At 41.8% G+C, this 55,000-nt stretch overlaps 1 long non-coding RNA gene across 2 annotated transcripts; it reads right to left on the bottom strand.

Annotated features, from left to right (window-relative positions):
• Positions 1-3,848: 3,848 nt before the first annotated feature.
• LOC137637348 (uncharacterized) lies at positions 3,849-41,972 on the bottom strand. Of its 2 annotated transcripts, none has more exons than XR_011043578.1 (6): positions 41,935-41,972; positions 31,726-31,809; positions 20,847-20,984; positions 16,347-16,470; positions 7,268-7,387; positions 3,849-5,038 (listed from the first exon to the last, which is right to left on the bottom strand). It is a non-coding gene; the product is annotated as an uncharacterized lncRNA (long non-coding RNA). The 2 variants fall into 2 exon arrangements; XR_011043579.1 differs by lacking the exon at positions 41,935-41,972 and adding an exon at positions 41,420-41,555.
• Between the last annotated feature and the right edge of the window lie 13,028 nt (positions 41,973-55,000).

The raw sequence follows: 55,000 nt of genomic DNA, 5'->3' as shown, positions 1-55,000 counted from the left end.
AGAAGAGCTGCTTAACAAAGATGATGCCAATATAAAAAATGTCACTGAAATATAGATTGACGTATTGCTATAATTGTGAATGTAGCATTTGATAATGATAGCTGGCAAACACAAGATGAACCTCAAACTTCATTAGAATAGTTAATTTCAATTTTGGACATTATGAATACAGTAGGCCTTAAGTAACCTAATGACAGAAGAGGTTACAAAATTCTCTTGCCTGAGTATACACTCGGGCAAACTATTATCTTCTTTCTCTTCTAGTTTTTTTTCTTAGCTTTTATAGTTTATATATGAAAGATGTTTTATAATTTTGTTACTGTTTTTAAAATATATCATATTAATTGTTAGTTACTTCTCTTGTAGTTTATTTATTTTCTTGTTTTCTTTCCTCACTGGGCCATTTTCCTAGTTGGAGCCCTTCGGCTTATAGCACCCTGCCTTTTCCAACTGGGGTTGTAGCATAGCTAATAACAATAATAATAATACTAATATTAATAGGTGGACTTAACACTAAGGAAGCAGTAATAATAAAGAAGACAAGATTGAATACGATAATTTAATAATTCAAAAAAAAAAATTATGGACATCCAAATGTGTAAGCTACGGACGAGCATCAGGTAACATGTAAATCGCATTGCCGACTCTCTTAACTTTGGTATTTTTTTGACATTTAAAATGAATTCCAAGAACAAATGACAACTATTGTCATGAAGAGGTGAACTATTGGACATTAAACATCACCCCCAAAAGATTTAGAATTTCAAACTCCTCATGTATATCAGTAGGCCTAGACATTTTCTAAATACCTGTATGATTAAAAATGTGAATGATTTAGGAAGGTTGACAGCTGTACTTTACATTGAAAAAGAGAACACTATCTGTTGATGAATCCACTTACCGTTATACCCAAAGCTTGTGTTCATCATAGCAGATTTTGCAGACACCAGCATTGAGCGATGGTTTGAAGGCTATTGTTCTTTAAAGGTTGCACATGAATGGCAGAGGTATGGCACAGTGACAATGCCCTAGAGACTGACCTTATATACATATGATCAGTGCTCAAGTCCCCTCTCCACCCAAAGGACAGGGGAGGAGCAGACAATGGCTGCTTTTAACACATCAGGTAGACCTATAGACTCCCCTCAAACCATATATACTTACTTCACAAGGGTAGCGAGGTTGTATACACTACAAAAAACTATCGAGGTTGCGCTGGTCTCAAGCCCCAGTCCAACACATTACGAAGACAGGGTTGTTTTCAATAGGTACCATTGAAGAAAATGCCAAGTGACGTGAAAAACTGCTATGCTTTACTTTACGTAGGAAGATGACATAGTTTAAATTAAATAGCCATGCTAACAAATGCAAGCCTTGACTTGCACTACAGAAGGATGGCAATGTAACACCAGAAAATTTTATGGTGCCTTTTTGCAACTTGCTCTAGGCTTCATTTGCACAAGAAGAATTGCGTACCTGTAGGTAGTAGGCTGGCCAAGGTACCAGCCACCCGCTGAGAAACTATTGTTGGAGAGTTATTGGGTCCTTTGACTGGCCAGATAGTGGTTATGGCTCAATTTTCTTTGCCTACACATACACTGAATAGTCTGGCCTATTCTTTACACATTCTCCTCTCTCCTCATACACCTGACAACACTAAGATAACCAAATAATTCCTCTTCACTCAAGGGATTAACTACTGTACTGTAATTGTTCAGTAGCTACTTTCCTTTTAGTAAGGGTAGAAGAGACTCTTTAACTATGGTAAACAGTTCTTCAGGATACTCTAAAACTAAACCGCTGTATTGTACTCTAGTCTTGGGGAGTGCCATAGCCTTTGTACAATGGTTTTCTATGGTCTTGGGTTATTATTCTCTTGCTTGAGGGTACACCCAGGCATACTATTCTATGTTTCCTTATTTCCTTTCCTTACTGGGCTATTTTTCTTGCTGGAGCCCTTGGGCCTATAGCATACTGCTTTTACAATTAGAGTTCTAGCTTAGCTATATATAAATGTACATGTTCCCAATTATTGGCAATCAGTTGTCAAGAAATTTATTACAAGAATTAGACAACAAAGATTGGTAGTCAAATCAGAATACAGAGGACCATGCCCACTTAGTTTAGGCCTTACAGAGACATCCAAACAAAATATACAAAGCATTTTATCAACTCCAGGACCTTTGCATTAAATACATCTTTAACATAAAAAGCATTTCTTGCAAAACAAAATAAAAAATAGTTAACACTACTTTAACATTACATAATTTACCAATAAACTAAAGGGACAACTTTACCGCAAAGTTTATCAATTAAGAAAAATAACGTTTGTCTTAAGAAACCATAGAAACTTGAGGTATTAACATAAACCTGTGGAACACGAGAATAAGCATCAGATGGGTTAACTGAAAATATCCCATCCCTCCCTTTGATTGCATCTCAGGACAAAGGAGTACGAAGATATAAAAAGGGTAACATTATTCGAGAACAATTTTGGCTCTGAAACCCAGTAACAGTTGAATCATGATACCCTTATATTGAAGACCACTTGGACTGAGGCAACATAAAACTAACCTACTCTTTAAGCTGATGCTAAGAACGAAATAAAGTGTGTCAATGTTTGAAAGGAGATTCTTTCTATAGGTTCAAATTAAGAGGGGAATATTTCTTTACTAGAAATGAATGGCGACCGATTGTGCCACAGTTCCGATAGGCACCACTGCTATCTTGGGTCAACTTGGTGGGCGTTGAGGCAGATGCAGTACGGGAATCAGCCTATGAAGCTACATTTGCGGTGGAAAACAGGGAAGGGTGGGCTGTAGCGCCGTAAGCCTACCAACCAAACTCAGCTAAGTCCCTTGTCAGGCTACCTCACAAAATTGGAGAATACGCTATGGTAGATAGAATTGATTTTACAAAACAAATCTCGGCAAATAGGTGTATCACATATCTATATTGCACCATTACTGAAAAATTCCAGCCACTGCCCCAACTTTAAGGATCTTGAGCTAGAGAAATAGATGATATTTTCTTTATTACCAAGTTACAAACATGTCTATCAATTGCCATCTCTGACCTCTCCTTATGTTCAGATTCTTCAGTTCCAAAAATTAATGCATTCAGGACTTGATCATCTTATCCAAACAGGTAGATGCTCTGAGAATGGCTGACAAATCCTGTATAAAAGATATATTCCCAGAACAAACAATACGCTCTGCATAAAACCAGTTAAAGTTTTTTAAACATCTATTTTCCTCTGCATTAGATTAAACAATATTATATGAAAATCATGAGATTTGACTGGACTGCCATTCATGTGATAATTGCTAATAACAAGAAAAAAAATAATCTGCAGAATATGTCAGTAGAAGTTTTCTTTAGATCGACGCAGACAGATAGAGAAGATAGTGGGCCAACCCCCGTCGTCTTAATTGTCTCAATACTATACTAGAGACTTAAAGGTTGAAGGTCTCTGGTTTCAGTTCCAGATTTATCAGAATAGATGCTCACCAGAACGTCAGGCAGGAAAGCCCTAACCCCCAACTGTGGTGCCCAACCACAGCAGTGGCCTCTCCAAACAGCTTAAACTCGCGGTCCCGGGCGGGGATCCATCTGCCGCCATGCGAATGCTAGGCAAACACGCTACCACTGTACTAGCCAGGAAGCTATTAAGCCTATTAAAAGGAAAGAAAACAGGGAAATTTTCTAGCTGTTGGGGTAAGCATCAACGTAAGGAAGCAAACAAGATTTTGAAGTATATGTGAACATCAGGTGAAGTTTGGAAAAATAAAAAAAAAGAAAATGCTTAAAATTTACATTAATTTAGGATGGAAATAAATAAAATTAACTTATTCAATTTAAACAAAATTTATATATAAATTTGATAGTGTTGATTGAGGCATAAAACATCTGTTCAAGAAGTGTTATTAATTCAGCACAAAGGAAAATTCCCCAGTGAGAGACACTCATATTACACAATAACTGAAATCTTACATTTAATAGAAGACTGGCATGACAAAATAATTCTTACTAATGAATATTCTTCTATAAAGGTCTCAGGGCTTAACCCTTTTACCCTCAGGCTATTTGGAAATTTCCAACCCTTAACCCCCAGGGGTTTATTTTTTTCCCAGCACATTTTGCAGTATATTTTTTTCTTAATTGCTCTAACAGACTTAATTTTTGTCATAGAGAAGTCAGGTTGGTCTCATTCTCTTGGAAAATGCCTGAATTTTCTCAAAAAAATTATTAAAAATATGAAAAATAAAATTTTTATAGCATTTTTTTGCAAGGACGTACCGGTACGTCCATGGGGGTAAAGGGATGGCTTTTGTGAAACGTACCAGTACGTCCTTTGGGGGTAAAAGGGTTAATACATTCTACCTCAAGTTAAAAAACATCCATACTTGTTTTAAATACTATAAAAGAGCTGTTTAGTTAAAAGATTCTCCCTCTTCAAGTAATTATACCAATCGAGATAGTCAACAACTTCTTTAATATCCAACTTTTGAGCCCTGCTGCTTATTATACATAACCCTAAAATGCAAAAAATAGAAACCTAAAAAACATCGCTGAAAGAAATTCTTTGAATGTAAAATGTATATAATGATGGACCAGAATCCTTCAAATGCTAATTTTTGGTTCTTTCTTTAAAAATAGTTCTTCACACTTTCCATTTAAAGGTTTAAGGTTTAAAGGCTGCTCATGAATAGCAGAGACAAGGGGCAGTTTCATTGCCGTAGATGCTAACCATATATACATATGATCAGCACCCACACTAGGACCAAGGATGGCTAGGCAATGGCTGCTGATAACTCAGCAGGTAGACCTATATAGGGTCCCCCAAAGCCGCCATCCTTACCTCACAAGGATGGTGAGGTTGCAGCGATCGTAGAAACTAACGAGTTTGACCGGGACTCGAACCCCCGTCTGGCAATCAGCAGACAAGGACGTAAGCAACAGGACGGCGTCTTTATATGCAGCTCTTTCCACACGCTTCAACTTTACCGGGGCCAGATGACTTCTGCGTATTGCTTGCCTGAAATAGAAGTCTCAGAATTAGTCCTGTAGAAAAGACAATTTATGAAAGCTTTCACTGCAGAGATGACTGACGATTAATCTCACTTAGAAATTTGAAGGTTTAATATTTTTCATGAAATATTAATTTAGCTTATAATTTAAAGGTTTAAAATTTACAAAACTAATAATATATATTTGAATCTGAAAAATTCCTAATCATTCATTAAAAAGAAATCCCAAAATTGCTTTACAATTTAACCATATTCCTAAATATTCCCCTATGTCTCTCGCCAAGCTCTTCAAGTTTTCTAACACTGACAGTGTCATCTTTTCTTATTCCTGTACTGTACTGTGAAATCCAAAGGCTCTATCAACAAGAACAACCTCAAAATTAATTCATTGAAACCTAGTAAGCAGAACTATACAAAAAAAAAGGTCTGTGAGTTGTACTAGTGACAATTAAAATCATTAATAGCTAAGGTACAATCCAAGTTGGAAAAGCAGGATGCTATAAGCACAAGGGGTCCAACAGGGAAAAAAATAGCACAGTGAGGAAAGCAAACAAGGAAATCAATAAACTACAAAAGTAATGAACAATTAAATAAAATATTTCAAAAACAGTAACAATATTAAAATAGATCTTTCATATGTAAACTATAAAAACTTCAAAAAAACAGGAGGAAGAGAAATAACAGAATAGTGTGCCCAAGTGTACCCTCAAGCAATAGATCATTTATTTCAAAAGACAGCAACAGCTGATCTTCTAATGAAGGGGTAACTAACAAAGAGGCAAAAGAAAGAAAATCTTCAAGAGCAATCATCAGTACAGAATTAATATGGTGAAAATGAAGATGTTAGCTGACAGAAATAAAATCATGGTAGTTTCAAGATCTTTAATACTCTCAATTTCAGACTACTATTCGAATAAAATCATACCTTATTAACCTACAAGTGATAAGCACACTGACTTCTTACAAGACCCGGAGGCAATTGATACTTCAAAATACTAATAGCAATACTGTACATTATACAATGTAAGATTCCCCCATCAGGTCACCTCTGTCAAACTTAGAAGTGATATTGTAACAGAGTTGACAAACATCAAGACGTTTGTCCACTACAGACATATGCATTACAGTATAGGCAAAGTTTGAACTCAGATTGATTAAGTTTCCTCGGATATGCAAAACAAAGTAACTTATTAATACAATTATTACTAGCTAAGCTACAACCCTAGTTGGAAAAGGAAAATGCTATAAGCCCAAGGGCTCCAACAGGGAAAAATAGCCCAGTGAAGAAAGGAAATAAGGAAATAAATAAACGATACAAGTAGTAATGAACAACTAAGATAAAATATTTTAAAAATATTAATATTAAAAAATTTAATCAATAAACTATAAAAAGATTTATGTCATCCAATTCAACATAAAAAATTTTTTGCAAGTTTGAACTTTTGAAGTTCTACCAATTCAACTACCCGATTAGGAAGATCATTCCACAACTTGGTCATAGCTGGAATAAAACTTCTAGTTTTCTGCAAGTTTGAACTTTTGAAGTTCTACTGATTCAATTACCCGATTAGGAAGATCATTCCACAAATTGGTCACAGCTGGAATAAAACTTCTAGTATACTGTGTAGTACTGAGCCTGATGATGGAGAAGGCCTGGCTATTAGAATGAACTGCTTGACTAGTATTATGCAGTACTAGAGGTAAGTCCAGCTAACTAAACAGATCATGGATGAAATAGCACTGATACTTTCTATTAACCCTTTTACCCCCAAAGGACGTACTGGTACGTTTCACAAAAGCCACCCCTTTACCCCCATGGACGTACCGGTATGTCCTTGCAAAAAAATGCAAAAAATTTTTTTTTTCACATTTTTGATAATTTTTTGAGAAAATTCAGGCATTTTCCAAGAGAATGAGACCAACCTGACCTCTCTATGACAAAAATTAAGGCTGTTAGAGCAATTTAAAAAAAATATACTGCAAAATGTGCTGGGGAAAAAATAACCCCTTGGGGGTTAAGGGTTGGAAATTTCCAAAGAGCCTGGGGGTAAAAGGGTTAATAGGTAAGCTACAACCCTAATTTGAAAAGTAAGATGTTATCAAGGGCTGCAACAGGGGAAATAACCCAGAGAGGAAAGGAAAGAAGCTATGTACGAGAAAAGTGAAAAATAAGAATTTCTTAAAATCAATAAATGTTAAAATAATATATCATATAAAGAGAAAAAAGCCTATTTTACCTTAGTTAACACTGCTTGAAGTTCCACAATAGGCAGTGGTTGGAAGGTTCAGTGTGCCACACACCTTAATAAAACCTTCTTGTAGATTTTAGTTTTGAGTAGGATACCGAGGTCTGACATCTGAAAGTATAAGCAATCTTAGACAAAGCGAGTGGTTGAAGGAATTAAAAAAGAAAACAAAATGATATTTTAATTATAAAATAAATTTTTGAATATACTTACCCGGTGAATATATAATAGCTGCTACTCAGCGGCTCGACAGAAAACACACTCAAAAACTCGCGAGCGATCGCTATGAAGGTTGCGGGTGTGACCACCAGCGCCAACTATCGGCCAGATACCACTCTTGCATGTAAACAAACCCTTCAATTCTTCTCGTCCCGCTGCGTCTCTATTGGGGAGGAAGGGAGGGCCTTTAATTTATATATTCACCGGGTAAGTATATTCAAAAATTTATTTTATAATTAAAATATCATTTTTAAATATTTAACTTAGCCGGTGAATATATAATAGCTGATTCACACCCAAGGCGGTGGGTAGAGACCAGAGTTAATTAAGTTTACAGCGTATAAGCTGAGAGTTTTTGACAGTTATCAATATAACAAAACCAAAATATATAGGTACCTGGTAAGGAAGTTGACTTAGACGATTACTCTGCCTTGTAAGTCTATCTTCCTCACGAAGCCCAGCGATCCTCTTAGGATGCTGAAAGACTCCCAGGAGCTGAAGTATAAAGGGTTGCAACCCATACTAACAGGACCTCATCAAACCCGTAATCTGGGCGCTCTCAAGAAATGACTTTGACCACCCGCCAAATCAACAAGGATGCGAAAGGCTTCTTAGCCTTCCGTACATCCCAAAAAACAATATTAAAAAACATTTCAAGAGACAGATTAAAAAGGATATTGGAATTAGGGTAATGTAGTGGTAGAACCCTCACCCACTACTGCACTCGCTGCAACGAATGGACCCAGTGTGTAGCAGTCCTCGTAAAGAGTCTGGACATCTTTTAAGTAAAATGACGCGAACACTGACTTGCTTCTCCAAAAAGTCGCGTCCATAATACTTTGCAGAGATTTATTTTGCTTGAAGGCCACGGAGATTGCTATAACTCTAACTTCGTGCGTCTTAACCTTAAGCAAACATCGGTCTTTCTCATTCAAGTGAGAATGAGCTTCTCGTATTAAAAAATCTGATAAAATATGACAAAGCATTCTTTGACAAAGGCAATGATGGTTTCTTAACTGAGCACCATAATGCCTCAGATTTACCTCGTAATGACTTAGTACGAGCTAAATAGAACTTAAGAGCTCTAACAGGACATAATACTCTTTCCAGTTCGTTGCCTACGATCTCTGATAAGCAAGGAATATCAAAAGATTTAGGCCAAGGACGAGAAGGCAGTTCATTTTTGGCCAGGAAACCAAGTTGAAGTGAACAAGTGGCTTTTTCTGTAGAAAAAACCGATGTTCTTACTGAAGGCATGAAGTTCACTGACCCTTTTAGCCGAAGCCAAGCACACTAGGAAAAGTGTCTTGAGGGTGAGATCCTTCAGGGAGGCTGAATGTAATGGCTCAAACCTGTCTGACATGAGGAACCTTATGACCACGTCTAAGTTCCATCCAGGAGTTGCCAAACGACGTTCCTTAGAGGTCTCGAAGGACTTAAGGAGATCTTGGAGATCTTTATTGTTGGAAAGATCTAAGCCTCTATGTCGAAAGACCGAAGCCAACATGCTCCTGTAGCCCTTAATCGTGGGAGCTGAAAGGGAGCGAACCTTTCTCAGATGTAAAAGAAAATCTGCGATTTGGGCTACAGAGGTACTGGACGAGGACACAGATGCTGACTTGCACCAGTCTCAAAAGACTTCCCACTTCGACTGGTATACTCTAATGGTAGAAGCTCTCCTCGCTCTTGCAATCGCACTGGCTGCCTCCTTCGAAAAGCCTCGAGTTCTTGAGAGTCTTTCGATAGCCTGAAGGAAGTCAGACGAAGAGCGGGGAGGCTTTGATGGACATTCTTTACGTGGGGCTGACGTAACAGATCTACTCTTAGAGGAAGACTTCTTGGAAAGTCTACCAGCCATTGAAGTACCTCGGTGAACCACTCTCTCGCGGGCCAGAGGGTAGCAACCAACGTCAACCTTGTCCCTTCGTGAGAGGCGAACTTCTGCAGTACCTTGTTGACTATCTTGAATGGAGGGAATGCATATAAGTCCAGAAGAGACCAATCCAGTAGAAACGCGTCTATGTGGATTGCTTCTGTATCTAGGACTGGAGAGCAATAGATTGGTAACCTTTTGGTCAACGAGGAGGCAAAGAGGTCTATGGTGGGTTGACCCCAAGTAGCCCAAAGACTCTTGCCCACGTCCTTGTGGAGGGTCCATTCCGTGGGTATCACCTGACCCCTCCGACTGAGACAGTCTGCCAAGACGTTCAAGTCCCCCTGGATGAATCTCGTCAACAGGGAGATGCCTCGATTTCTTGACCATAAGAGAAGGTCCCTTGCGATCTCGAGCAGCGTGAAGGAGTGCCTCCTTGCTTGGAGATGTACGCCAAAGTTGTGGTGTTGTCTGAGTTGACCTCTACCACTTAGTTTCGAAGAAGCTTTCGAATATCATCAAGGCCAAGTGGACTGCTAATAGCTCCTTGTCGTTGATGTGCATGCTCTTCTGACTTAAGGTCCACAGACCCGAGCATTCCCGACCGTCCAGGGTCGCACCCCAACCCAAATCTGACGCGTCTGAGGACAACACGTGGTTTGGGTTCTTGACAGCTAGGGATAGTCCCTCTCTCAGACTGATATTGCTGTCCCACCATTTCAGGCATGCCTTTACTGGTTCGGAGACTGGGAATGATACCGTCTCTAACGTCTTGTCCTAGTTCCAGTGAGAGGCTAGATGGAACCGGAGAGGCAGAAGGTGTAGTCTCCCTAGTGAGACAAACTGCTCCAGGGATGAGAGAGTCCCTACGAGACTGTTCCAACTCCTGACTGAACAAACGTTTTCTTTTCAGCATTAGTTGGACTTCGAGCAGGGCTTGACTGCGAATCTCCATCCCCAAATATAGAATAATCTGGGATGGGATCAGTTGGGACTTTTAGGTTGACCAAAAGTCCCAACTCCCTGGCCAGACTCAACGTCCAATGTAGATCCTGCAGACAGCGAAGACTGGACGATGCTCTGAGAAGCCAGTCGCCCAAGTACAGGGAGGCTCGGATCCCCGATAGATGGAGGGATTTTGCCACATTCCTCATGAGCCTCGTAAACACGAGAGGCGCAGGACTGAGGCCAAAGCACAGGGCTCGAAACTGGTACCCCACATTCCTGTAAACAAACCTCAGAAACGGTTGGGAATCCGGGTGTATAGGAATGTGGAAGTATGCCTCCTGAAGGTCGAGAGAGACCATCCAGTCGCCTTCCATAAATGCTGTCAAGACAGCCTGGTAGACTTCCTCGTGAAGTTTGTCTTGACAATGAACACATTGAGCGCACTTGCCTCTTACGTACTCCTGCAGTGAACATGGCTGCCAGATCATTGGAGCCATCCCTGAGGGACTTGTTCCTGCAGAGAATGTGGCTGTCAGATCATTTGAGCCATCCCTGAAAGCCTTGTTTATGCATGACATAATTGTACAGCAAAACTTCAAACGCTCGAAAATAGCTCTGAAGTCGACCTGTAAAATCTTGGAGCGTCTCATGGCCAGGCGCCAGGGAGAGTCTATGAGGTTTGAGAAGTCTATCTGGGCAGAGGCAGGAACTCCCAAGCCGAGAACTTCTCTCGTGTCATATCAGACTCTCGCTCTATAAGCCAGCTTAAAAGTAGGGAAAGCAAAGGCTGTCTCCCCCAAACTCCTCCTGGTGATAAACCAGTCGCCTAGCAAACGTAAAGCTCTCTTAGAAGAGCGAGAGAGCACTAGCTTATAAAACAACGGCTTCGAAGTAGCTAGGCCTAGTGTAAGCTCTGACGTTTAGGCGAACGAGGAGCAGCAGTTACAAAAAGATCCGGACAAAGATCCTTAAAAATCAGCATGATTTATTTAAAGTCCATAGAGGGCTAAGCAGCTTTAGGCTCCTCTCCGTCTGACAGAGTCCTCAAGGGAATATCAGTAGGAGGGGGAACAGCAACTTCCTCATCTGAAGGAACCTTGTCCGACAATAGCCGAGTCTCAAGCAAGGGAGAGACCTACCGTGGTGGCAATGCTTTACAAGCAGAGTCCACACGCACTGGTGCATTAGTAGCGGACCAGGACGCAACATCATGTAACTGCTTGACAGTCTGTGAACTGTCAACAACAACAGGTGCGTGAGAACGCACAGCGTCCACTCGAGACTGCTTTGACCGCCTAGTCTGAGCAGTCAAAACAACTCTAGAATGCGGAGGTTGACGCTCAGCGTCAAAACAAGTCAACTCCGATTGTTGGTGAACGTCCTGAACGTCAACAGGAGCATCAGCAAGTGGCCTAACGTCCAAATGTGGCTGAAAATCCACACGAGACTGCATCATGTGGTTCTAAACAACCTGACTGACGTGACTTGGCTACGCCAACGTCAACAGGACGCACAAAGGAACGTTAAGGTGGCTGAAGGCCAGGATCTCGATGAGATAAACGGCTAGGCTCAACGGACTTATCGGCAGAATAGTCTTCCATAAGGGAGGCAAGCTTATTCTGCATGTCTTGCCGTACAACCCATTTAGGATCAACGGGAATGGTTGCGGTAAGAGACGAGGGTAACGTCTGTGACTGCAAAACCTTGCCTACAAAAAGACTCTCGGAGTCTATGTTATGCTTTTGTTTAGGCGGCGAGCAGTCTTCCGATGACTGCATAGGGTCAGAGCTGTCCTAATAGTTAAAACCAGGATGCTGGACCTGTCCTGAAAGGACTGACTTTCGCTTAAAGGGCCTCGAAACCTTGTTCCACGGTTTCTTATGCGAAAAGCCTTCGGATGACGAGGAGAAAATCGTCTCTCTCCCCTTATGGTAGGGGTGATCTTGGTAAGATACACCTGATACCATAGAGGGAACGTCTGTTCGCTGATCAAGGCCTCTCGAACCCATAAGTCGTACGACATTACTTCTCCCCTGGGCTTGGGAGCTTGCAAGAGGTCCCGGACTAGGCGAACGACAGGCACGAACAGACGAACCCTCGGTCGCAACACTGATAACACTTTGCGCAATATCACTACGATTTTCTGTTTTGCACTTATTTCACTGAAATCGATTTTTTTAACAATTCACATTAGGTATGAATAAAACTGATTTCTACCTGAAGCACGCAATTCTACCCTCTATCAAAAGGTTATAATTGCGAAATCAGTCGTATAATGTAAGCACATTAATACCAGCAAAAAAACAGTAAACATATTTTAAGATAAAAAGATCAGTGGCTGGGGAAGAGACTAAACACTAGTTCATTCAAAACTACGTTTTCAATCTCTCACCGTACAGTGCCTTGGGACGAGAATAAAAAACTAAAAACGTTTTATCCTTTCTCCCCGTACAGAGACTAGGGACGAGAGTAACTCGAGAACAACGTTACTCGCTTGGGACGAGATAAAGATCGGAACGTTCTCTCTCCTCTCTCTCCCTCCGTCTGTATCTCTCTCTCTCTCTCTTGATTTCGCACCGAAGAGAAGAGCCCACTTACGTTTCGTCAAAAAACAGGTTATTTGACCAAAGGAAAAAACTGAAAGGTTTTTCAATTAAAAAGTTCCTTTAAAATAGAATTTAAAACATTTAAGCTTTGAAAGAAGAATGAACAAAACGTCAGAATCGATTTACTCTTTCTGCAAAGTGAAACCGTGATACTCTCTCTCTATCGTAACGATAGAGCGCAAACTGCGTAGCATAAGTAAACTAAACGTTAGTTCATCTTTGAAACAGTACGAGGACTATTCAAAGAAAATCTTTCATAAAATATCTACTAAAAAATATTCATTTAATAAGTTTTAAATCATTAGCTCTGTAAAAGTTATTTACGATTGAAAGGGCTCAACGTTGTTTAACTTCGGTTTCCAAGTTAGGACCGCCTACTCTCAGGAAAGGTCGCATATAAACAAATCATTAAAATTTATCTTGATGTTTATTATAAATGGAAAGCTAATCGAAGAGGCCTAATAAAGGCGGGTGAGATATAAAATATATAGAGGAAAATCTATAATTAATTTATAACGTGATAAGATAATTGCTAAAAGCCTAAACACACTTCCGTACTAAGGGAAGGGTCGGCCATTTAAAAGTCAAGGAAAGTCCAAAAAACAATCCAAAGTCATCAAAAATTAAATCTATCCAAAAACGAGTTCAAGATTTAAGTTGAAGATAAAACACCTGTACTGCGAAAGCTCAAACCAAAATGAAGTACTTCACCAAATATGTTGAGAAAACTCCAGGTTCTACAGCGAGTAATGATACGTCTTGTCGTCAAGGTCGACAGAGAAGAATTGAAGTGTTTGTTTACATGCAAGAGTGGTATCTGGCCGATAGTTGGCGCTGGTGGTCACACCCGCAACCTTCATAGCGATCGCTCGCGAGTTTTTGAGTGTGTTTTCTGTCGAGCCGCTGAGTAGCAGCTATTATATATTCACCGGCGAAGTTAAATATTTAAAACTGAATATTAAAATCGCTTCAACCAATTTAACATCATTAATGAAATACTACCACAAGAGGTAGTGGCACCCTAGCAGTACCAGCTGAACTCGGTTGAGTCCCTTGTTAGGCTGGGAGGAACGTAGAGAGTAGAGGTCCCCTTTTTTGTTTCATTTGTTGATGTCGGCTAACCCCCAAAATTGGGGGAAGTGGCTTGGTATATGTATGTATGTATCACAAGAGGTAGTTTTTTTAGCAAGTGTCAAAGTAGTCCTTTCTCTCCTGTTTTGATTAAAATTCTAAAACTTTATTAGGAAATCTTATCTAAAAGTACTTAGCAAAGTTTTCTCAATACCTACTCTTTGCTTTCTGTTCAGAATTGATCCAAACTACCAAGATATCAAACTATAATTATCTTTATAATCTACTGTAGTTTACATTTATAAAGAAAACTTCTCAGAGTAATTCTAAAAGCAAATAAAACTAGCACTCTGGAAATAACCAATTCACTGAATTATGTCTAAAAAGTCTGAGCAGCAGAACTACCAAGTATAGAATATCTATTGATTAAATTATTGATATTTAGTTTAATATAAAAAATAGCAACAGGCAGAAATTAAACAATTTTGTCATCCATGGAGGTCCAGAAATAGTAAATATATTGACTAGGAGACATTAATGAAAATTTAAAAAATATATTAACACAATCAAATATTTTTGCAGGCACATTTCAAATTCATTCTTGGTGAAGGAAAATCTTATCAACGAACTATAGTCAATTTCTTTTAGCGAGGCAGATTTGCACCGACTCGCAGAGGTGCCCTTTTAGCTCGATAAAGTTTCCTGATCGCTGATTGGTTGGACGAGATAATTCTAACCAATCAGCGACCAGGAAACTTTTCCGAGCCAAGAGGGCACCGCTGCGAGTCGGTGAATATCTGCCTCGCTAAAAGAAATGGACAATAGGACAACTGTAATCTCACTCCTCTCTTACTGAACCCTATTATTATTATTATTACTTGCTAAGCTACAACCCTAGTTGGATAAGCAAGATGTTAACTTATAAGCCCAAGGGCTCCGATAGGGAAAACAGCCCAGTGCAGAAAAGAAAGAAGGAAATAAATAAACTACAAGAGTAATAATTAACAATTAAAATAAGATATCTTAAGAACAGTATCAACATCAAAATAAATCTTTCATATATAAACTATGAAAACTATAAAAAAAAAGGGGGGGAAGAGAAATAAGACAGAATAGTGTGCCCAAGTGTACCCTTAAGCAAGAGAACTCTAACCTAGGATAGTGGAAGGCCTTGGTACAGAGGCTATGGCACTACTCAAGACTAGAGAACATTGGTTTTATCTTGGAGTGTCCTTCTAAAAGAGCAGCTTACCACGGCTAAAGAGTCTCTTCTATCCTTATCAAGAGGAAAGTAGCCACTGAACAATTGCAGTATAATAGTTAACCCATTGAGCAAAGAAGAATAATTATAAAAATTTCTATAAATCCTAAAGGATTAATTACTAGTTCTAATTATTACCAAGATTGAATTTAAAATAAAAAACTTTCCAGATTAAAAATTATGAAAATTAGCTACTGAAGAACAGTGACTTTCAGAAGGTCCTCAAAGACATCTGGTGATACAAACAAACCCAAAATACATACATACATATACCAAGGCACTTCCCCCAATTTTGGGGGGTAGCCGACATCAACAAATGAAACAAAAACAAAAAAGGGGACCTCTACTCTCTACGTTCCTCCCAGCCTGACAAGGGACTCAACCGAGTTCAGCTGGTACTGCTAGGGTGCCACAGCCCACCCTCCCCCGTTATCTGCCTAGACATTATAATACACTGCCAACTGAAATGAAGGACCTAAAGGGAGCAATTGAATTTAAGAAGAAACTAAAGACATTACTTTTCACAAGATCATATGATTTGGAAGATGCCACAATCAAAGAATTGTTTAAGTTATAATGAAAATGTTACGTTAGATGATTGATATGGACCCGCCCGAGAAGTAGTTCACTCGACTTCAGTGGAGTGTTGGATTTAAACCCAAAATAAGTAAACACGTAAGATGAAGCTTCATAATGCTGCTGCTACCTCCGCGGTCATCTAAGGCACCGGAGGAAGCAGCAGGGCCTACCGGAACAGCGTCACAATCGCTCGCCATTCATTCCTATTTCTAGCACGCTCTCTTGCCTCTCTCACATCTATCCTCAAAACCAAAATGAAATCATAAAATCTCAGTTATTGCATCAAAACCTCATAATGAAGTACAGTAATCAAACAATATGTAATTCAATACAGTAAGCAAGACGACATGTGACTATTTGATGACCTTTGCTTCTGAAAATAGTAGGCACGCAAGTTAAATGACGCTTACCCTAGGCCCAAGTTTAAAAATATGACTCACATACAGTTTTTAGGAACCTATTAAGTCTTAAGTCAAGGACTTAGTGTAAAAACGGCTGTTGGTGAGAACTTACCTATACAGGGTCAGTGGCAGTAGTGAGAAATACACTTCTTGAGCTCTGTCCTTGTTGTTCGCTGCAACAGTCGTCATAGACCTCTAACTTGCGGTGTACTATTGTTCTTCCCTTACACACCATCCTGTAATACAATAGAAAAGGAATTAAGCTATCCAAGCATTATCATTTTTATCTGGTTATTATTATTATTATTATTATTATTATCAGCTACCACCCAAAATTGGGGGAAGTGCCTTGGTATATGTATGTATGTATTATTATTATTATTATTATTATTATTATTATTACTATTTAAGCTATAAACCTAGTTGGAGAAATCTATTGACATCATGTAGAATCCTGTTAAGAAGATGGTTGGAAAAGAGGAGCGACTGACGGCGAAATCTAAGACTGACCTCTCCCATGGCCGTCTTTCCGAGACAACCTTATTCCGCACATTGGTTGTGTGAACCATCCCCTTGCTATCCACAAGGGAGCGGATATTCCAATCTTCTGGTCTCCAAAGACACATGACCCTGGACAAGTTTGTGAAAGAAATGATGGGGGTGTTTTGGAGCCAGTGTGGTCATGCGGGCCAGTACTTCCCCCGGACCTGATAGATACAGTTGAGAAAACTACAGATATGGAACAGTGTCATGAGAACATTGATGAAGAACAGTATAGCCAGGATGGTGATTATGAAGAACATTGCAACAATTATGATTATATCAAAGTATGAACAGTTTTGGGAGTCATCATGAAGCTTCAATTATAATCAGTTGTGAGTCTGTGCATTATATTAACCCTTTAACCCACAAGCTCTTTGGAAATTTCCAACCCTTAACCCCTAAGGGGTTATTTTTTCCCCAGCACATTTTGCAATATATTTCTTTTAAATTGCTCTAACAGCCTTAATTTTTGTCATAGAGAGGTCAGCTTGGTCTCATTCTCTTGGAAAATGCCTGAATTTTCTCAAAAAATTATCAAAAATATGAAAAAAAAAAAAATTATATAGCATTTTTCTGCAAGGACGTAGCGGTACGTCCATGGGGGTAAAGGGACGAGTTTTGTGAAACGTACCAGTACGTCCTTTGGGGGTAAAAGGGTTAACTTGTATCACTGGGATCTGCATGTAATATATATTCAAATCAATTAGTTATTGGAATGATTGGAAGATAAAGAACCAAAGGAATGTTACAGCACCTTATTCCAGGAATCTTTGGAATATGTCAAGTCTTTTTATCATTACAAAAATACTTTTTTGGCATCTGCCAAAGACTGTCCTCTTTTCTTATGAGCCCAAAAAGCAGTTTGTCTTGGATTGTAATTCATTCGACCAATACTTTCAGATTTTAAAATAATGAATCTGCATCTCCTGTCAAATCTAAGAGAAGCTGAAAGAAAATATGCAACTCGCTGCCTTCGTTTTCAAAAATATAATTCAGTGGAAGACTTGAAGCAGCATTAACTAAGGTAAAGTATTAACCCTTCTACCCCCAAAGGACGTACTGGTACGTTTCACAAAACTCATCCCTTAACCCCCATGGACGTACCGGTACGTCCTTGCAAAAAAATGCTATAAAAATTTTTTTTTCATATTTTTGATATTTTTTTGAAAAAATTCAGGCATTTTCCAAGAGATTGAGACCAACATGACCTCCCTATGACAAAAATTAAGGCTGTAAGAGCAATTTAAAAAAAATATACTGCAAAATGTACTGGGGAAAAAATAACCCCTTGGGGGTTAAGGATTGGAAATTTCCAAAGAGCCTGGGGGTAAAAGGGTTAACTAAGGTAAAGTATTAAAAATACTGGAGGTTTTCAAAGACAGTAAGACCTCTATTTTTTTTTTTTTTCTATTTTTCTTAGGATGCAAAAGTTATGGGTAGGGACAATAGAAAGGACCTTTTCATATAGAAAGAAATTAATCACAAGTGCAAATTAGGAATCATTGGAAAGGTTATTGCCTGTACAATCAGAAGAACTCTTTAATTATTCAACTATGGTATCGACGACATCGATTCAGAGGCCCAAGGGTAAAAAATTACCCAATTTTTCATTATCTGACCTGTACCTCTATAACTACCCCTGTTAGTTTCAAGTTTACAGGGAAGAAACTGTACATATATGGGCTGTTTTTGAAACTACAGGTACCATGAATCATCAAACGTGTATATTAGCTGTAAATATACAGTATATGAAAATATTGGAAAAGACATTTTTTGAATGAGTTTATTGAGAAATTGCAATTTGACACATCTTGTATCTACGCCAAGAGGACAGTCATTTTTATATGCCAAACAAGTATTCCTTCTTTCTTGTTTTGATTTTAATTATACAAATGTTATTCTAAAAGTCATGTTTCATCTAAAATATTTTACAAAGGCTGACTCAATTCAAATTATCTCCTTTCTATTCAAAATTTATCACTGATAACTTCAACCGAAACAAATTCATTCATAATTACTATAAAAATCTTTTCTGGGTCGACCCGTGTCGCCCGGTGAAAAGGTCCTTCTTGTCACTTTTCTGATATAAATACTTCCAAATATACTAGAGAAAGTTAAAGCATGGAATGCAGAGGTTACTACCCTCGCGCGAGCACCCCTAAGGGCGTCGTGTATAAAGATAGGGCGTGTGAAAACCACTATTCACAGGTCGTCTTCCATTTAGAGAATTCCTTCGTCAAAACATGGGTGAGCCGATACAGCGGCTCGAATTATTCCAGCCTGAACCACCCCACCGACGCCCGACACCCAGTGCCATCTTACATCCTTCTTTTGGACTCGTGTCGTGACACTACCAGTTTCTTTTGTGTGTGCCTTTTTCGGTGATTTTAGGATTACTTCGCCATGGCTGAAGCTCTCCTTCCTGCTGCACCAATGTTAAGTACCATAGTTTGTTTTGGCATTATTCATTGCCCGGGCTTGTACGCCGTATTTGCGTTTTGCGTGTGTTTTAGTGCGCTCGGCTAGCTGCCTTTACCGCGTCTTCTACGGGTTCCTACCTCACGCTTTGTTTACATGCCTTCGGGTATTTTATGTCATGCTAGGTTCTTTTATTAATCTTATGTTAGATTGATTTGGTCTTTGGCCCTAGTTTTAGAACCTATTTTACTAATTAAATACTTAATGAGTCGCTTCCGAGTCCGTGTTGTTGCGTTAGCGAAGAATAGCGTTCGGCGTTTTATTACAGTTTAGTTCCCTACCCTAAGTAGGCATTCCTGACTTGAAACGAAGTTTCGCTTCGTGCTCCCCATTCAGTTTTGGGTTTACACGTCTTTCTATTTAGAATACCGTTTGAAAGGGAGTGTTTATTTACTTCCCTTTTCGTCTATTCTTCGCTAACTTTAACCTTAGTTCTATGTACTGTACTACTACGGACAGATATGTTTTACATGTGTTTTTTGTTTTTAAGGTTCGTGTTTGCATTTCTAGATCGAGCTTAGTAACCCTTCGAGTGAGAGAGGCTGGAGTTTTCCCCCGCTTTTCAGTTTTACATTACTGTTTTGGAATATTTTCCTCACAAGGGCTGGCTTCTCCCACTCTCTCATCTCGTTTCGGGATTATTACATATATCATTTACTTCGGTAGATTACTTTGCTTTTTCTAGTAGGCTAGTGTTTAATTATTTTACTATTAAGGCCCTGTCGTGTTAGAGTCTGCCCCTATTTTAGGTTAGTTTTCTTTATGGCCTGCTCTCGAGCCGCCAACCAAGTTCCCCCTCCCCCTCACGGTCCCACCCTGCCTCTCCCGCTCCGGCCTGGGGAAATTGTGTCTGGACTTTGCCCATTACTTTTACTCCGGAGCTCCGCCATGGTCCTCCGCTAATCTTTACATTTAAATAAAAATTCTCCAGCAGAGTAAGTCTTTAAGTACAAAAGAAAACGGCAGCAAGTAAATTGCCAACTCACTCTGGATTATGTATAAACATTTTAAGGAGGATGAACTACCAAACAAAATATCTATTAATGAACACAAATAAAAAGCTTGACAAATATGACACTTTTAATGTTGTTCTTCCACTACTGACCATTCTTTAACAACAATAAAAATGACAGATTTGAAAGTAATTTGTATTTTTCTTAACACAAACCTTGAGCTCTTTATATAAATTTGGCCTGCCATCACCTATCCCCCACTATGTCCTGTTTACAATCAAAAGTGATGAGACAACACTGGTGTGTCTGTATGCGTGTGTATGTGTGTCTGTGTGTGAGCGGGGTAGCCGGCTACCTCCCCTACCCGCCGCTAAGTAGTAGTGGGGTAGTTACACCTTGCTTAAAGTCTTATGGCTAGTCTTCCAGTTTCGCTGGAAGTATATCCCTAATAACAGAGCGGAAGGGTTTGCATTTAGCGTCGGAACAAAGATGATTTGATCCTACCCTCAACACAATAGCCTATACAGTACAGTCACTTAAAGTAACCTATAAGGTTACTTGTTTTCCTAGCCAATAGCACACTTCAATTTGTGAAAAGAAAACACTTTCCAGATAATCAAAAACTAAAAGCAACTTACTTTTAAAGGATTTCCATCCAGTACAAACAGATGCAATGTTTTATGAGTTTCAAAGGGAACTTTAAAGATGTGGCTATTTCCATCGCATCGGCGTCATGATTAAAAGCCACTTTCATCTTGGGGTGACAGCAACCTTACCTGGAATATTGCTCAATTAAAATAAATCAATATAAAAACAGCCCTTTTCCTAATAGTGTCACTTGAAAAATTCTAAAATTTGATCTAAATTCAGAGAAATTCATTGCTAGGCACCAAGACTTCATTCCAAAGTTACATAGTACATAAAATATATAAATAATTCCATTATGTTATAAACTAAGCATTAGGTTTATCATGCTGTTATCCATTTACAAAATATTTGTACGACCTTAGTGAGTATTCTTAACAAAACCAACATAGCTTCAGTCGTGATAGAGCTACACGCTTCAACCTATACACAGTACTGAACAGCTTTGAGATACAAACACAGTTGTCAAAACATAACTTATGTTTTTGTTTATCACACTTCTGTACTTATATTTTCTCATTATGCTATGTATAATACCATTATACCATTATCAGAGATAAGTATGTACTGTATTTTTTAATTTCATGAATAGAACTGTTTTTTTGTAATTCATCATCATAACTGCTTGTTGCACACCTCGTCACAAGGTCACATATATCAGCATAACATGTCAAATTTGAAAGTACTTTGTATTTTTCCTAACGACACAAACCTTTAGCTATTTACACATGGATATTACTTTATGCGAAGCTGAAAGAAAACGGATTTTGATGTAGGAAAAATCTATTTCTAGGTGAGATAGCCATGTTGTCCTGATGGAAGGTCCTTCAGACAGCTTCCTTACTGTATAATATTTCTGCGAGTGATATTACAAGAGAATTACCGTCAGGTATCACGGGGTTCTAACCCCCGGAACGACTATCCTAAGATATCGTGTATAATCAGGGACGTATCCTAAGATAACCATAGATATCTGCAAACCTAACAGACTTAACCCAGTCTAGGAATCTAAGGAGAAGGATAAGTGAGGAGACTTTTAACAAGGGTTATGCACCCATCCGCTAATTAGCGGGGTGGGGGTAGTAGCTACCCAGCTCACTCACACACCTAGGCTGTTAACCTACTTTGCTGGGAGGTAGGACTTCAAGAGGGACAGGTACTGGCGGGCCAATTTATATAAATAGTTAAAGGTTTGTGTCTCTAGGAAAAATGGAGTTTTTATGATAAAACAAAGTTTTATGAATACTTACCTGGCAGTTATATATACATAGCTAATTATCTCTATTTCGGCAGAATTTTTTCTAAAACTAGGCAACCGCCTTGTGGTGGTTGGGTGGTAACACCCGTTAAAGGGTGGTAGGAGGAATCATTCCCGTTTTCTGTTCTTCAGTTCATCTATGCCCGACCTGTCTCCTGAGGGGAGGTGGGTGGGCCTTCGAATGTATATATAACTGCCAGGTAAGTATTCATAAAACTTTGTTTTATCATAAAAACTCCATTTTTACGAATAGAACTTACCTGGCAGTTATATATACATAGCTGATTAACACACTTGGAGGAGGGTGATAGACAGTAACATCGTTGGGGAAACAACCAAAAAAGTTGTAGGATAAATAAACACCTTGATTCCTTACCTGCTAAGGTAGCTGACTTCAAAGGTTCCTGCCTCTTGAGTCGCTTTCCCTTAGGAGTGTCAGCCAGGATGTGACCTGCAGTGCTGAAAACACTCAATCGAGTCTGTCAACGGGGTGAGACCAACAATCTGACTAGACTTCAGGACTACCTATTCCCCAAAATAAAAAACCGCAACTTTACCAAACCAACCACCTAACATTTGCAAAGTAGATAAAAATGATCTAACTAGACTGAGGTGACTGTACACAAGTCGAAGTCCTCAGACAACCAATAAAAAATACACCAACCTATGCACAAGTAAACAAAACTAAGGTTGAGGGGAGGTAGTAACTCCTTTGCCTAATACAGAAGCCGTAGCTACGTATGGTCCCAAGGTACTGTATAACATTTCTCATAATCCACCCTCACCTCTCTGAGGTAATGAGAGGCGAACACAGAGTTGCTCCTCCAGAATGTCGCATCCATAATTTGACGGAGCGACATGTTCTTGCGGTAAGCAAGCGAGGTCGCAATGGCCCTCACTTCGTGGGCTTGCACTTTTAAAAGTCCGAAGTGTTCCTCCTCACACAAGAGATGCGCTTCTCTTATCACTTCCCTCAGGAAAAAGGATAAAGCGTTCTTGGAAAGGGGCTTTTGAGGATCTTTCACAGAACACCACAGGGAGCTAGAAGAGCCTCTCACACTTTTTGTGCGAGACAAGTAGGTCTTGAGGGCTCGTACTGGACAGAGCAGCCTCTCTTGCTCTTGACCCACTAGGTTGGTCAAGTTAGGAACCTCAAAGGTCCTCGGCCAGGGCTTAGAAGGGTTCTCGTTCTTAGCGAGAAAGGCTAATCTCAAGGCACAAACTGCCCCATTCAGATTGAAGCCTACCTGTTTTTCAATTGCATGGACTTCACTAACTCTTTTAGCTGTTGCTAAGGCCAAAAGAAAGAGGGTCTTCTTGGTAACCTCCCTAAGGGGAGCCTGTGAGATGGGCTCAAATCTCTTGGTGCACAGAAATTTAAGAACTACATCAAGGTTCCAAGAAGGGGGCTTTAACTGGGTCTGCTTGGTCGTCTCAAAAGACTTCAAGAGGTCATGTAAGTCCTTGTCGCGAGACAAGTCCAAGCCTCTATGCCGACAGACGGAAGAGAGCATGCTTTTGTACCCTTTGATAGTGGACACAGCTAGCTTAGCGTCCTGTCTGAGGTACAACAAGAAATCCGCAATCTGGCTCACAGAGGTAGTGGATGAGGAAATCTTGTGCTTCCTACACCAAGCCCTAAAAGTCTCCCACTTGGACTGGTAGACCCTCTGCGAAGAGACCCTCCTCGCTCTGGCGATAGCTTTCGCAGCTTGCGCTGAAAAGCCTCTCGATCTGACGAGCTTCTCGATAGTCTGAAGGCAGTCAGATTGAGAGCGAGGGGGTTTTGATGATATCTCTCGAAGTGGGGTTGTCTGAGCAGATTTGGACTTGCAGGGAGGCTTCTTGGAAAGTCCATCAACAAGTCCACCACCTCCGTGAACCATTCCCTCATCGGCCAGAACGGAGCTATCAGGATCATCCGTCCCGAATCGAGGAGGGCGAATTTCCTGACTACCAGATTGATGATCTTGAACGGGGGAAAAGCATAAGTGTCCATCCCCGTCCAATCCATCAAAAAGGCGTCTACTGCTATTGCCTCTCTGTCCGGAACTAGGGAGCAATAGATGGGGATCCTCTTGGATAAATTGGAGGCGAAAAGATCGATGAGGGGTCTCCCCCACAGCCTCCAGAGACTCTGACAGACCTGTTGGTTGAGGGTCCATTCTGTGGGAAGGACCTGCCCTTTCCTGCTGAGCATGTCCGCCCTCACATTCTTCTGTCCCTGAACAAACCTCGTCAGCAGGCTTATCCTGTTCTCCTTCGCCCAAAGAAGGAGCTCTCTTGCTGTCTCGAAGAGAGACAGAGAGTGAGTCCCTCCTTGCTTCCTGATGTAAGCAAGAGCTGTGGTGTTGTCTGAGTTGACCTCCACAATCTTCCCAGACACCAAGTCCTTGAAGGCCTTTAGCCCCAGAAAAATGGCCATCAGCTCCTTGTTGTTGATGTGCCATCCCAGCTGAATTCCTTCCCAATAGCCTGAGACCTCCTTGCTTTCTAGTGTTGCCCCCCAGCCTGACTCTGATGCGTCTGAAAACAACACTAGGTCTGGGTTCTTCTTGTGTAAGGAGATCCCTTCCCCTAACAAGGTTGGGTCCAGCCACCACTTCAGAAGAGTCTTGACTTCTATTGGAATGGGGAAGGAAAAGGAGTCTTCCTGCATCTTTCTGTTCCATGTCTTCGAAAGAAAGTGCTGAAGAGGCCTTAGGTGGAGTCTCCCCAGAGAGACAAACAGTTCGAGGGAGGACAGAGTCCCCAGCAAACTCATCCACTCCTTCGCTGTGCATCTCTTCTTGTCCAGGAAAGTTCTGACTTTTACGAGACACTTGGCCTGTCTTTCCTGAGAGGGAGAAGCCCGAAAAAGAACTGAATTCAGAACTATCCCCAAATAGAGAATAGTCTGATTCGGTCTGATCTGAGACTTCTCCCTGTTGATGACCAGGCCTAGATCCTGAGCCATCATAAAAGTCTTCCGTAAATCCTCCAGACATTTCTCCCTCGATCGTGAACGAATCAGCCAATCGTCCAGATAGAAGGATATCCTTATCCCTTCCTGATGCAGCCAACCTGACACATTCGCCATTACCCTGGTGAAGACTTGAGGAGCCGTGCTGAGACCGAAGCAAAGAGCTCTGAATTGGAAGCACTTGCCCTCCATTACAAACCTCAGGTACTTCCTCGAAGTCGGATGGATGGGGACATGGAAATATGCGTCCTGCAAGTCGAGGGACACCATCCAGTCCCCTGGACGTACTGACGCCAGCACCGACTGAGTCGTCTCCATGGAGAACTTTGTCTTCTCCACAAATACGTTGAGCGCGCTGACATCCAGGACGGGTCTCCATCCGCCCGAGTTCTTGGGGACCAGAAACAGGCGATTGTAAAAGCCTGGGGAGACTAGATCCCGAACCGGTTCTATCGCCCCCTTGTCTAGCATTTGGTTGACAAGGTCTACTAGAGCCTTCTGTTTCCCAGGATCTGAGTACCGGGCTACTAAGGCCAGCGGAGCATCTGCGAGAGGAGGTTTTTTCAGAAAGGGGATCTTGTATCCTTCCTTGATGACTGAGAGGGACCAGGTGTCCGCCCCTCTCCTCTTCCAGGACTGCCAAAAACCTGACAGTCTTGCGCCTACCGTCTGGAGGAGACGAACTTCATTTTCTGGAGCGAGGTCTGAAAGAACCCCTGGTAGATCTTGGTCCTGAATCTTGCCTTCTCCCTCTAAAATCTGATCTTGAAGTAGTCCTGCCCCGAAAGGGCTGCTGGAATCTCCTTTCCTCCCGTTTCAAAGAAGAAGGAGGGGCTGCAAAGGGCTTACGAGCAGAACGAGATAAAAGGTCTTGGGTGGCTTTTTGGGCCAGAGAACGCGTAATGTCATTAACCAGAGACTCGGGAAAAAGATGTTGAGAGAGGGGGGCGTAAAGAAGCTCAGACTTTTGAGCATTGGTAACAGACCTAGAAGCAAAAGAGCAAAGCAGAGCTCTCTTCTTTAGGACCCCAGCTGAGAACAGAGCAGCCAACTCATTCGCCCCATCTCTGAGGGCCTTATCCATACAGGACATAATGCTCGTAAGGTCCCTAGATCCATCCATCTGTTCAGTTTTCCTTGCGAGAGTCCCAAGCGACCAGTCTAGGAAACTAAAAACCTCAAAGGCTCTAAAAATACCTTTGACGAGATGATCCAGCTCCGACATTGACCACATGACCTTGGCTGAGTTGAGAGCATGCCTTCTAGCAGAGTCCACTAAACCAGAGAAGTCACCCTTGGAGGAGGAAGGCACTCCCAGACCCAAAGGTTCTCCAGTTGCATACCACATACCCGCTCTTGAAGCAAGACGAGCTGGTGGAAACGAGAAGGAAGTCTTAACTGTTTGTCTCCGCTCCATCATCCAGTCATCAATCTTCGTGAGAGCCTTCTTTGCGGAGATAGACAGCTTCATCTTGATGAAGGCCGACTGTTTCTTGGCCTTCTTTCTGTTAAATTGGGACTGAGGAGATTGAGGGGCAGCAGGTTGGAATTCCTCTCCAAAAAGTTCAAGAAGGGAGCGAGAGAGAACTTTGTAATCTCCCACAGCATCGGCAGGATTATCATCGTCATCAGAAACATCCTCGAGGGCCTGATCCACATCTGCAATATCCTTCGAAAGAGAAGAATCCTTAGAACCCGACAAGGGCAAATCAAAGGCATCATCCTGCAAAAGACGGGTTGCATCCTGGAGTCCCGCGCTAGAAGAATCCTTGGAACGAGAGGCAGTATCGTCCCGAAGAGGCAGGGTGGTATCGCCCTGGGACCGAGAACGAGAGGCAGAGTCGTTCTGTCGTCGAGAGCGAGAGGCGGTATCGTCATGGCGGCGAGAATGAGAGGCGGTATCGTCGTGGCGGCGAGAATGAGAGGCGGTATCGTCGTGGCGTCGTGAACGAGAGGCGGTATCGTCGTGGCGTCGAGAACTAGGGTCGGTATCGTCGTGGTGTCGTGAACGAGAGGAGGTATCGTCGTGGCGAAGCGAACGAGAGGAGGTATCGTCGTGGCGAAGCGAACGAGAGGAGGTATCGTCGTGTCGAAGCGAACGGGAGGCGGTATCGTCTTGGTATCGAGAACGAGAAGCAGCTTCGTTCGATAAGGTATCGTCCCGGTATCGAGAACGAGAAAACGTATCGCCCTGGTATCGCGAAGAAGTATCGCCTGGCGCAAGCACACATTCCTCATCCTGGCGTAGAGAGGGAGAAGTTCTCTTTAAAGAAGAACTCCGTTCTCTCTTAGAAGCAGACTTCTTAATCGGCAACGAGTCGTCTTTACGTCTGTCAGACTGGGCGTGAGGGCGGCTAAAGGCTTGTACTAAAGTCAAAAGTTGTTCCTGCATGACCGACATAAAGGATTTAGCAACATCAGCTGGGTCTTGCGGATCCGAAGGGGGGGGGCTGACGAATAACACTCGTATCTTCGGCAGCAGGCTTCGTCCTTTTCACAGGCACGGAGTCGAAATCATCCTCCGACGGACAAGGTTCATAACTGCTAGAACCGGGAGAGAAAGAACGAGACCGTTCGTCGCGGTTCCATCTCCTCTTAGTAGGTCTTGAAGCTTCATACTTCCATTTACGTCTGGACGAATTCGGAGAAGAAAACAACACATCCGACTCGTCTTTCCCGTGACGGTCAAGAGCAGCCTGGGAATAGACAACAGGACTATCTGAGGCGACGGCTGACCGAGGGTACGTACCTCTCACCCCCTTTCGGTCATCGACGTACCTTCTCCCTTGGTCCTGGGACAAATTACTTCCAAATTGTCATTTATTCCGTCACTAAATAACAAACCAAAGCTATCTATATGGGATGACTTACCCTTGAGAAAGGTGGAAGTTGGTGCCAATTGGCTTTTTGGCTTTGACCCGGGAGTTTTCCCCTTTATGTGTTCTGCACATAATTGGCGGAAACCCTACACCTCACTAAAACTGTACTACGCATGGTCCGCGGCCCACAAAAGCTGTGTGCTCGTGATACTAGCAATGAGACTGTCTTGCTAAGAGTTCTTCTGAGCCATAGGTATCTTCAGAGGTCACCAAGACATTACCTAATACCCCATCGTTAGGGTATGGGGACGCAACAAGTATTGAAACAATAAGAGGTTACACAAGGGAAAATGGTTTACCTGCAGATAGTTGAGGTCAGCTTTGCAGAGGATCCTGGGTGCTGATGCCCCAAGAGAGGGAAAGATCAAGAAAAGAAAGAGCCAGCCATTCTTAAACATTCATCCCAGACTAATCCCATATAACCTTCGCCTTCAACCCCTCTGCTGATTATCCATCAAGGAGCATAAGGTGTTTAATCCACTTGTAGTGCAGCCACCACGGGACCAATGGAAAAAAGTTTCCACGTTCCTGTGTGTGGAATAATGAGTTAGGACAGGTCAAATCTGGCGGGCAAGCGGCACGTGCGCCACCTACGGGTACAAAAGGTAAACAGGGAAATAAACAGATTCACGAGGGAAGCCTCAGCTACCGGAACTGTTATACTACAATAATCTTAGGAATATTATCTTGATCTATTTGTAAGTAAAGTATAAGACGGTGCATCCTTATCATGAGCCCAGAGGAGGCATTATGTTTTATTTATATTGCGGGCTACATGGCAGTCAGATGAGATTCACACCTTTGGATAGGCCAATCAGGGGTGCATTTTACAGTTCTTCCAATGAGTAATTTCATGCAGGTCTGGTAGTAAATATAAGCACGCATCACAGTGTACATACATAGATTAATATATATGACAGTGCATATCCCATATCCATGCATGCCACAGGAAGGTCATATCCATATGTATAGATATGTATGTAGCAGGATGGCCTATCACAGGTATGGTAGCCTATTTTATTCTATAACCATTACAAGTGTGTAATTACGTACATTTATTTTTTCAGCTTCAAACATTCGTTGCACGTACCTCAAATAAAGTCATCAAATGCACGAATGTCTTATTGACCATGTTTGAAGACATATTGTAGACAAGAACGCAGGACATACAGACATGGCCACGTCATTGAGGTGTGAGGCTCCTGAGTGCACAGAGGTGAAGCAGGCGGATGATATGCCAATGTGCATAGCACTGAAGCAATTACATCAGAAGAACAAGCATGAGGAAAACTCGTCACACCAGAAACCCCCCAAATTAACCGCCCATTACTGAAACAAGGCGTCTGTGAAGATGACTGGGCCGCTTTTACAAGGCGATGGGAAATGTTTGACGATGGAACGTCTTTGGCACCTAACCAGACAACAGCTCACCTGCTCGCATGTTGTGAACCAGAACTTGAAGCCGCCACATTCAGAGAGGACTCCGCCATCGCAACAAAGACCGAGGTGGACGTACTAGCGGTAATAAAACGTCTAGCAGTACTGAGTGTGGCCTTAAGCGTATGGAGGACAACACTACTACAAACCACTCACACCCCAAGTGAACCTGTAAGGCAATATGTGGCAAGGTTGCACGGGGTGGCCAATGTGTGTCAATGGACCGTCACCAACACCTGCAAGTCCAACACCTGCACAGAGACGATTACATGCGACTACACAGAGGAGATTGTGAAGTTGATCCTGGTAAATGGCCTCGCAGATGAAGAAATCAAGAGAGATGTGTTGGGAACCCCAGAGGTCGATAACGAGACACTAAACGAAACGGTAACACTCACTGACAGGCAGGAAACAGCTAGCCGGGCCATGTTAAGTGCAAACCCATCAGTATCAGCCAGCGGGTACAGGAAACCAGCGAAAATGACAACGCACACACGCCCCCTCAACCACATCGAAAAAGGGCGATGAACAAGACACCTCAAGATATAAGTTTTGTTGCCAGTGCGGACGCCTCACTCCAAAGTTCGGAAAAGTGAGAGGCAAAGTAAAGGAGTTCAAGTCGTGCCTAGTATGCTGGAGGGAAAATTTCCAACGGCAACAGAAGCCGCAGCAATAATCGGCAGGTACTGAAGCAGGGCCGTTATTCCATCGCACGCAAGAAGAGGACACAGAAGCGGAAAACAACAAAGTATACGCATCGGGGATGAACTTCTCAAACGAACTTTTACCTCACCCAATGCTACCTATTCGCAAAAAGATGCCGAACAAATCCTCATCCCTTATGGCGGCCGCGGACTCTGGGGCTCAGACGTGCCTGATGGGGCTGCCAGTCTTACTGGAGATAGGTCTACACCAGCGACACCTCAAGCCAGCTAACAGACGCATCTTCGCAGCCAACAACCAGGAAATCAATGTGTTCGGCTCCATACACCTCATACTATAAGGCAAGAATAAGCAAAGAGCGCACATCACAACAACTGCCACGGTGCATGTCACAGACACCGACAACAAGTTTTACATCAGCTGAGCAGCTATGATGAAGCTTGGCATCATTGACCATGATTTCCCCAGGATTGGTGCCACAGGCAGGGTCGCAGTATGCCTATACGGAAGGAAGTCCCACAGCAACAACTCGCTCGCAGAGTGCGGATGCCCAAGTCACACTCAACCTCCCCGGCAACCAGCCAACCAGCCATTCAAACCGTCAGCAGAGTTCACCGAAAATATGAAAGCGTGGCTACTGGAACGATATGCATCGTCAACCTTCAACACGTGTCCACACCAGCCACTGCCAACAATGACCGGACCCATGGAAATACGAATCATCGACCCTCACGTGGAACCAACGGTGACAAAGAGACTCCCAAACATACCGGTACACTGGCAAAAAGAGGCAGCGGCCCAACTGGAAAGAGACGTAGCACTGGGTGTGATTGAACCCGTACCACCCAACACATCAGTGACCTGGCTACACAACATGGGTTTCACACAAAAACCAGATGGCCCACCACGCCGCACTATGGACTCACAGCCCCTTAATCGATATTGCGTTCGAGAAACACATCACTGAGCGGCTTTCATCTGTCCCCTCTGTAAGAGAATGTAAGCAAAATAAATTGACTAAGGACCCATGTCCAATTTTTTTTGATATGCCTGGTTTTAATACTAAATCAGAACACACACTAATTAGGTAATACACTATAGCTTACAGTATACTGATACAAGACACCCCAATCCAAACATTCAAAGCAAATTCATTTGAAATTCAGTTCCGTACCTAGTGCAATGTTCACGTTTTGTTGCACCTAGAACACGTTTGTCGTATACATTAGACTATCACAGAAACATTGAACTTTGCAATGTCAAACCTTCATTAACCCTTTTACCCCCAGGCTCTTTGGAAATTTCCAACCCTTAACCCCAGGGGGTTATTTTTTTCCCAGCACATTTTGCAATATATTTTCTTTAAATTGCTCTAACAGCCTTAATTTTTGTCATAGAGAGGTCAGATTGGTCTCATTCTCTTGGAAAATGCCTGAATTTTCTCAAAAAATTATAAAAAATATGAAAAAAAAAAATTTATAGCATTTTTTTTGCAAGGACGTACCGGTACGTCCATGGGGGTAAAGGGATGGGTTTTGTGAAACGTACCAGTACGTCCTTTGGGGGTAAAAGGGTTAACATGAAAACATACACCTTCAAAATATAATTCATTCATGTCAGCACAATCTAGGAACAAACTAATGTCAATACACATCTTAAGAATACCATTTCACCTTGGTTAGAACAGCTTCAAGTTCCACTTCAGTGCGGTGTTGGAAGGCAGCTTCACGATAGAAAAATTTCAACTTGTTTGATATCTGAAAGTATGAGTCATTTTAAACAAAACTAATGGTTGAATTTATAAGTCAAACAAAAAATGAACGTTTGGTTTACTTCGATGAATTTAAAACCCCTCATAAAATACTAACGAGAGGCAAGATCTCTTGCAAATGACAAAGCATAAATGAGTATATACTCCTTTCTCTCACATTCTGATTAGAATTATACAAATGTTATAACTAGATTTTTTTATCTGAAGTTTTTTAAATAAAGCTTTCTATTTAGAACTGGTCAAAGATTCAACAATTTCAACTACCAAAACTGAATTCATTGCTACAAAAAATTATAAAGCTACGTTTAAATTTATGGAAACTTCCACAGCAGAGTAAATTTATAGGTATTAAAAAAAAAAAAAGAAAATTGTTGGACAGGAACTTACGGTCTATTAAGTTTCTTATTCATGATGAAAAATTTGGAAATAATTTGTATTTTTCCTAACGATGCAAACCTTTAGCTGTTTGTTAGGGGTACTATATTACTTTCGGCGAAGCTGAAAGGACGAGCTAACAGAAAGACACGCCCTGGAAGGACAGACATCTTCAGGAAAGGCTCGCAAACGAGACCTCCATGGTGTCATGATCCGGGGTATATTGAGGAGAAGGTGAGCAGTGAGATAGCGATCAGAGATCTGGCAATCGCTGGTGTGCTGGAGAACGTTGACGCGCTAGAAAACGCTGGTGCGTTGGCGAGGTTGGCGAGCCACTGGAGCATGATCTCGCCGGTGCCTAGCATCAGGAACGGAGACGGCAAGGAGGATGATGAGTCGTAGAAGATCAGCGCGTAGGATGAACTAGAACAGGGATGTGTCCTTTGCAATGATGAACATCCACCTAAGGGGATCATGCGTGATCCACAGGAGAGTCCAAGGCCGAAGTCTCCGAGGACTATCGGCAGAGTCGTCGGAAGAAGGTCCAGGAGCAGGTGAAAGTCAAGGGCCAGATGACGACGGACAAGGAGGCTCCTCTGCGGAGGAAGGCTGCGTTGATGAAGCCGAAGAGCCAAAGAGGCATCCCTTCACCAGAGGTGAAGGCGCACTTCTAAGGCGATGATGCCCTCTGAGGTCGGTGGATCAGCAAGCTGACCTTCAGCAGCAGCAATCCTCCGAAGAGGAGTCTCTACGAGTGGCCCCTTTTGTAAAGAGAGGTGATCACTTCGAAGGAGAGATTTGCCTTGGAATTTACTCCGTCCCCAACAGTAGAGGCGACTCAGCAAGGGGGGAGCATAGTCTTGGCTAAGAAACAGCAACCACAGTCGGTGTCGAAGTGAAGGGAAGTTCTCCCTTGGAAGGGAGGACAACCCAACACCTGGGGAGGAAAACTCTCCCTCGGAAGGGAAGTAGTCCAACCCCTGGAGGCTGACCTCCGGGCAGCACTCTATGCTTCCCATCAACAAGCCTTGTTCAAGTTGAAAATCTACAATGAGTGCTACATGAGGAAACCTAGCCGAACTAGTTCCACGAAGATGGAGTGCTGATCAGGAGCTGCCACGGTCGTAGAAGAACAGGAAAGTGACGGCAGATCCCCAAGGCGCGACCAGAACTGCTCTACTTTGTCAGCTCTCTAGTCGAACGAAGAAGAATGGCATCGCTAACTGAGGAAAATAAAATAAATTATGTAAGATAAAACTCCCTCGGGAAAAGCATTTAGTGAGCAGGCGGGAAAGGTGTCCACCGAGAGAACAGACACAAAATAAGAACTACGCACTCCCTTCCCAGGCCGACATTGATGGGAGAAGGATAGCGGCAGCGAAAAAACTGTAATAAAACAAGAATTACAATTAATTAATTCAGGTAAAAATATTCACTAATCGGAAGAGCCACTGGACCCTCTGGCGGGAAGGGTTCCCCGCGGAGAAGCTAGAAAGGTAAACAACAAACAATTATAATTTCACATAATTAATGACGAAACCAATCGGAAGAGCAACCTAACCCGCAAACGGGAAAGGTGCTCCGCCCTGCAGAGTATACTGTCGGAAGCCATTGAAAGGTGAACGGCGATGACCTTGAGAAAGAGTAAGACAGAAGTCAAGCTCTGAAAATGCCGCACTCCCTTCCCCCAGTAGATTCCACGCAGAGGGGAAGGCGATGACAACAGCTGAACGGAAAAGGTTCCAAACGATGACTATTCCCCTGCGGTGTCGGCCGATTCACACAGAAGACTTTTTGCCAACGGGATGACCGATAGTCAAGGGGGAAAGGTCGGAAGGGAAGGTTCTCCGTCCTTAAGAACCTGCCGTACTGCGTTGTCACACACACAGCTTAAACACTTTAAAGAAAACAACCGGTCTCCATTCGAGCCAAAAGCAAAGTGAGGTCAATCACTGGTGTGTGAGTGGGAAGGGTTGTGAGCTAACTCCCCAAACCCCCACTAACTATCGGGATGGGTGGTTAACCATTGCTAAATTTTAATGGCTTATCCTTTCAGCTTTGCTAAAAGTAATACCCGCAATAAATGGCTAAAGTGTGTATTGTTATGAAAAATACAAAATACCTCAGAATTCGTCATTTTCAGCTTCATCTCATTATCATTATTTAATAATTATAAGAATAGAAATAATAACACTAATAATATTGCCAAAGGAATTTGATCGTCTACTAGCTGTAGTACTTTTTAAGTTGTGAGCGCATGCGCCCACAAAAACAAAACATACAGCTGGTGTAGCAATCATACCCCCACTGGTTTGCCTAACCCCATTGTGGGAGGGGCTTGCTATCGTTCACAAGCGGTAATAAGAAGCTGACAACATTCGTCTGGCTGCCTTGTGGACGGGGCTTTCTATTGTTCGTAAATGTAAGCAGAAGCTACAACTGTTCCCTTGGGACTAAAGGCTTGAAATAATAACCTTGTAAGGGTATACAGTACATCACAAGTCCGTTGTGCGATTGCTCCGAAGCTCTCCATTCCGTCGGGCAAAAAAGCCCAAGAAAATAACCCTGAAGGATTATGTTTCAAAACTCGGTGTCTAACGAGAAGTCGTCGTGTCCTGGGGCATACTGATACATGCGGCTGACTCCAGCCATCGATAGTAAATCGTATTTGTGGCAATAACCTTGGGGTTTTGTTTTGGTGGGAGCGCATGCGCCACTAGAATTCATTTCAGCCTTTTATACAGTTTCAATAAACACCTGTAGTTGTGTAAAACTTCTCCTCAGGGAAGAAAGTTACCCATAATAAGCAGTCTCGCATGAAGGATTTGTTGTCCCAGAACGCAGAGAACACAAACACTAGGCAGATTCGTATAGGCTTGCTAGCAAACATGGTGAGAATCAGCGAGCGGCCGCAAGCGCAGGCGAGCTCGTTCAGCAGGAGGATGTCCATCAGTTCGTCCCAGGCTGCTGAGGGACGTAAACGCTGACAAGCGCTAGTGAACGGCATCTGATACTATCGAACGCTGATGAACGTTCACAAAACACTGGTAAGCGCTCGCAAATGCCAGCGAGAATTAGTGAATGAGAATTTGAAAAATGTCAGCATTGAATCTTACCTTCACTGCTAGAGACAGTGGTGTACACTACAGTAGCCCTGGCGAGGAGGGTTTCACAAACCCGCCATTGTCAATAAGGCGAGACGAGGGTCTCCCAAATTTACCATGGGTACTAAGACGAGATGGGGATCTCGCATGAGGCAATAGGCTCGCAAACTGCCATGGGAACTAAGGCGAGGCATGGTCTCACAAACCCTCGTCTCCGGTACTAAGGTGCTGAGGTTCGTATAGATTTACCAGCGAACGTGGTGAAAATGAGCGAATGGTGGCAAGAACTCGCGAACGCCATCTGATACTAGCGAACTCAACACCACATACCCCAACGCCACTAATGGACTCATTACAGCACAAATCATTTTGCGTTCTGGCATTTCCAAATGCAGTTTTGCCATGGCAATTAGCTACTTCAGCAAATTGGAATTCCTACTCCGTTAGTGGACTAAATACGGCTCACTACCGAGTTTCGGAGTGTGAGGTCAGATGACAGATTCAGACGTCTACCGTAACTCGCCCCTCGCAACTGAAGGGCATGGCACGACATTCACACAAGTGACGCAAATGGCTCCACAGATGTCGATGGGACAAAAGTTACAGCTCCCTCCATTCACACCGGACGCAGCAACGGTATGGTTTCAGCGTGCTGAGTCAAACTTCAGGTTGGCAAACATCATCGATGAAATAATTAAATCGGACATGGTGATGTTAATGCTAACACCAGATGCATTTAGGAGGAGTTCCCCTGGCTGAAACAGAGGCCGGGACCCATGAGGTACAGCGACCTGAAGAAGAAACTGATGGACATCTACGACCTCCCGGTACCCCTGAGGGCCCAGAGAGTCCTCGACCTGATGACAATGCCCCTCGGCGACATACGTCCCTCAGCAGCCTGGGACGAACTGATGGACATCCTCCTGCTGAACGAGCTCGGCTGCGATGGGCGTCCCAAGGGGATAAGCCTGTCAAGGTAGATCTACGTGCGTTGCCTTCCCAAAAGCATCAGCGCCCAGTTGGAGGGTGCCGAGGGCCTGGACGTTCCATCGTTGGTCGCAAAGGCCGACAAACTCCACCTGGCAGCCCAGACTGCCAGATACGCGCCACCACCTCTGTCAACGCCGTCACGGAGGAGCCAGACAAAGTAGGGGTCAACGCGATCCACAGCGGGAGACCCCAATACTGTACTCCTGCCCACGGCTTCTGCTGCATGGACAGTAGCAGCAACGCCAGCAGCGCCCCCAGCAGGAGCAACAGCAACGAGAGGACCACTACCACGAGGGCTTTACTTTCCCAGATGGTGCTACTTCCACCAAGTCTGGAGGAAAGGGGAGAAAACGAGTCCAACAGTGCACTCATCTAAAAAATCTAGGTGGGCGACCACGCCTACAAGCAACCGTGGAGCAGGCGAGGCCCGATCACACGGGCTTCTACATCCTCGACGTAATCTCAGGAAAAAGGTTCTTAGTGAGTACCTGCGCTACGGTGTCAATATTCCCACCTTCAAAGAATGGCCAAGGCCTCCAATTAGACGAAAGGGCCGCCCTGGTTGCCACGAACAGCAGCCCCATAACCTAATACGGGATAAGGACACTGAAGATATCACTCATAGGCCTGGAATTACAGCTGGCCTTTCCTGATCACAGATGTCAAGGTGCCCCTCCTGGGCGCCAACTTCCTCGCTCACCACGGACTGCTGGTAGACATGCATCGCAAACGACTAGTCGAGCAAGGGACCTACCAGTCCCACCACCTCTCCAGCAGGACAAGCCTTCCCAAATGTGCTCAGTCACGCCCCATGAATACAGCTGCCTGCCGCAGGAATTCCCGGTCTTCAAACCCGAGCTTCACCAACTGAAGGGGTTCCCTGCCAAGCATGGAATATTCCACCATATCTCAACGACGGGTCCCCAAACCCACTGATGGTTTAGAAGCCTCCCTCCGCAGAAGATACAGGACGCCAAGCATACCTTCCAGGAGACAGAGCGCATAGGAATCTGCAAAAAGGCGATTATAGACGCCTAAATCTGGCCACGACACTTGATCACTTACCGTTGCCAAACATGCAGGATCTCACCGGGGCCCTCCACGGGGCCACTATTTTCTCCGAGATGGATCTCAAAGTCTTATTATAAGGTCGCCATTCAGTACGACGACATCCCAGAGATGGCCATCATCACCCCCACCCCATTCGGGTCCTACGTCTTTTCCTACTCGACGTTCAGCCTGAGAAACGAGGGACAGCATCTTGGGGGACGTTCCATTTTGTGCCGTCTACGTCGACGGCATCCTCATGTTCTCTAAGACGCGGGGGGAACACCTGGGGCACGTGAGGACGGTTCTGAAGCACCAGTAGGAGATTGCCTCGTGGTACGCTTCGACAAATATATGTTCAGGGCTGAAAAGGTGGAGTTCATGGGACGCGAACTATCAAAAAAGGGGCGTGCATCCTGTGACATCGAAGGTAGATTCCATAAACCAATTCCCACGCCGACCTCCATGAAGTCTCTTCAAGAATTCATCGGTATGGCGAACTACTACCAGAGGTTCCTACCCAACGTCGCCAGTGTGATGATCCCCTTTCGCAACGTCCTGAAGGGGAAACCAAAAAAGCTACAGTGGGGTCCCTCTCAACAAGTACTCTTCGAGCAAACAAAAACTGCCCTCTACATGGCCACAACCATGGTGTACCAAGACCACGGGTCACCCGAGGTTAACTACGGACGCCAGTACGTTGGATGCGGCACCATCCTAAAGCAGGTGATCAGCAACGTGCCCCAACCATTCACCTTCTTCAGCAGGATGTTAAAACCATCCGAGACTCGCTACAGCACTTTCAAACGCAAGCTTCTGGCAGTGTACCTCGCCATAAGGGACTTGAAATACCTGCTGGGGGGAGCTTCATTCATCATCCAGACAGACCACCAGCCTCTGGTCCACGCCTTCAACAGCCCAGGAACGACATCTGGCGGCCATCTCTGAGTTCGGCTGCACTATTAGCTATGTCCCGGTGGGAAAAAACCCTGTGGCCGATGCTCTGTCAAGAATCAGCATCAACTCTATCCTCATCGGGGTGGACTACGAGGAAATCAGCCCAGGAACAAACAGGCGACTCCATCACAGCAGACGCGAGGTCCTCCTCGACCTCCTTTCGATGGCAGGACGTCAAGTTACATCCCAACGGCCCCACTCTGCTCTGCGATATCAGCACAGGCCGCCCTTGACCTTTCATCCCCCCGATGAGATAAAGGCTGGTATTCAACGTCATCCACGGTCTCTCACACCCCTCATCGAGGACTACCACCAAAGTTCGTGTGGCTGGGGATCAGGAAGGACTCATACGAGTCGGCAGGTGCATGTACGGCGTGTCAAACCAGCAAGGTCAGCCGTCACACCGAGTCAGGAGTCGGCAGTTTCCCTCAACCTATGCGACGGGTTGGACATATCCACGTCGACATTGTGACGCCTTCACCACCCTCGGGTGACACCAGGTACTTCCTCACATCACCAAGCCTGGGGATGCATGGTTCACCCAACAGCAACGATACTTGGCGCCCATCTCCGACTTCGGCTGCACTATTAGCTACGTCCCGGGGGGAAAAAACACTGTGGCTGACGCTTTGTCAAGAATCAGCATCAACTCCATCCATAGTCAGCAGTTTCCGTCAACCCAGGCGACGGTTCGGACATATCCACGGCAACATTGTGGGGCCCTTACCACCCTCCGGCAACGCCAAGTACCTCCTCACAATGATCGACCGTCCAATGAGGTGGCCAGAGGCAACTCCCATGACCAAAGCATCGACTGACACCTACACCCAGGAACTTCTCTCCGGCTGGGTCAGCCATTTTGGGGTCCCGGACAACATGACAACCGACAGGGGACCCACTTCCATCTCGATCTTCTGAGTATCCCTCACTCGCCTGATGGGGACCAACCTGCACAGCACGACTGCCTAAAACCACACAGCCAACGGCATGGTCGAAAGAGGCCATTGGTTCCTGAAAGCGGCCTTAATGGCTCGATGCACAGACGAGAATTGGGTTGAGCAACTTCCCTGGCTCCTCCTCGGTCTTCGAACGGCTGCGAAAGCAAACGGTGATGCCTCTTCGGCAGAAAAAGTCTATGGGGAAACGCTCATGGCCCCTGGCTAGTTTTTCCCCTTCAATCCAGACACCGAAGACGTCAACCTCGCCCAGCTTTGTGAAAGCGCAGGAAAATTCACGTCTTGCCACAAAACGTATGTAGACAGGACAAAGCAATTTAGACCTGCCTCGCTGGACACCTGCCCCTACGTCTTCGTCAGACAGGACGGTCACTAGCTCCCACTCTCACGTCCTTATAATGGGCCCTATCATGTGCTGGAGAGGACGAAGAAGGCATTTAAGGTCATGGTCCACGAAACAGAAGACTGGCTGACTGTGGACAGATTAAGGCCTGCTCGTTCACAAAGCGATGTCGACGTGTACGAGCAGCAAGGGCGGCGCCCACGAGTACTTCCCCAGAACAAACAAATAGAAGACGCAAGAAGTCCGACCAGACGCAGTTCCAAGAAACTACAACCAGCAGTCAAACCCCGTTTCTCCTCAACGGGGCTGCATCCTGAGACTGCGTATCGAGAATAACGGCCCTCCAGTCATAGTGTTTCGACGAAGGGGATGCCTGCAACCCCCGTCTTGCTACAGCAACTAATATGTATATTTTACCCATTATTTCTTTTCATACAATCATTAAAATGATCCCCTTTTATTAACTGTCTTGGGGAGGTAAGTAGTTGCAAAGACAACAGGTAGGACGTTGTAGCACACTTTTCAGCATTGTAAATACAGTATTCTCTGTAAATACCCTGTATATATTGATTATGCATTTAGGCGCGAAATCATTTGCCCTTCTTTTTTATGTGTGATTCATTATTATATGTACAGTAAAGTGTGGGCTTTTATATTAATCATAACGTCAATGTTAGAAAACACAAATGCCTGTTCGCAGTCGGTCAGTCACCTGCCCAGCAGGGTGCTACTTTGCTGTCCGCACAGGTCAATGTCCTCTGCCCATCTCAGGAATAAAGCATCACTCGGCTATGGTCAGTCTCTCGTACCTCACAACCTTCCTTGCACAGGGAACCCGTGAGAACCAATGAAGGCAGCTCAAAACAAATGGGCATTTTATTAAGCATTAGGCCAGTTACTTTTAACCGAAAACCGGTTAAAAAGGTTGGCGAGAGAGAAAGACTACGTATTTACCGAGCTGAAATACAAAGTGATGGTTAGTCGCTAGTGCTGGTGTGAGCGCTAACTAGAGGCGGGTTGTTACACCCTGACAAAAAAGCTTTATCGGCTGGTTTCAGCATCGCCGAAATAATACTCCAAAGTAAAGAGCGGACGGTTTGTATTTTGCACAGGAACAAAACCAGTTTCAGGAGTTAAGCTGTTTGAGAAGCAAACACTAGGTTGAGATTTAGTCTTAGGGTAAGCTAAGGGTACGGTGGCCTACACGGGTGTGATACACTTCCCACGGGTTGGGAAGGAAGCAAGGATCAGCTCGTAGGGTCACGATGGAAACCTTAGGTTAGGAGGTGCCCTAGCGTTGTTTCCATTTCAAAACAATTCCCACAATCATAAAACCTCTAAAATATTGGTTTTCCCCTTTACATTTCCATCAGAAACATAAATTACTTGAAAATATACCAATAACTCTTCTTATTTATTTATTAGGAATATTGTATTGGAGCCTTTGTACAACAACGGCCAGTTCCTTCAGCAAGCATAAAAATATGGACATCCACTAAACTTCGCCCCCCCTAAGAACGATATATTGACATAAAACATCAAATTTTGAACTGTTACAATCTATAACTTTTTTTATAATACTGGAAATCATATGGAGAATTAACAATACTGTACAGGCTATTTGAATTAACAGTACAGTCAGTGTTAACAGACGCCCTTTATTTCTGTATATTGATTTTCACATTTTTCACTTATAAATAATTCTGATTTTAATCTTTAAGTGTAAATAAATATAAATATGGCTAGAATATTGTTCCATATGATTAAAAACAATAAAAATAATCAAAATATCATTAAAAGAAGTAAAATAATGATATAATATACTTGGCCAATCCTAGGGTACACATGACCATAGAGGCATCCTTCAGGACAAGTCTCAATATGGCCAGGATTGTCTAGGGCCAATAGTCCTGGATCCATCCTCCCACGGGCTAGAATATTGTCCTAAATGATAAAAAAAAAAACAATAAAAACAACCAAAATAACAAACAAAACAAGTAAAACAATGCCTTAATCTATAAGTTGCCTCAATATGGCCAGGGTTGTCTAGGGCCAATAGTCCTGGATCCATCCTCCCACGAGCTAGAATATTGTCCCAAATGATTAAAAAACAATAAAAACAACTAAAATAGCAAACAAAACACGTAAAAACACTGCCCTAAAACACAGACAATCCTAGGGTACACATGACCGTAAAAGCATATTTCTTTACCAGCAATGCTAAGCCTAAAAAAAGACAATTTCTAAGCCTAATATATAATGTTGGGGGTAATTCATTTAATTATTAAGACATTAGTATTCTATTATATCATATTAATACAAAATTATTCCAAATTTACCTTTAATTTCATATATATAACTCGAATCACTTATCTGAGTCTTGGCTCTTCGTTCCTTCAAATGTTTGTTTACATTTGTCTCGGGATCCAATACCGGGAAGAAAAGTTAAAAAGGTTCCAGTTTTTAAATTTATTTTTCATTTTTAAATACTTATCTATGCTATATGAGAGTTTTAATACTTGTTTAAAGAATTATATATAAATTTTAGTTGTATTTTTTATTAGTTTTATGTCTCAATATGTGAAAATACAATACGGAATATGAAATGATAATACATATGCTGGCATTTCTTGGGTCATTTTTGTGTATTGTGATGGTTTTCAGTATATTATAACTTAATTCATCATGATATGGTAAAATTATTTATGTTAATACTACAAATACTATATCTTATTATAATTATTACTTTATTATAATATTTAACTAAATGTATGCTACATTATATTACTCATACATGAAAGACATTGCAATTTTTCATTTCTGGCTGGCATAGAAAAATATAAATTCAACCAAAATAATTATTATTTTTATTAAATGTCCATAATATTATGTATAAATGACCAATAAAAAATTAAAATGCAATATAGCCTACATTGGGAAACATTAATGTTGATACGTATATACATAATCATATAAAAACATATTCGTAGTATAGGGCGAGTTCTGGACGAACCATAGTTTTTTTTTCTTTTAATTCATAAAACATTTTTTCTAGTGAAATAACCTAAATTTGAAGTGATCACTATAAAGTACAATAATTGAGCCACCTTCTCTCCGAAACACAATTTTTTCATCACAATATAAGATGGTGAAATGAAGCTTCAAAAAGAAAGGAGGCCTCAAACAAAATATTTGTTAAAAAATAAAAATAATAGATAAATTTGTAATTAGCCACCAGTTAACATTAAAATAGACCTCAATGTTGATTTAAATCATTTGCAACATAAATAGATAACTATGTTTAAATAAAGAAAGCGATATAATTTTCATCTTGCTCATATACACAAAAAATTGAGAAAAAATATGGTGTTACATTATCTGCTTTGCCTTAAAATGCTTGCAAGGCTTAAAACAAACAAAAAATAAGTACTTTATAAAGTTTCCAGGATGATAGAACTAATTTTGGCTATTATGAAATAAATGAAATTGTTTTTCACACTTTAATTGATTGATTGATTGATAGATAGAAAGTTTTCTGGCATCCTGACATCTAAGGTCATTGACGCCGATACCATTTACTGTATATGAAAATTAAAAGAGAATTCGTTTAAACCATAAAAATTAAGAAGTCATTACAATAGTTAAATAGTTTTCAGAAGACCTGCTTCTGAAATAAATCTATTTCTTAAGTTAGTAAAATTAGGGCATTCGGTCAACACATGCCTCACTGTTAAAGGTACTAAGCAGTCCTCGCAATACGGTTGGTGTTGGCCCTTCAGCAGAAACTCGTGTGTCAACCGTGTGTGACCAATACGGAGACGACAAAGAGTCGTCTCCCATTTTCGGGGAATCATGTTATACCTCCAAGGTGATATGATATTTGTTACTTCCCTCATTTTATTGCCATCTTGACTGTCCCAGTGCTGTTGCCATTCATCACAAACCAATTTCTTGATGTAAGGTAGGAGATCGTTACATGGAATGGGATACCTCCTTAGTAGCAACTCGAATGCCGCATTCTTCGCCAGTAAATCTGCCTTCTCATTCCCAGACACACCTACATGTGCTGGAACCCAACAAAATCGAACAGTTATACCTTTCCATCCAATAATAAAAAGCCATTCTAAAATCTTTAAAACTAGAGGGTTACTAGAATTAAAAACTTCTAAAGCTTGAAGAACACTCCTTGCATCACTAAAAATTGTAAAATTACCCTCCTTTTCCAAAGCTATTTTCTCAATAGCGGTTAATATGCCATACAGTTCGGCAGTAAATATGGAAGCTGTTAGAGGAAGTGCACCTCTGCAATTAAAATCATTACTATGTACTCCAAATCCAACGCCAGCATCAGATTTGGAGCCATCAGTATATATAAAAGTCGATCCCCTATGTTCTTCGACATGTTCCATAAAAAGAGACCTGGCTTCTAGGTCTGATATATTCTTCTTAACTCCAATAAAGTATCTACAAAAAGATATGTCAGGTAATTTCCATGGAGGCGTTGATGATACCTTGAATGGAAGCACCTTATTTCTAATTATATCCAGATTGTTTAATAATTGGTTAACCCGAAACCCAAAAGGTTGAGGCAACTCCCCAGCATCAACAAGAGACTTGAGATAGGGGAGGTTCTAAAGGCTCCTGTGGACAATCTAATGCTAGCATGATGCATTGAATCTAGTATTTTTAACCGTCTTGGGGTTGCTGAGGAGTATATTTCGCATCCATAACTAATTTTGGATAATATCAAGGCCTTGTATAATTCTAAAATTGTATTGCGGTCTGCCCCCCATGATGTATGGGACAAGACTTTTAAAAGATTCATAGCTTCAACACATTTAGCTTTTAATGTTTTTAAGTGAGAAACCCATGTAAGCCTACAGTCAAATATCAACCCTAAAAATTTTGCTTCACTTGCACATGGGATCCGTTGACCTTTGATGTATATATCCGGGTCTGGATGTACTCCCCGTATACGACAGAAATGGACAATTGTAGTTTTACTTGTTGAGAACTTAAATCCATTCATATCGGCCCAATGGATAATTTTATCAATAGTGAGTTAGATTTTTCTCTCAATCATTGCCTTTCTGGCTCCAGCAAATGATATGGAGATTGATTGATTGATTGATTGAAAGTTTTCTGGCATCCTGACATCTAAGGTCATTGACGCCGATACCATTTACTGTATATGAAAATTAAAAGAGAATTCGATTAAAACCATAAAAATTAAGAAGTCATTACAATAGTTAAATAGTTTTCAGAAGACCTGCTTCTGAAATAAATCTAAAAATTCCGCTCGCATAGTAAGACACATCATGTCCAAGAATCTTGGCAAGGATAAACCTGCCATCCTCACCTCGAGCCTCAAACAGATATCTATTTCTTAAGTTAGTAAAATTAGGGCATTCGGTCAACAAATGCCTCACTGTTAAAGGTACTAAGCAGTCCTCGCAATACGGTTGGTGTTGGCCCTTCAGCATAAACTCGTGTGTCAACCGTGTGTGACCAATACGGAGACGACAAAGAGTCGTCTCCCATTTTCGGGGAATCATGTTATACCTCCAAGGTGATATGATATTTGTTACTTCCCTCATTTTATTGCCATCTTGACTATCCCAGTGCTGTTGCCATTTATCACAAACCAATTTCTTGATGTAATGTAGGAAATCGTTACATGGAATGGGATACCTCCTTGGTAGCAACTCGGATGCCGCATTCTTCGCCAGTAAATCTGCCTTCTCATTCCCAGACACACCTACATGTGCTGGAACCCAACAAAATCGAACAGTTATACCTTTCCGTCCAATAATAAAAAGCCATTCTAAAATCTTTAAAACTAGAGGGTTACTAGAATTAAAAACTTCTAAAGCTTGAAGAACACTCCTTGCATCACTAAAAATTGTAAAATTACCCTCCTTTTCCAAAGCTATTTTCTCAATAGCGGTTAATATGCCATACAGTTCGGCAGTAAATATGGAAGCTGTTAGAGGAAGTGCACCTCTGCAATTAAAATCATTACTATGTACTCCAAATCCAACGCCAGCATCAGATTTGGAGCCATATATAAAAGTCGATCCTCTATGTTCTTCAACATGTTCCATAAAAAGAGACCTGGATTCTAAGTCAGTCAAATTCTTCTTAACTCCAATAAAGTATCTACAAAAAGATATGTCAGGTAATTTCCATGGAGGCATTGATGATACCTTGAATGGAAGCACCTTATTTCTAATTATATCCAGATTGTTTAATAATTGGTTAACCCGAAACCCAAAAGGTTGAGGAGATTTTGGGTGCAACTCAAAGTAGGTTGAGTGCCTTACAAGGCTTGCAGTTTGAAAGGCTGAAGAATTGGGGAGTCTTTGCAATCTAAACCAATACCGAATAATAGAGGACATTCGGTAAAGGTCCAGAGGCAACTCCCCAGCATCAACAAGGAGACTTGTGATAGGGGAGGTTCTAAAGGCTCCTGTGGACAATCTAATGCTAGCATGATGTATTGAATCTAGTATTTTTAACCGGCTTGGGGTTGCTGAGGAGTATATTTCGCATCCATAACTAATTTTGGAAAATATCAAGGCCTTGTATAATTTTAAAATTGTATTGCGGTCTGCCCCCCATGATGTATGGGACAAGACTTTTAAAAAATTCATAGCTTCAACACATTTAGCTTTTAATGTTTTTAAGTGAGAAACCCATGTAAGCCTACAATCAAATATCAACCCTAAAAATTTTGCTTCACTTGCACATGGGATCCGTTGACCTTTGATGTATATATCCGGGTCTGGATGTACTCCCCGTATACGACAGAAATGGACAATTGTAGTTTTACTTGTTGAGAACTTAAATCCATTCATATCGGCCCAATGGATAATTTTATCAATAGAGAGTTGGATTTTTCTCTCAACCATTGCCATTCTGGCTCCAGCAAATGATATGGAGAGATCATCCACAAATAATGTTGCGAGAACATCACGGGAAACGACTGAGGATATCCCATTAATTGCTAGTGCAAAAAGGGTTACAGTCAGCACACTCCCCTGAGGAACTCCTTCTTCCTGGCATTTACTCTGTGATAGAGCTTCCCCAACTCTCACTTGGAATGAATGATTTAAAGTTTTCAGGCATCCTGACATCTAAGGTCATTGACGCCGGTAACATTTAATTTATATATACAAAAGTAAAAAATGAAATAAAATAAAAAAATAAAGAGTATTCAATTAAAATCATAAAAATTGAATGTCATAAAAGTTAAATATTTTTCAGAAGACCTGCTTCTGAAAGAAATCTAAAAATGCCACTTGCATGGTAGGACACATCATTTCCAAGAATCTTGGCAAGGATGAACCTGCCACCCTCACCTCGAGCCTCAAACAAATATCTATTCCGCAAGATGTTATAATTGGGGCATTCGTTCAACAAATGCCTTACTGTTAGAGGTACTAAACAGTTGTCACAATACGGTTGCTGTTGGCCCTTCAGCAGAAACTCATGTGTCAACCGAGTGTGACCAATACGGAGACGACAAAGAGATGTCTCCCATTTTTAGGCCATCATATTATACCTCCAAGGAGATATGTCATTTGTTACTTCCCTCATTTTATTGCTATCTTGACTATCCCATTGCTGTTGCCATTTATTGCAAACCAATTTCTTGATGTCAGGTAAGAAATCATTACAGGGAATGGGATATCTTCTTGGCAGCAACTCGGATGCAGCCTCCTTAGCCAGTGAATCTGCCTTCTCATTCCCGGACACACCTACATGTGCTGGAACCCAACAAAATTGAACTGTTATACCTCTCCGTCCAATAAGGAAAAGCCATTCTAAAATCTTTAAAACTAGAGGGTTATTAGAATTAAAAACTTCCATAGCTTGAAGGACACTCCTTGCATCACTAAAAATTGTAAAATTACCCTCCTTCTCCAACGCTATTTTCTCAATAGCAGTTAATAGGCTATGCCATACAGTTCGGCAGTAAATATGGAAGCGGTCAGAGGAAGTGCACCTCTACAATTAAAACCATTACTATGTACTCCAAATCCAACGCCAGCATCAGATTTGGAGCCATCAGTATAGATAAAAGTCGATCCTCTATGTTCTTTAACATGTTCATTAAAAAGAGACCTGGCTTCTATGTCTGACATAGTCTTCTTATCTCCAATAAAATATTTACAAAAAGATATCTCTGGTAACTTCCATGGAGGCGTTGATGATACCTTGAATGGAAGTATCTTATTTCTAATTATATCCAGACTATTTAATAATCGTTTCACCCGAAAGCCATAAGGTTGAGGAGATTTTGGGTGCAACTCAAAGTATGATGCTTGTCTTACAAGGCTTGCAGTCTGAAAGGCTAGAGAGTTAGGGAGTCTTTGCAATCTAAACCAATACCGAAGAATGGAAGACATTCGGTAAAGGTCTAGAGGTAACTCTCCAGCATCAACAAGGAGACTTGGGATAGGCGAGGTTTTAAAAGCTCCAGTAGACAATCTAATACCTGCATGATGTATCGAATCTAATATTTTTAACCGGCTTGGGGTGGCTGAAGAATATACCTCACAACCATAACTAATTTTGGAAAAAATCAAGGCCTTGTATAATTTTAAAATAGTATTGCGGTCTGCCCCCCATGATGTATGGAACAATACTTTTAAGATATTCAGAGCTTCAACACATTTAGCTTTTAGCGCTTTTAGGTGAGAAACCCAGGTAAGTCTACAGTCAAATATCAAACCTAAAAATTTGGTTTCCGATACACATGGTATCCGTTGACCTTTAATGTATATATCCGGGTCTGGATGTACTCCCCAGATACGACAAAAATGGTCAATGGTAGTTTTACTTGTCGAGAACTTGAATCCATTCATGTCAGCCCACTGGATAATTTTATCAATAGAGAGTTGGATTTTTCTCTCAACCATTGCCATTCTAGTGCCAGCAAATGATATTGAGAGATCATCCACAAATAATGTTGAGAGAACATCCTGGGGAATGGCTGAGGATATCCCATTAATTGCTAGTGCAAAAAGGGTTACACTCAGCACACTACCCTGAGGAACTCCTTCTTCCTGGCACTTACTCTCTGATAGAGTTTCCCCCACTCTCACTTGGAAAACTCTAAGTGAAAGAAATGCCTGAATAAATAGTGGCAGCTCTCCTCTCAATCCCAATTCATGAATGGTTTTAAGAATACCATATCTCCATGTGGTATCATATGCCTTTTCAAGGTCAAAAAATACTGTAACATGGTGCTGTTTGGAAGCAAAGGCTTCACAAATAGAAGACTCAAGTCGTATCAACACATCAGTCGTTGAGTGCATTTTTCGGAATCCACATTGAATCGGTGATAAAATACCTTTCTTTTCAAGGTACCATATCAGCCTTGCATTGACCATCTTCTCCATGATTTTACATAAACAAGATGTCAATGCAATAGGACGATAGTTTGCTGCTAAAAACTTGTCTTTACCGGGTTTTAAAAAGGCTAAAATAATGGCTAGTTCCCAAACACTTGGGTAACTATGATCATGCCATATTCTATTAATAATGCTTAAAATAAATAGCTTTGTATTAAAATGGACATGTTTAATCATTGCATATGGAATTCCATCGGGTCCAGGGGCTGTATCGTTGCAATGAGCAAGTGCGGAATCAAATTCTCTTTCAGTGAAAGGAGAATTATACGACTCTTCCCTTCTTGTTGCAAAATTTAAAATTTTATTTTCTTCAGTGCTCCTATACTGGTGACCAGGGGCTCCTTCATACTTGCTGGATACATTTGATAAATGATTAGCCAAGCCATTGCTAACTTCATTTGCTTCAGTTACATACTGGCCATTCACCTTCAACACTGGTGGTGGGTTGGGGGTGAATTTGCCAGCTATCTTTTTTACTTTCCTCCACACAGAAGATGGTGGTGTTCTACTGTTAATGGAGGAAACAAAAGACATCCATGACTGGCGCCTTGCTTCTTTCATGGCACGACGGAACTGTGCTCTACATTTCTTGTACATAATTAAATTCTCATCAGTTCTGCGTCTACGCAATCGTGTTAGAGATCTTCTTGTGGCTCTGTGGAGTGCAGTTAGTTCTGAAGACCACCACGGGACTGGTCGTCGTTTGAATAACCCTGTTGTTTTGGGAATTGAATTGACTCCTGCTGTATGAAGAGTTCCATTCAGCAGGTCTATAGCATCATCAATACTTTCAAAATGTTCTGCTCTCCCTTCGATTTCACTTAGCTCACAAAATTTAACCCAGTCTGCCTTGTCTAGATTCCAACGTGGCGATCTTTGCAAAGGTGGACCCTTGTTGGTGTTTATAATGATTGGTGCATGATCACTAGTATGCCAATCATCTAATGTCCTCCAATCAAAATCAAGAAGGCAGTTAGAGCTTGCAATTGAAAGGTCAATGCATGACAAAGTACCTGTCTGAACATGGAAGTGCGTGGGCTCTCCAGTATTAAGGAGCCCCACATCCTCATCCTCCACTATTGATGAGATAATATTGCCCCTTGTGTTGGTCAAAACATCACCCCATAAAGGATGTCTACCATTCATATCTCCCAGTAAGAGAAAAGGTTGAGGGAGATGTTGAATAACTTCTGCTAAATCATCATATAAAATATCATCATTTGGAGGTAAGTACAGAGAGCATATTGTATATTTTCTCCCTATATCAATTTGTACAACAACTGCCTGCAGGGTTGTACGTATAGACATGGGTATTTGGGGAACATCTCGACGAATGTACATGAGACTTCCGCCATGGCTCCCTGCTTGTTGATTATATGGTGTTCTATAGCTAACATACTCTCGAGGACTAGGAGTGTTAGAATCAAGCATACTTTCCTGTAGACATACTATTATGGGGGAATGCTCATGAATTAGGAGCTTAAGTTCTTCATATTTCGCCCTCAAACCCTGACAGTTCCATTGCAAAATGGAGGAGAAAACTATGGATTATTTCTGGAAGACGTCTTGGGTGAGATCTTCCCATTAGCAGTTTTTAATCTAACATTATTACTTGTAGGTTTCTTCAGAGATGGTCTTGTTATGTTGGGTTTTACGTTGGAGTTTTTCTTTGTATCTTTTTTATATATTTGTTGAGGGGGATGGTGGACCTCAACTTGAATTTCTGATTTATTTAAATTGTCTTCTGGTTGATCGCCAACATCAACAGACAAAACATCATATTTATTTGATGTCATAATTCTAGTATTTCTTATGGAAGGGGGTGAGAGAGATGGAGGTCTCTCTCTTTTACGATTAATAGGTTGCGAGTTACCAGGTTTTTGTACCTTCCCCACTACAGGTACACCTGATAACTTGGTGTCAGGTGGAATCTCCATTAAATCAGGCAAGGATATGGCCTGGGAGAGGTTAGTACTATCCTTTGTAATGGGGGGGACAAAGGTTTGATAGTGGTGGGCAATGTCTTTTTGTTGATAATGATAAATTTTTAGGAGGAGATGTTCTTGTCTTATGCAGCACTTTATCAATAGATGGTGAATTCCTTTTTCGAGAACTACCTAGAGTAGTAGGTGGGTGAGATGATTCCCGAGGAACTTTTTCTCCTGTTTTTAATGTTTTTGCATAAGTATTAGATTTATTTAATGATCTCTTGGCATACCCCACGCTTACATGTTCAATAATTGATTTATTGAGGGCAGCCTCTTCTAACTTATAAAACTGGCAGCTCCTATCATTAGATTTATGATTAGAGTTGCAGTTTAAGCACCTTGCCTCAAGTGTACAATCCCCATGGTAAATTTTGGAGCAAGTATTACAAATTTTTTCATTATTGCAAACTTTGGAAGGATGTCCAAATTTAAAGCAATTATAACATTGCAGTGGCTTCTGCTTAAAAGGTTGAACTCTGATCCTTTCGTTTTCTATGTCTATGTGGAAAGGTACATCAGCATCCTGGAAAGTAAGAACAATCATTGATGTTCCAGGTACTTTATGTACTTTCCACACTGATAGGGGACACATGGCCAATATCTCCTCTTCAGTAAATTCATACAGATCCCTATTAAAAACCACTCCCCTTCCATAGCTAAAGTTTAGATGGGGTTTGATGTCCAATTTTATATCATCATTTACTGACTTCAAATTAGACAGTATAACAGACTGTGTGTATGACTTGGCCTTTATCAAGAAACTTTTCTTCCCGAATCAAGATATATCTCCAGGTGCGATCGTACCTACCTTCCTCTGAAGAAATTTGCATATCCGGAAATAATTTTCCGTACCTCCTACAGATTGAGCAAGAAGCCACATTGGTGGTTTTGGCTTTCTTTGAGATGGTATATCTGCCTCTATATCTTTATCAGCCCAGTCTGCTGGTCTGTAGACATCCAGATCTTTAGGTGCCCCATCACACAGAGCACCCTTAACACTCATATTACCTACTTTAATATCAACAATGTTACAGCTTGCATTAAATGCTTCCTCGTGACAATTAAATGATAACCAAGATTCCCAATTATCATCTTGAAGTTTCATTCTAATTTCTTTTATTGATCCGTAACACTCAAATATTTTATGTAGCACATCATAATTAGCTTCTAAAGGGATTTGGGTAACGTGCAGGACTTTCAGTTTTCCTGTGTTGCCCAAATTACCCTTTTTCAGAAAGTTTAAAGAACAGTCCTTTTTAGTTCCTACGTCGTCAACGGAGTTTTCTTTAAATGAATTGCCAGAGGTCGTCAACAGTGCCGGGGCGAGTCAGCATATCCAGGGGAGGTGGGGTCATTCTCACAAGAATCCATCGGAATAAAGAAAAGAGAAGAGTGATTTTTTGAATAGTTTGATTTACCTGCTTGAGAACATTAAGGCATCACATGTTGGAAAGGAAATTTGCACTCTCCACTACCGGCACAGTGAGAGTATATTTCCCAGATGGTCCACTCCATACCCTACCCGAAGGATAGCATCAAAACAGATATAGAGGCACAGGTGTAAGCTGAACCCGCCTGTTAGGACTGAGACCAAGAAACTATAGAATCATCCTCCCCATGTCTGTAATGACGGGCTTCCGGCCAGAAGCCAAGAGTCCTACCCCAAGCACTGGATCCCCCTGGATTCCGAAGACCCAACACTTGGAATAGTTCCGCCAAAAAGGTCCAAATCATCTTCGGGATGGCTGAGATCATCCTATACACTCACATATAGCTTTGAGCACAAAGGCCTCCCAACCGCGACACCTTTCACATTCATCAAAGCAGGCAGCAATACCGGATGCAGAAACATCCGCCCAAGAGGCAATAACAGATGTAGAAACATCCATGCCATAAAGAGAAAAAAAAAGATAATAAACATACATATATATGTAAAAATATACACATATACATATGGAAAATTTTACTCATAGGGTTGGGACAGCATCATGAAAGAAAGTTTATAATATTAGGAGAAGGTTGAAGCAATATAAAGAGGAAGAAAAAGATAAGAAAGAGAGAAATTTCGATTCGAACTGGGGGAGCAATTTCCCCAAGTTCGAGAGCCCTCTTGCCCGTCACGAAGTTTCAGCACGGGAATAAAATGCCGTGCTGAAGCTCAGTGACTTCATCAAGGCATTCTCTCATTAAGAGGGTCTCACTTGGAAAACTCTATGTGAAAGAAATGACTGGATGAATAGTGGTAGCTCACCTCTCAATCCGTACTCATGGATTCTTTTAAGTATACCGTATCTCCATGTGGTATCATATGCCTTTTCAAGATAAAAAAAAACTGTCACATGGTGCTGTTTGGAAGCAAAGGCTTCACAAATGGAGGACTCAAGTTGTATGAGCACATCAGTCGTTGAGTGCATTTTCCTGAATCCACATTGAATGGGTGATAAAATATTCTTCTTTTCAAGGTACCAAATCAGTCTTGCATTGACCATCTTCTCCATGATTTTACATAAACAAGATGTCAATGGAATAGGTCGGTAGTTTGCTGCTAAAAACTTGTCCTTACCGGGTTTTAAAAAGGCTAAAATAATGGCTAGTTCCCAAACACTTGGATAACTATGATCATGCCATATTCTATTAAAAATGCTTAAAATAAATAACTTTGTATTAAAAGGTACATGTTTAATCATTGCATATGGAATTCCATCGGGTCCAGGGGCTATATCGTTACAAGTAGCAAGAGCAGAATCAAATTCTCTTTCAGTAAAAGGAGAATTGTATGACTCTTGCTTTCTTGTTGCGAAGTTTAAAACTTTCTTTTCTTCATTGCTCCTATACTGGTGACCAGGAGCTGCTTGACACTTGCACGATACATTTGAGAAATGGTCAGCCAGGGCATTGCTAACTTCGGTTGCTCCAGTCATATACTGGCCATTTATCTTTAACACTGGTGGTGGGTTTGGGGTGAATTTTCCTGCTATCTTTTTGACTTTCCTCCACACAGATGATGTTGGTGTTCTACAGTTAATGGAGGAAACAAAGGACATCCAAGACTGGCGCCTAGCTTCTTTCATGGCACGGCGGAACTGTGCTCTACATTTCTTGTATATGATTAAATTCTCCTCATTACGGTGCATGCGCAATCGAGTTAAAGACTTTCTTGTGGCTCTGTGCAGGGCAGTTAGTTCTGACGACCACCAGGGGACTGGTCGTCGTCTGAATATCCCAGTTGTTTTGGGAATGGAATTCACTCCTGCTGTGTGAAGAGTTCCATTAAGTAAGTCTATGGCATCATCAACACTTTCAAACTGTTCTGCATTTCCTTCAATTTCACTTAACTCCCGAAATCTATTCCAGTCCGCCTTATCAAGATTCCATCGAGGTGATCTTTGTAAAGGTGGACCATTGTTGGTGTTTATAATGATTGGTGCTAGATCACTAGTATGCCAATCATCTAATGTTCTCCAATTAAAATCGAGAAGACAGTTAGAGCTTGCAACTGATAGGTCAATGCAGGACAAGGTACCTGTCTGTACATGAAAATGTGTGGGCTCTCCTGTATTGAGGAGTCCGACATCTTCATTCTCCAAAATTGACGATATAATATTACACCTTGCATTTGCTAAAACATCACCCCATAAAGGATGTCTACTATTAAGGTCTCCTAGTAAGAGAAAGGGTTGTGGGATCCTTTTTTTTTCAATAAAAACTCATATATCTTCTATAATTTTAGCCGGAGAGCGAAAATATGCGATGACCACATTTATACCCATAAAACGACTCTATGCTGTAGTCTAACACAAAATCTGACACCCAAAAATTTGGGGCATTATCTCTGACCCCGGCCCTTACTCGATTCGGACCCCAAAAATAGGGCCCTTTTTCAATAAAAACTCATATATCTTCTATAATTTTAGCTGGAGAGCGAAAATATGCGATGACCACATTTATACCCATAAAACGACTCTATGCTGTAGTCTAACACAAAATCTGACACCGAA

The sequence above is a fragment of the Palaemon carinicauda genome, unplaced genomic scaffold, assembly GCF_036898095.1.
Source record: "Palaemon carinicauda isolate YSFRI2023 unplaced genomic scaffold, ASM3689809v2 scaffold673, whole genome shotgun sequence".
Lineage (NCBI taxonomy): Eukaryota > Metazoa > Arthropoda > Malacostraca > Decapoda > Palaemonidae > Palaemon > Palaemon carinicauda.
Note: the sequence above shows the minus strand (reverse complement) of the source record. Positions and strands in the feature narration are given on the sequence as shown.